The following is a 72,089-nucleotide window of genomic DNA, read 5'->3' as shown; positions in this document are numbered from 1 at the left end:
AACGTGACACGGTCCAGGCCTGATTTCTTCAGAGAACTTAGCATTTTCATTGCACTTTCTATGTTCAGAGTAGATCTCCCATAGACCTCACTTGCAGTTGTGAGTGCACAACACTTCTTTAAATCCAACCCAAGATGTCACAAGTTGGGCACCCCAGAAATGAAGAACATACAATGGCCACCTGTTAAAATTTTGTGTGTTACTTTCCCAGAATCACATAGGAACTCTCTGGTAGAGGCAGGGATTGGTAGTGCTCCAGGGTGGCTCCCAAACCATGAGACCATCCTTTCTGTTCCTGCAATAGCTGGCCTCATTCCCTGCCCACCTGTGGCTCTGTGGGTGGGGCTTGTCATTGCTGCTGTCACTGATGGTGAGTAGTGTGGAGCCCTGCCCCCATTCAATCCACAGCCCACTGCTCCTGACAACCATTTGCTTGCTGGCTGGCTTCCACTCACCTGGCCTGGGACTGTTGCAGCAGAGACTTTTATCTCAAGTGCAAGTGGGTGCACATGCCCCCTTTGGACTCTTCTTCCCTCTCAGTTCATATTTGGCTAGTGGGGCTACTCCTCCCCTTCACTCTCCTCCTGTGTGCTGACCAGCCCCAACCTCTTGCCGTTTGCCAGCCCCCCAGCCTTGCATGGTTCCCTTCTCCCTTGCAGTTTGCTGCTTCTTCCCACCCCATCTTGCATGTTCCCCTTCTAACCTTGAAGCCCACTGCCTCTGTCTCACATGGTCCCCTTCCCCTGGCAGTCTGCTGCTGCCCCCAGGTCATTACCTACCTCCCCTGCCCAGCCCAGTGCCCCCATTGCTCTCTGTTTACCTGCCTTCCTTAGCCCGTCCAAGCCCCACCCTTTGCTTTTGCCTCCTTCCACTTACTTCAGGCCACTTCCACTTACTGTTTGTCCCCTGCCCCACCACATTGCCCCATGTACTCCCTGCACTTGTGACACCCCCCTTCACTGCATCCTCACTCACAGTGCAGCCAGAAGAGCCAGTCCCCCCCTCAACTGCCTGTTGTGACACCCACTTTTTCTTATTTGTTTAATTAGTCATCCCCCCCCCGTTTCTGTTTATGCCCTTGTCCCCCTGAGCTGTGCTCACGGGGGAGAAATGATTAGCCTCTGTCTTCCCTACCCCTACCCCACCCTTTATTATTCAGTTCCCAACTCCAGTGGCTGTTCCCTTCACCAGTCCTCAGTTATGGACCCCAACTTGGCCATGCACAAGGTTTCTGTTCCAGTGGCTTTGCCCATGGGAGGGGAATGGAGGGGGAGACTGAGGGAGGGGGATTCTTGGATATTGTTGTTGCCCCACCTCAGCTTTTCCCCCCCAGTCATTCCCATGGCAACTACAGCTAACACCTTCACCCCCCTGGGGTGGCAGCAGCAGGCACAGGCAAGGACTCCATGGCCAAAACTCCCGTCAACACCAAGGGAGCCCCCTGGGCCAGCAGAAAGGGACAGAGCAGGTAAAAGGGCAAGAGTCCCCTGCCAGAAGGCTCCTTCCACGTCTCCCCCTCCACCTGCCATCCCTTACCAGTTCTGGGGATGCTCACACCTCAGCCCCCAGAGCATCTGCCCAGGTGGCCATGGCCCTGCCCGCTGGTCCATCACCATCTACTGTGGTCCCTCCACCCAACAGTGCCCCTACTGCTGCTACCTCCTTTTCTAATATCAGTGATGCCTGAGGCCCCTTCTCTACCCGACATCCTTTGCCTCCTGGTGGCTGTCTCATCCCATATTGAAACCTACATATAGGCCTTGGTGCAGGTGGTGGGGCCCTCAGCCATCGTGGCAGCCTCCAGATGTGCTGGATGGCTGTCTTCCTCCTGACATCATAGGCTTACACCCAGGGTGGTGGAGAAAGGCATCTTGGTGGGGGGTCCTTTTTGTCCCCCTCAAGGTCCTGGAGGGGGTACCTGTCCTACCTTTCCTCCCCAACTCTGTCCCTCTGCTTTCCTTCTCCACCTGCCCCTCTGCTTCCCCTCTCCACCTTGGGGAAGCTGCTCTCTTCTCAGCCCTCTCCCACTGGGCTGTAAGGATCCCACCCTCCACCACATCCTCTCATTCTTCTGGCAAGTCTCTATCCGCAGGGGAGGCTTAGTGGTTCTTCTGCCAAACTTCAGGGCACATCCAGAGGGACTGTCCTTCAGCCTGGCAGAGAGGGATGCTAGGCACCCTTGAGACATAAGAGGGTGCTTGCCCTGCCACTGCTGGTAATCCTTCCCTCTCAGTTCCTCCTCCTCCTCTTCCAAAACCATCTGAAAATTTTGCTCAGCGGCTGGGGGGCAGCATCTCATCATGACAAGTGAAGCAGACAGATCCCACTGCTGATTGCTGTTGGGCAGGGTCTGCAGAGGAGTGGGTTGCTGTGACATCTGGGAGCTTGGGAGAGGGCCCATCTCATGCGGAGACCACCTCTCCCTCTGTTGGCCCATCACTATGCCCTCCTCCGAGTCCCAAACACATTGCCCTTGCCTACTGCACCCACCCCTGCTGGTCAGCCCTCTAATGACACCACCACTGAGGGCTGGCTACTGGTCATGGGGGGAAAGCACAACAAGTGTAAGTTGTGGGCCCAGCACCTCTCCCTCAAGGAGAGAGAGGAGGCCTCCTGGAAGACATCTATAGGAGCTGCTCCTCAGCCTTCTTCTGTGCTGTCCAAGAAAGTCCTGTGGCTGGAGCTGGCTGAGGAGACTTTGGCAGAGAAGGGGTGTGACACTGGCCCCCTCCTTGAGTCCTTAGGGAGGATGCCTCAGAGGGAGCTTGCCTGCCTCTCTGCCACTTGTCCCCTTCATTGGCACCGAGGTGGAACACCTCTTGGTTGCTGATGGGGACTGTCAAGGTTCCTTCCTCACTCTGAACTCTAGGGTACAGATGTGGGGATCTGTATGAAAGACCCCCAAAGTTTATTCTTACCAGCTTAGGTTAAAAACTTCCCCAAGGTACAAACTTTGCCTTGTCTTTGAACCGTATGCTGCCACCACCAAGCGTTTTAAACAAAAAACAGGGAAAGAGACCACCTGGAGACGTCTTCCCCCAAAAATATCCCCCCCAAGCCCTACATTCCATTTCCTGGGGAAGGCTTGATAATAATCCTCACCAATTTGTACAGATGAACACAGACCCAAACCCTTGGATCTTAAGAACAATGAAAAATCAATCAGGTTCTTAGAAGAATTTTATTTAAAGAAAAGATAAAAGAATCACCTCTGTAAAATCAGGATGGTAAATACCTTACAGGGTAATCAGGTTCAAAACATAGAGAATCCCTCTAAGCAAAACCTTAAGTTACAAAAAGACACAAACACAGGAATACACATTCCCTCCAGCACAGCTTATTTTACAAGCCATTAAACAAAAGAAAATCTAACGCATTTTCTACCTAGATTACTTACTAACTTTACAGGAGTTGTAAGGCTTGCATTCCTGATCTGTTCCCGGCAAAAGCATCTCACAGACAGCCCAAATACTTTGTCCCACCGTGCCTCCAGATTTGAAAGAATCTTGTCCCCTCATTGGCCATTTTGGGTCAGGTGCCAGCGGGGTTACCTTAGCTTCTTAACCCTTTACAGGTGAAAGGATTTTGCTTCTGGCCAGGAGGGATTTTATAGCACTGTATACAGAAGGGTGGTTACCATTCCCTTTATATTTATGACAGGGACTATCCCCTTATGGCAGGTGGGGGCCTCCAGGCCATCTTTCAGGATACTGGGGCCCTAGGTCTGACCCCTGTAGTGGGCGGATGACCCTCTGCAAGTGGGCCTTGATCTGGGTGCAAACTCCAGCATGTCACCCCTTCCTTCACCTACCACCCAGGACACTGCCCCTAGTGAAGTAGTGATGCACTCCAGCAGCTCGGTGCCTGAGTACCCTAATGCCACTCCTGACTAGGGTGACCAGATGTCCCGATTTTATAAGGACAGTCCCGATTTTTGGGTCTTTTTCTTATATAGACTTCTATTACCCCCCACCTCCACCCCCTTTCCCGGTTTTTCACAGTTGCTGTCTGGTCACCCTACTCCTGACCCCTACACCTCCCATGTTGTTGCTGCCTCTGAGGTTGTCATCTTCCCTTTCTTGGTGGCCGGGGGGAGAACCCTCTGGAGGCTGCTGAACTCCCTCTGCTGCTCACTCCTGTGTCAGGGGCTGAGCTGGACAACTTGGTGCGAGTGGTACTGCACTGGGTTTCGCTACTATTGAAGGAGGGCACATGTGCCCCTGCCTGCAGGCTGTGGGACCACTGATCAGCCCACATGAGCATGACTGGGAGTCTGAAGGTTCAGCTGAGGCTATGCAGCTCCCCTCCCCCTGTGCTGGAGGATGACCTGTGCCAGTTCCTGGCAGACATTGTAGCTCCAGGTGGGAGGTGCAGGTTGCTCTCCAGTGGTGGGGGAACCGTAATCTTGTTCTTTGGGCCACAAGGGCAGAAGGCAAAGGGACCAGGAAACAGGATGCCATGGCCTCCAGCCGGCCTGCAGCTTCCGTGGTTCCTTGCTGTGTTTGGGAACAACCATGAGCTGCTGTTTGTCTGCGTGGGGGTGGGCAGTACTCCCAACCGTGATGATCCTCAGCCAACCCAATACGACCAAACTCATTCGCTGAACACCAGAGGCTGTAGTGTCTCCGCAGGTGCCAGGTTCTCTCCTTCTTTGGGTGGGGGATGCTCATGATCTTGTGGTAGGAGACTGACACTGATCTGGCCACTGAAGCCAGCTGGTAGCTGAAGTGGAGGAACATGTATATTTTGAGAAGCGGATGATGTGCCCCTTGTGGCCCAGGACCTGGGAGACCTGGCGCTACCCGAAGCTTGCCAAGCCATCTATCTGGCAGCTTCCTCCACTCAGGTCAACTGGGTCAAGAGCTCTGGCCTGATGGATGGGGATGGGTGGCTGGCAGGCTCTCAGCTACCTGCACTCTGGGCCATACAGTGGGATGTGGGTCCTCTGCTCTATCTGGGAGTCTACCTTTCCGCCGTCGATCCCTCCCTTCTGGAGAATTGGGTCATTTTTGAGGCCAAGGAGGATGACCAATTTTGGAGCTGGATGGGGCTGCTCCACTGCCTTTCCCTTCAGGGAGGGTGCTGGTGCTCCACCAGTTGGTCCTGTCCATGCTCTGGCACCAGCTTAACACCCTGAGCCTGCCCCTGGCCAGTCTCCAGAAAAAGATCCTGGAGTTCTACTGACTGGGTCTCGGTGGGGGAGGGAGGGGCGGTTCCTGAGCCCCCCCCCACCCCACTCCACCCCTAGGAGAGGGCAGACAGTGCCTGCTCTCCATCTGAACCCAAGTCCATGCTTTCCACCTTCAGGCACTGCAGAGATTCCTTTAAATTTCAGGTAGTCTGGCATGGAGTGTGCTGATGCATGCCTTCTTCCCCCGCCTCCAAGGACTCTGATATGACCAGCAGTTCTGTCAGCTCTACCTGAGTGGTCTCCCCTGAGGCCTCTCTGAGCTGCTGGCCTTCTACCAGGACTTTCTCTGGACCTGGAAGTTAGTTTCAGTGGCCAGATCCATAGCAGAACCTTTGCTACCCAACCCCAATCTACACATGCAGTTGGTGGAGTCCCCTTTGGTGTGTCAGAGGCTGGTCCTAGCTGGAACCACTAGAATCAGAGACCTCCTGGACAACAGTTGGAGGCACTAGGTGGACCCCATGGTGCTTAGCCTGTGCATGGGGCTGTTCATGCCATGTGTCTCCCATCATGTGCTCCAGCAAATGAGGGCAGCCTTGCCTCCTGCTTTCCTTGAGTGAGTCATGTGGGATGGTGCTCACAGTCCACCTCTCAATCATGGCCCTCCCAAACTTGTCATCGGGCCCCTGCCCTGTGAGCCCTCCCATCTCCCCCAGTACACGACCCAAGCTGGCTGAACACCATTCAGCCAGCCCGCTTCCAAAACACACCCAGAAAACCTCTGTATGTGCTTGTATTTCCTTGCCCTTGTGTCTGACCTAGATATGAAGTGACGGGGCCTGCTGCCACCTGAGGAGGAACCCCAGTGGGCAAGTCTGTACTCCACTCTAGTTCCATGGCCTGCTGGGAATGTTAGTTGGTGGCTCCTCCATGGAGCCGTGAGCCTGGGCATGTACCTGGTATGGTTCACGAACCCCCCTGACAGCTGTCCTTTTGCATGGACAACCTTAGTTCTGGCATTTCCAATTTTTTAGTTTTTGACTTTGCAACTTTACATTAAGTGCTATATTAAAAATGTTAATTTCCTACAGTTTTAAAAGTGCAAACTGAGAAAACAAATTCCATAATCTGGGAACCATACTGACTACCAATGTGTGTCTGCTAGACAGTTTGGACCTTTAGATCCACAGCACACAGAAATTTTTAAATCCACTTGAGCTAATGAAGTAACTGGTAGCAGTAGTAACCTGTTAGCCTTTATATAGACCAGACACTAGAGGTGGATGAAATATGCACTTTGCCAGTGAGTTTCTCAGCTATTTGCTGACAGAGGAGGAATGTAGTGACTCAGGGGTTTAATTCCAGGTTCTGGAGGAGTATGCTTTAGTGGTTGTAGTTCCTTCTGCCTCTGTGTGGCCCCAGTCTGTCTTTTTTTCTCACTACTACCCACCCCACATACTAGCTTTTACCCCCATCCCCTTTGCTCCTGTTCAACATCCACATTGGCTCCTGTCCCACTCCCTCTCATCTCCTATCCACACACTGCATCCTGGCTCCTGCTCCCCTCCCCTCTACTGATCTGCATTCCAGTCAAGCAGCTTCCTGTTTAGATGCCAGCAGCAGGAGCACTGAAGGCAAAGGAAACACTCTCCCCTCTCTCAGTTCTTGAGCCCAGCAGCCTCTGGCAGCAAGAGGGAAGTCCTGCCCAGCCCAGGCAGCCCCAGGTTTGAGTATGCTTACTGCAGATGGACTCTTCAGAATTTAGTGGCCAAACCAACAAATCTACTAGCTCGTGAAAACTGAGGGTTTTTTGCCCAGAGGCTATTAAATTGACCAAATTTCAGTTGGTTTTCATTGGGATAGTAAAAGGGATATCACTGCCACCAGATCAACCCCCCCCCACCCCAAATTACAAGTCCCTGCTGGAAAGCAGGGGGGCACTAGAGCTTCTCAGCGAAATGGCAGGTAAAATGTTTTTTAACATTGAGAAAACAACATATTTTCCCCCTAACATTCTGAGAAGTGGCTAAGCTTTAGCTGAAACATTCCCCCAGAAATTCAGCCTGAGGCAGACACCCAGCATGGAAAACTTTAGCCTGACTGGTTAAGATTTGACAGAGTTATAAGCAAATGAATACAGGGTCTTATAACAGAAAGTGTTGTCAACCTCAACTGTAGGCATGACTGCCTGCCCAGCTAAAATAAGTGATAGCAGCCCAGGGCAATTGCAACCAGAGCCTCAATTTGCAATGACTCTGCAGCCCATCTGCAAAAGGTTTGCTGCCTTCCATCAAATTCTGTACAGTCAGTGGGATAGTTACCTATTCTGTTAGGTGACGCTGTTCAGTGAGAGATGCCTGCACACCTGAGTGCACAATTAGGCCCTTAGGAAGTGAGGCTCAGCAAGTTATTCATTGTATTCAGCAAAATGCATGGGGGGAGAATAATTAGTCAGGTACTTCCACTTTGTGAACAACTTCCTGGAAGAGATGTAACCCTTCAAAAACGGCAAGTGACTAGCTTATAGTGACAATCTGTCATTCCAATCTATACAGGTAAAATGACTGCCCGACTAAACAATTTGTAGAACACTTGAAAACTGTTGGGCTACTATTGACTGCACATGAGTCAGATTTGCAACTGATTGCTTAATCAATCCTCATCTGGGATGCTGCATACCTAGTCTGTTTGAATGAGGCGGCCAGATAGCGAGCCTGGCTCTGCATCGTTTTTAAGCTGCTTGTTATTGCCTCCCAGGCCCTGCACAACTTGACTCCCTCCTGCGTCTCAGCTCTTGTCTAGTTCCTCTACTTGTCTACTTTGCTCTGGTGAAGCCCCACAACTAACTGCCCTCTTCATGTTCTTCTCCTACGCTCATATGGGGACCTTCTTCCATTTAGATGCCCCTTAATCCCTACATAACGCTCATGTCCCCTGAGACAAGCATTTATTAAGTAGATTATTGAAAATGTTTCCTTAAAGAAAAAGTAAATAGAAACAAAAAGTGGAACTACCCAGATGCCTGGTAAACTGTGTGGAGTCACACTTCTCCCATGGCTTCCCACTCCCACCCTCTGTTTGTATCTAGATCTGAAACTCTTTGGAGCACAATTCTAGTCTCCATTCCTGACTGGCCACATCCTAGCCCAATGTTGCTGCTATACAAATAAGCAATAGCAAAGCTGTAACACTCACAGTGCTTGAGTGATTCAGGTTTGTGCGTGATCTATATCTGTGGCTGGGCCTGTGAGAAGAGGTGTGTCATGGAAGGAGCAGGTTGGTGAAATGGGAAGCACCTGACATGAAGCATCATGGAATGATATCCCTGTCAACCCTGGATGAAGCCCATTCTAAACTGTTTGAAATGAAAGGAGTTCCTTTAAGAGTGAAAATATGTTGCCTGCCACAACTGAATGTATGACGGGAAATGCAGGAGCTCATTTGGACCAGCCTTTAGTTTGACTAAGTACAGCACTGGACAATCTACCTTCAGATAGGCATGCATGTGTGTCACCCCTCAAACAGAACAGTACAGTTGTGCTCTCTATGGCTGGAAAATGTTTACCACAACAGAATAACTCCAGTCCCATTTATTTTTAAATCTGAAGTGGTTTTTTGCTGCCACCTAGTGATAATCTAGCAAATATTGTCAAAACCTCAAAAGCTGGTTTGGTACAAATTCTTTGTGGAATGGCTAGCAAGCAGGAAGATGCTTTCTGGTTTAAATGCTGAATCAGTGTAGGAGACAAAGCTTACACAACTCCGTGAGTCAAATTGGGCCTTCCTTTATGATTCTACCTCCCCAGAACTGCAAATGAGGGCAGAACTCTGGTCTAATCCAATATATTATATCTGCATCCCATGCAATGTGTTAAATTGAAGTAGACAGTCGATTAGAAAGTGCAAGGGAAGCTGGAGACATAAAAGCTCTTTACATAAATAAAGCATGCTGCATTTCAGACACTACTCAGCCTTACAGGCAGGACTCTTTCTCTGCTGTGCCACAGCAATGCGTGGTACTGTACAGGAATGCAGGCCTAACGTCAAGGGAGGCTGTTGTTGGATCATATTAAAGAAGTTCTGTATTAAAATCACAAATGAGTTTGAGTCCCCATAGTTTAAATTCCAGGGTATTACTAATTAAGAGGACTCTTGGTTTTTGCTACTGTTTCTCTCCCTCTATGTGTGAAACTTGCAAGCTGCTAATTGTGTTAGTACATTCTAAGACAGAGTCTGTTCTCAGAGCAATTCTTTGTAACAACAACTACTCACACAGAGAGAGACTCAAAGCAATACTCTGTAACAACAGAAACAGCACCCAGAGACTCTCCGCCCTTTTGTTGTATTCATCTCGCTTTGTTAACAATTGTGATTAAAATAGAGATAGAGGATGTATGTGGATGGATGCTTGGTGTGGATAATAACTGAATGATCAGGGAGGTGCCAGCCTAAGAATCCAGTGTCCATCGGCTGAAGAAGACGTCAAGTGGAAATAACCAGAGGACCCCCGGAGGGCAGACTGGAATCCACCCAACAGCCTCAAGAATGGGAGAACCAAAGAACAAGATAACATCTGGCAGCACGGAGCCGTCAGGAATGTGCCATCTGCTGATTGATTTAGCATCAGCATGATGAAGCATTTCCCATAGAGTGGCATAGGAAGAAATTCCTATAAAAATGGACTCTAGAAAGTGAGAACTTTGGGGTCTGATTCTGCAAACCAACTTCCAGGAGCATCAGATGAGCATCTGAGAAGGCCCTGCTCCCTCCTCATTTCCAGGCCACCTGGCCAGTGGCTTGGCATGAGCAACTCTAAGGCTGGTAACTATGATAACAACCTTGCAGAACCTGTGTGTGTGTATGAATGACTGTGTGAATAAATATGAAATTGAATGGAATGTTATAGCTATAATGAACTGCTTACTATGATTCTTTCTGTATTCACAATAAATGTGGCATTTTGCCTTTTCCCCTTTAATAAGATCCTGCTGGTTTTTATTTTATTGGTATAACATTGTTTGATTCTCAGAGCCAGTCCAGACCTGACACAATGTACAGCAATTGCTATGCAGCTCTAAATTGTCATGGGGATAGGGTTTTTAATGGACTTTGTGCCAGTGCAGAATGGACGTAGCACAACAGATTTCTATCATGCCCCCCATCTCCTTCCACACTTCCGACGTTGGGAAGTGGGGAACAGAAGTGCAGATCTGGAGCTGACACACTAATCCCCAGTGTTCTCCTTGTCCAGGAGGATTCTCTGCTGGGGAGTTGCTGCCAGCTTTTTGCCACTTTATATTGTGTGAGTAGTGTAAAGGACCTGTAATCACTTCCAATATTTAAATATATGGAGGTTTTTCTAGGGCTTCCAATTCCAATTATAGAGGATCTTGCAACTCTTGTAGTAAAGCTGAGTATTGTGACTTGGTGAACCATGTTTTTAATGACAGGTTTCAGAGTAGCAGCCGTGTTAGTCTGTATTTGCAAAAAGAAAAGGAGTACTTGTGGCACCTTAGAGACTAACAAATTTATTTGAGCATAAGCTTTTGTGAGCTACAGCTCACTTCAGCTCACGAAAGCTTATGCTCAAATAAATTTGTTAGTCTCTAAGGTGCCACAAGTACACCTTTTCTTTTCATGTTTTTAATGGTGTCTGCTTTAACTGGATGATAAGAACTGGAAACTGGATGCATTTTAAGGGTTATGTGGCCAAGAAAAAAGCCAGGAGGATTTGCCGGCTGCAAGTAAGGCGAGGACTGAGCAGCTCTTGCAAAGGAAGCTGAGGCTGAGCACTTCTCAAGGAGAGGACCAGCAGAAAAGGTTAGCACTTCAGCAAGAAGTGAGTAATGGGAGCCTCAATTTGTGGGGAAAGCAAGGGCAAGAAGGCAGGAGGGACCAGGTTCTTGTTATCAGAAGAGTGTGGGAGTTGGTTAGACAAGGGTAATTTTCTTGGGGGAGGGGAAGATGTGGAAGCTAGGAGGGAGATCAAATCAGGGACCTGGGAAAGGTGTTTCCCTGTCCTCCATACACCATTCAACCCTTGCAGAATAGCTCTGGCTGCCATATTTGTATCATAATACTCTTTCATCCCAAAAGGCTACTGCTTCCGCCCGCCCCCAAATATAAAAGTTTGTGGCTGAGGCCATAGGCTGGTAGTAGGAATAGTGGCAGGTCCTCCTCCCAACTCCAACAGTACTGAAACTCTGGCCAGAGCCAGTCAGAGAGATGTCTTTCTTGGTTTCTGGCTCTCAAACCCGAGCTTGAGTTGGCAGGGCTGGCAATTAGTAGAAAACAGCATTTTACTTCTAAACAGAACATATTTGACCAGGTCTCTTGGAGAAGCAATAAGCAGGAAGCCTCATAATGCCATTTCTACAGTCAATTTTCAGAGTAGAAAACAAGGCTACTGTCAATATTTAAGTACACCTTCCTTCACAATCTAAATTACTCTTACAAATATCCCGATTCTCTTTTCTAGAAAACACGAAAGATATTGGAGCCCAGACCCACAAAGATACTTACACACCTAGCTCCCATTGATTTCAATGGGAGTTAGGTGCCTACATTTTGAGGATCTGGTAGCCTCTAATTCCATATGTCTGGGTCTGAAAACTGTAACTCCACTGCCCCCACCCTCCCTTCAAGCTGGGCCTGTCCATTTTAAGTGCAGTGCAATGTGCTGAACTTACAGCTGAGATATAGAACTTTAAAGTTTTAAGAGAGCTTTCACCTAGTTTTTAGTCATGTCACATCAGCATTGCACACAGAACAACAGAAGGCACTTAAATGAATTGCTGCCCATCAAAAAGTTAAATCACAGTGAAACTATTTTTATCTTTAAAGGACATAATCTCTTCTCTATTACCCTAACCAAGTGAATCAGATCAAATCCCTTCTCTTCACAGCAGGGATTTCTTCTTTCTGATTTAAGGCTGAAGCTTGAGTAGATTGTCCCTGACAAGTACATACCTTAAGCAACGATGACATTACTGGACATGGATGCGTGAACCACAAAAAAGCTAGTGGGTCACTTTAGATGAGTGGAGAAAGGGATATATGCAGGGAACCCATCGTACCCTTTCATGCTTTAAGTAATGAATCCCTGAGCACAGGGGAGAGTAAGGGCTACTTCCTTGATTCATCCTTATGGGCAAACATCACCCCTGAAGAGAGTGAAGGGGATACAGTCTAACTGCAGCAAGTAACCTACAGAGAGATTGTAAGTTGGGACAATTCCTCTCAGTGCCCTCACTAGGGTAAGGAAGCTCTGCATTTCTCTCAGCACAGAGGTGTGTGCAATTTGCCCAATCTAGCCCTTAATGAATAACCTGGTAAATAAAATTGTGTTAAAAATACAGCTGAAATGGTGTCTAGCACATGGGCCAAATTACTGTTGCTTCTTCCAAATCCTAGCACCTTCTCTCTGGTCACCCTTACTATGACCTGGTTTCTTCCCAAGAAGATTATAGATTTCAGCATGGAAGCTTAGTAGTTCTTGGTCCAAAGGGGCAATAGGTATACCTAAGTAGTTTTCTGGCATGCTGCATGAACAGGAGTCAATACTTATTAAGACAAACATTCACAGAATAAAAGAGCCAGATAATGACAAAGAAAGGTGAGAACAACTACTCAGGATAAACATATTGGCAACCCAAGCTATATGATTCAGAAATTAATATATATAAGGAAAATCAGCAGCTATTGATAAGATGGCAAGAACTAGTGAAGGGGCATGGACAGATGTCTTCCCTGAGGACAAAGCTAAAATAGCACTCAGAGACAGTATCCTATGGATATCTGAAGAGGCTTGCTGATAACTAAAGATAAATATGAGAAACTCCGTATAGCCCCCCAAAAAGACTGTATGTATTCAATTTTCCCCAATAAAAATCTATGTTAAAGAGTTTAAGGTTTCCTTATTAAGTAGTCAAAATTATTAAATGACAAAATGAAGATTGACTATCACCAGGCCTCAGGCAGCAACAGCTCCTGGAATGCTCCTTCCCAGAAGCTCAGAGCACAGGTTAGCTCACCTCCCCTGCCTGCCTACTATGGAGCTCCTCTACCCCTCCAGCCCATGCAGACTTTGCAGATGCAGTAGGGCAGGGCCACCTAAGGTCAGAGCAGCTCCTTAACCCCTTCCTTTCCAGTGGTGGGTTTATGTACACCATCACACTCCTCCTTCTCTCTCTCACGTAAATTCTCCCCACTCCAGTACAGCAATACCCAGCCAAGCCCCTTTTCCATATAGTTCAAATTCCTGTGCCTTTGTTTTGAACAGTGGCTTCTATTGTTTCATAAAGGAGCTTCACTGTCTCTTAAATGAAGACCTTTGATTATTAGTTCCAGTGACTTTTCCGCCAGCCCACATTTACATTAAAGCTTGTTGAAAATGTTCAGATTTTTTCCATCAAAAATGCCCTTTTTATGTAGAACTTTTCAATTATGTTTTTTCCCCATGGATCTTATCATTTCTGATTGTAAAAGATATTTTTCAATTTTTTTTTTAATTTAGAAATTTTGTATTAAAACCCTGAAAACCTGTTGTGTTGAAAATGGAAAATCATAAATAAAACAATAAGGAAAATATATTGTGAAATATTTCATAACAAAATTGGAAAACCAAAAGAGATTGTAAAAGCTGACAAGATTTTTTTTCATTTTTCCTGATTTCCACCACTTGAGCTGAAGAAAAACTCCAACAGCTGGTATCATTAATTATTTTTTATTGTAGTGGCACCTACGAGCCCCAAACATGGATCAGGAAACACACACACAGTGCCAATTAGTTATACAGACTCCACCTGTTCCTAGTCTTACCCTCTGGCTGAGAAGAAGAAAGTGAGCCAGGAACTAGCTTCAATGTAAAGACTAGGCTGCTGTAAAAAGTGAGAATTGGCAGGGGGCTGAAGTCTCTTTCTACTTGTGGAGAGATGTTTACAAGCACCTGTCGGGCTGCAGGGGATGAGAGTAGAGATGTGTGTGTCTAAAAACTGTTAGGGAGTGGGACTAAAAAAGGAGCCAGTGCTGAAGCAAAATAGGTAAGGAAGCATGAATGCGGTTTCTCAGCCCTAAAACTTACGGCGGAGTAGCAGATCCTAAGCTTTGATCATGGAGTAATACACAATGGGCCAAGCTATTCAACTTCCATTTAATGAGCCTTATGCTGAAGCATATTTAAAGGTGAACTTAAAGACATTATCACATATAAGGTAAGCAAATACTGACATTATTTGAAACCAACAATTTTGTTTGAAAACATAACATGATTAATTAAATCTATGATAACTTGGGTAAGTGAGGGTTTTGCAATCGGGCCCTAAGAGACAATAAAAGCCCACTTCCTATTTATGAGAACCATTTTAAACTATTTTTGTTATTTGAACATTTTATTTATATATTTAGGGAACAAAGTATGATTGGGTGGGTTAATGATGATGAAGAACTATATATCAAGGGGAACAGGATGGACCTTTTAGCAGTTCATTGTCTGATGTTCGCATGTTTGGGTCTTTTTGAAAGGTGTAGACATTTTGTAAACTGTAATATTGTTTTGAGACTAAGCTGGATTCTGTTGAAACATACTTTCAAGCTTAACTCCTTATTAACTAAGTTTGTTGTGCGAAAATATGTTTTGCCTCCTAGTAAGTGTTTTTCCTGAACTGTAGTCTCTAAATACTGGTTATTATCAACAAGGCAGTGGTTTAGCTGGATTTCCTCTCGGAGAAAGACATGCACTAGTACACCAGCACCACAATCATGATTTTTAGGTTCATTTCTTGGAATAACTAAAGGCTTCAGAAACGCAATATTTCTATCAACTGCTTTACCTTGGCATCACTTTATATCCGGAATCCTCCCTCTCTGTTGTCTCAATCTCTACCAGTTCCTGTTCTCAACAACCCTCAATAAAGGTGTTGAGGACACTAGAGTTGTATGAGGAGAAGTTAAGAAATTGGAAAGAGAAACATTTCTACGGAACATAGGTATAGGTGCTGGAACTAGGGGCCCTGGGCGTGCTACTGCACCTCCTGGCTAGATCTCAAAGCACTTTACAAAGAAGGTCAGTATCATTATCATAGATTAGGTTACCCTCTTTTGTTGCCATTTTAGAGGTATAATTTACCATAGCGCACAGGTATTTTTACTAACAGCTTTGAGACATTTTTGTAAGTTAGTGCCTAGAAAAGCATTGCACAGATGGCTAGCCACCTCATAGCCTCTTGTGGCAGGTATAGTAAAACACTTTTAGACAGTTATTTTATTTGTGGTAAGAGGTATGTTCTTTATGATGAACTTGGGCCTTTATTGTTTTAATTATTATTATTTCATAATTTAATTTTAATTTCAGATTGATATTTGCAGCACACAGGATCATGAGCATGGCTTGTTGAGATTGGATCTTAACTGAGGACTAAGTAGCTGAGGCTCAGTCTAGACAGATAATTACAGTAGATATGGAAATCAGAAAGAATATATGGTGGGGGCTGAAAGAAGACACCCACTAGTTTGTTTTCCAGGATCCCACTTTGGAGGCTATGTTAGAACCTCTGCTGTACTTTGGGTGTGCAGTAGCAGCTATAGCCAAGATTACTCTTCCCCCCACCCCATTTGTACTTGGTGAGAAAGGTATAAGCTTTTCTTTTGAATGTGAGCCTTCCTGTATTTAGCCATGCTGTTGTCACCTTGAGATTAGATTATTGGAGCTCCAGATGGTCTACAGAGTTTGAAAATTCAAGCTAACACAACATGTTGCTGCTTCTTCGTAGCTCTGGTGTAGCGTATTCTTGGCATGAAACTTTGCTTAACAAAGTACGCACTGGCTGACTGCTAGTTTCCAGGTGGAATTTAAAGTGTTGGTTTTGATCTACAGTATAAAACCAAAAGTTTGGGACTTGCCTACCTGAAAGTCCATCTTGCTCCCTATGTGGGAGCACCATAATTGCATTCAGTGGAGGCATTTATGTTGATATCCCTCTTCTGGAGACTGGTGGCATAGTGTCTTCTGAGAACAGGCCATAACTTTGCATTTCACTCCCTCTGTGGGCTAACAGAACTTGTAAGGTATGTTGCAAGGCACACCTGTCTTCTAGGATGTTTGACAAAGATGACTGAAATGTTGGGAGCAACAGGAGCTTATTGTTTAGCTAGTTCATTGTTGGTTCGGGATTGGCTAGTGTTTTTTATTTTATTCATTGTCTGTATCTTTAAAACTTATATTGACATCCAAGATTTGAGATATAATAGGTACTTAGTACAAAATCAGAACATAATTAAGAGCACAAAGACAATATATACATACACATGTATAAAAAGATCCAAGTCTTACAATTGTCACAATATAGTCTTGCATTCTTTTCTGTTTGGCTTATTATATCATGCCTGTAACCACAGTGTTTGAGCCCCTCCAGGGCTAACTGAAACCTATTAATAATCATAAATTAGAGAAATTAAGGAAAAACATACACAAGAGTAACAAATTAAACAATATGAAATCTTTAATCCTCTCCTAAGACCAATTTTTCTTCTTCCCTTGTATTCTTTGCTTCCTTTCCTCTCCCAGGCTTCACCTACCAAGTGGCGGTTCTTTTCTTGTTATACAGCTATCCAAATAAACTTCTAAACTTCACTTATTTGACTCCTCAGAATCCTCCTTTGATTTGGCCTATTCTCAGTGATGGAGCGATGGTGTTTTTTCTTTGTGTCGTTCTGGGTGTGAGTTTGTTCAATATTATCTTATTTCAAGGCAAATAGCTCAAACAGTTCTAGACGAACCCATTCTCTGCTGAGGCTATTATAGCAGGATTCTAATAATACATAGAAGGTAACCAGTGAGCGATCTATTGAAATAATAGTGAATTCCATAAATAAAGCTTAAGACTGCTGAGACTATTTTAGCCATTTGGGATTATAGGAAGTACACTGAATGAGAGGCAGCTGAGCTCAAACAGAAGATTCAACAATTTTGGGTCATGAGTTATGGAAAAAATCTTTTAAAAATAAAGAGCAACTTGAAGTCAGTCTTAGAGAGAGATAGAAAATCCTGAAAGGAAATGAGTGTTCCGATGTGAGTAGTTTGTATGTCAGTAAGTAATATGAAAACAAGGTCATGGACCAAACTGAAGACGAGATTAATCTACAAGCAATTCAGGCAAAGTGTAGGTCCACACATGGTGAAAGTGTTAAACCAACATTTTTGAAAGGAATACTAAATTTCATGCTTCAGCATTTTAATCATAGACATATATGGCTGGAAGGGACCTCCAGAGGTCATCTAATCCATCCCCCTGAGCTGAGGCAGGACCAAGTATGTCTAGACCAGCCCGATAGGTCTTTGTCAAACCTGTTCTTAAAATAACCTTCAGTTATTGGGATTCCACCTCCCTTTGAAGCCTGTTCCTGTGCTTAACTACCCTTATAATTAGGAAGTTTTTCCTAGTATCTAACATAAATCTTCCCTGCTGCAGTTTGAGCTAATTACTTCTTGTCCAACCTTCTGTGGGCATGGAGAACAATTGATCACAGTCCTCTTTATAACAGCCCTTAACATATTTGAAGACTATTATCAGGTCCACCTCAGTTATCTTTTCTTAGGGTGACCAGATAGTAAGTGTGAAAAATCCAGACACTTTTTTTTTGAGGGAGGGGGGCCATAGTCGCATATACTGTATAATAAAAGGTCCCTAATGTTGGGACATCTGGTCACCCTATCCTTTCTCAAGACTAAACACCCAGTTTTTCTAAACCTTTCATCATTTTTGTTGCTCTCTTCTGGACTCTTTCCAATTTGTCCACATCTTTCTTAGAGTGTGGTGTCCAAAATTGGACACAATATTCTAGCTGAGGCCCCACCAGCACTGAGTAGAGTGTGATAATTACCTCCCTTTTCTTACACATGCCACTTTTTCTTAATACACTCTAGAAGGATATTAGCCTCAGTCACAACTACATCACAGTCTTGAGTCATATTCAATTTGTGATCCATTCTAAGTCCCCAGGTCCTTCTCAGCAGTACTACCACCTACCCAGTTGCTTCCTATTTTGTAGTTTTGCATTTGATTTTGTTCTTCCTCACGGTAGTACTTTAGTCAGTCTCTGTAACTATTGGTGACCAGGAGGGGATCTAATGTGAAGGACAGATTATCTCATATATGTCTACTGCAGGATTCTTACACTGTCCTTCGAAGCAACTGGGTGCTGGCCACTATAAGACAGGATATAGGACTAGCTGGACCTTGGGTATGATCTAGAATGGAAATTCTTATGAGATTTACAGTTGTTCCTGCTTTCTAGTTGGATAAGAAATAGAGTGAAAACAATTTTTAGTCTAATTTTTTTCACCATTTCTGCTCTGTTACAGGCCCAAACCTGGAAGTGTACAGACATGCAGGAAGGAAAATTAAATAGTGAGGATGGGGAAATAACTAGCCAATTGCCTACTCCTACTATTTTTGCCACTGTATTAAATGGACACTATTAGAGTTCATAATGGCAACAGCAGACAGTCAGGTTCCCAGGTACTGAATAAAGAAATCAATTACTATAGGGCAGTACAACATAAAAATGAAGGGCTAGAAGGGACATCAAGAGATCATCTAGTCCACCCCCTGCCCTGAAGCAGGATTAGGCATAGCAAGACCATTCCTGAAAGACATTTGTCTAACCTCCTTTTAAAACCTCCCGTGATGGGGATTCCACAATCTGCCTTGGTAACTTGTCCAGAACTTAACTATCCATATAGCTAGAAAGTTTTTCTAACATCCAGTTTAAATCTCCCTTGCTGCAAATTAAGATGATTACTTCTAGTCCTACCCTCAGTGGACATGGAGAACAATTGAATAGTGTCTTCTTCATAACAACTGTTACATATGTGATGACTGTTAACATGTAAGTGGAGAAACAGCAAACTGCTGTTTCCACACTTTTGACCTCTTTTCTGCCAGATCAAATTATTTCTAAAGCTGGTCAAATACTATTCAAATCTCACAATTTTTCAGATAAAAGTATTTCACAAATAATTTCTTACAGTACCAGCAGAGAACAAATACAGTCCCTGCCCCGAAGAGCTTACTCTCTAAGTATAAGACCGAGACAGCAGGTGGATATAGAAAGACAGGGCAGGCACAAGGAAGTAATGAGCCTCTGATGTTGCAAAGGATTGAAGAGTGGCTGCCTCTCCTCAGAGGGCCCAGTACCAGTATGCCTATCTACTATGCCAGCACACTATTCCCTGAACAGTTCCCAGTGAGGGTGCGGTCCCAGAATGTGCTAGACCCTGGCTGTCCTCAGTGGGTGTGTACTGTTTCGTGAGCACTGTTACCACCTGGCAAAGTGCAGAGCAAAACTCATGCTGTGTTAAGCTGTGATGGGGCTACAGCTGGCACAGAACTGGCCTTGGAATAGGGAGCCATAACCTTCATCTGTCCCTAATGAGATTAAGCACTGAAACTTTCTTGGTGGCCATTAAAATTCAAGTAATATTTCTATCCAGAGTAGCTGTGTTAGCCCTGTTTTCTGAATAAATTACAAGAAAGTACATGCTGGTCTACCTATAATCACCTATGGTTACAAGAGGATAAACTATCCTTCACTTTCTGTCTTAATTTATCGTATTGTGTTCCTGGCAGTGGTAAATGTGTGCTGCATTCCAATCCAGAGGGGGCTATATTTCAATGTGAGTGCAGTGATCCATATACTGGTATTATCACACCATACCACAGAGTCTGTATAGCACCCTGGGGTCCCAGCTCTTCTGGATGAAAGGTGTTCCGAAAATGTAAGGTATGTTCATAATGGATTGCAGTGAAATACCACATTAGCCTCACAGGATTACGGTGATGGATTAGGAGGAACCATGACTCGTAAGAAAAAAAGGGTTGAGTGAGTTATGTACTTCCTTCTCACAATGCATTCGCGGTATGAATATATTAAAAGTAGTTTGGGCAGCCTCCACAGAGGAGGCCCAAGGCTGAAAGAGCAGGGGGAAGGGGCATGATGACTTTTAATAATAAAAACTTAGCACTCTTCATGGGTAGATCTCAAAAAGCTCTTCCAAAAAGGCAGGCAAGATTTCTTATCCCCAATTGTACTGATGAGAAAATGGAGACACAAAGGGATTTAGGGTACATTTTTCAACAGCACCTATTTAGTGGGGGAGGTCTAGGTTGGATATTAGGAAACACTGTTTCACTAGGAGGGTGGTGAAGCACTGGAATGGGTTACCTAGGGAGGTGGTGGAATCTCCATCCTTATAGGTTTTTAAGGCCCGGCTTGACAAAGCCCTGGCTAGGATGATGTAGTTGGGGCTGGTCCTGTTTTAAGCAGGGGGTTGGACTAGATGACCTCCTGAGGTCTCTTCCAACCCAAATCTTCTATGAGTCTATGATTTGAAAGTTGAATTGAAAGGAACTGTTAACTGTTTAGGCTACTCAGCCCTGCTCTACCCTACAAACTTATGTCAGTCGGGGGTATGGAAAATCCACTCCCCTGAGTGACCTAGTTATGCTGCAGTTATGTCGACAGAAGGGTTTCTCCCATTGGAATAGCTACTGCCTTGCAGGTAGTTGGACTACCACACTTAACATAATTTTATTTTTTTTATGAAAAAAGGAAGCGTTAAAATGCGGCTGAACAAGGGGCAGTTCACAGTTATGCAGCCCCAGCAGCAGGTTAAAGAACAGGTTGTGAATCAGAGTCATACTCTGCATCTCAGATTCCTTCTGTTTAGCAGTGTTATCTGCTCTTGGCCTGTACTTAGCACAACACACATTCCTGGCACAACTGTACTGTCCAGCACATTGCAGGGTCGGGGAGAGCCAAAATTTCTCCCTTTTCTTGCTACTCCCCACCCACGTGTACAGGGAAGTGTGGGGACATGTAGCAGCCCCATAGAGGCTGCTCTCCCCCTTTTACAGAGATCCATGGCATGAGTAGCCAGTGCACTGGAGTAGGGGGCAGCATATGTCCCCTTACTTCCCTATTCCAGTGGGCAGACTGGGCTGCAATCTGGCCCAATGAAAGGAAATGTTACAAACGTGGACATGGGAAAATTAAGTATTTCAGTTCTCATAGTTGGGCAAAATCTGCGTCTGTTGCTTTACAATGCACCCTGTATGTCTTAGCTGCTGTAGGTTTGATCGTTATCTGTCAGTGCTTTGTGTGTTGCATTTCAACATAATCTGAACCTTTTGTCATCTTTACCACACACAGCAAAGCCATCACCCTCTGAGCCCATATGATGTATCTGTCACTTTTCTTTTTCTTTCTGCTCCTCTCCTCCCCCACCATGCGGTCATTTTTTATAACTGTTTTTCATCATGTTGTACTTGTGTCATTTGATTTCTCCATAGAGTTTGCATCCCAACCTGAAAACTAGCCCCATCCTTCCTTGTAAAAGAAATAATTTGGTCATATTTACAATAGATTGAAAAGTCGATGTGGGGTGTTACTGCCACAGTTTTTCCACAACAATCCAGTCTGTTAATATTTCAATGCATATTTAGCTAGGATGCCATCTTATAGTCCATGCAGTTATATCCGATCATGTCATTGTAGGCATCTTTAAGTTAACAGTCACATAATGAAATGATTTCACTAATTTTCCAGAGGGAATCTCAAAGACACCAGGTAGGTGAGGTAATATCTTTTATTGGACCAGTTTCTGTTGGTGGAAGGTAGAAGAAGGCTTGTAACTTCCACCAACAGAAGTTTGTCCAATAAAAGATATTACCTCACCTACCTTGTCTCTCCCATATCCTGGGACCAACATGGCTACAACGACACTGAAAACAAGAGGGAATCTATCAGCCACAAACCAATGCAGACTTTCCACCACTGTGTACTGGAGAGGGATCACTTTTGTGGATGAGACTCCAGATTTTTTAAAGGTATTAGGTGCGTAATAATGCCAATAGGTGCCCATTGATTGCAGGAGTTAGGTGTGTAGAATCTTTTGGTACCTAAATACCTTTTAAAAATCATGCACTCAATGTATTTGTGTTCTGCTGAGGAAGGCAGATGTAATTGGTTTTGTTGGTATGGGGACACGTGTGTATTGACGGTTAGCACTAACACCAAACGGTGCTAATTAAGGAACCTCGGAATAAAAAGTTCTGTATACACCAGTAATAATCCCATCAAACAGTCAATCTCATCCATCAGCCCATCTCCTTCACATTGTGACAGTCTAGTTTTACATATTTCTACATCAATTGCCTAAAAATATTAGACAGTAACCACAATCTGAGGGAACTCATTCATCTTCTCAAAGTGAAGATTAGTACACCATGTAAACTCTGCATACTATCTGTCATTTATTTATTTTCACTAAAGTCCTAAATTTACCTCCAACCTCTCCTCACCATACACACACACACATGCTTTTCACACTTATGAATTATTAGTCTTACTGCTTACAGACCTGATCCTAAACACACTTAGGCACAAAAATAACTTAATACATGCAAGAAGTCCCAAATGGTGGTACTGGTGGTAAAAGTTTGAAGGCTGGGGGCAAATATTTCCAACATAATGTATGTGAATCAAAAAAGCGAAGATTATTTTTCCCCTTTTCCCCAGTAGGTGGCACTATGTAACCAACTTGTGCCACTATAAAGCCCAACACTTTTTTTCCTCTGAGAGGGTTTTTGAAATATGAATCGATTGGCAGAACTAATACAATACATGAAAATTAAGACAAAGGTTATTTAAACTCTGTTTGTTGGAAGAGAATGAAATTACAGGGAATGCATTCAAATTCAATGAGCAGGAAGTTGGACAACTGAACTCAGCTTCCAAAATGCAGCTTTGCATGGGGATTTCAAAGCAGAATGGGAAGCTACTGTAGAGCTCCTAATCTCTCTGAGATGGTAAATAGTTATATATCCACGATTCGTGTGAATGAGGGTATTAGAAGCAAAACAAATGTTTTATAGATGACAAAGAAGAATGACGTAAGCAAAGGACTGTCAAAATCGATGTGTGTGGGGAGAAGAAGGAGAATGGTGAATTTTTTTTTCTTGTTTTTTGGAAAGGCTTATTTGAAGAGATGAACTTTGCACCAGGTCCTAAAAACCATGGGGCAGGTACCAGGCTAACAGATGCTGAGTGGTGGAGTTGGAATGGAGAGAGGTAAAAAAGAAACACAATGTGGTTCCCTGATCTTGGGACTAGTACTTCACTGGCCTCCTATATGAATTAGAGCAACCCAGGGGCTGCTCTAACCAGTGTTGCCTGATTATAATCTGTAAGGGCTCATCTGCTAGTCAGGGATAGCTGTAGTGCAGTGTAGTTCAGCTGCACCTCCACCCCACAAACTGACTGCCACTGCAGGGGAAAATGGTGTTGGAGCCAGTTACCCCTGTTCAACACCCATTGGTGACTCTTCCATGCCAGGGACATGCAGCTGCTTTCTATGCCCTTTGAGCCACCACAGCTGCACAGATGGAGCAGAGCAGGCCAGAGAATTGAGTCCCATGTGTATTAAAATGCCATTTTTCTTTCATAATTCCAACGTTATAAAAGAGCTAAAAGAGATAAAAATACCGCTTTTTCAATTTAAAAGACAAATGTTCAAAGGCCAAGATTAAAAAGTCCAGTTGAATATGTCAGTTCATTATATACCTCTCTGAATTATAACAGCATTCATTTTTGTTTTAAATGAGGGGTGTGGGAAACAGTGAGATGAAATAAACATCATCATGATATTTAACTCAACAATATCAGGAGAAATCTTGTTTTTGAAAGGAATACAGGAATAGAAGAATCTACTATAGATCTTATCCTACAAACCATTAGTTGGACAAGTAATCTTGGTCACATAAACATCTCTGTTGATTTCAGTGGAATTAGTTGTATGAGTAGGGATTGCTAAGAGTTCACAAGATTAATCTTCTATTTCTAGCTGTTAAGAATGTTCTTGTCCTTTTAATAGAAAATACTGATCAAAAGCACAGTATGTTTTAAGTCTTTATTAGAGAGCTGTGAACATAAAAGTGTGCTCCAAGTTTGAAAAAAATGACATCATGATTCTTTGTGTTTATGATCTCTTTATTGATCCTTCCATATCTAATTTGCCCAGTTTACAAATCCAAACAAGATTCTCTTAAGTGTCAGCACTGCAAACAAGCGAAAGCTTAGCATCTGAAAATCAAAGCTCTGCTCTTTCTGCTTCATACATTGTCACCAGCAACAGAGAATATAGAAGCAGAACACAGCTGTCAGTTTTGCAAATGGTTCACAAGTTAAAAGAAAGCAAATGCCTTTCTGCAGCCACTGTATATTGACAGTACAGAGCAGACAGTCTAAGTTAGGGCAAATGTTTACAGGTTTGGAGGTTGAGTTTAGGTCAGACCAATATAAAAAAATTGGATTGTTGTTGGAACATTATTGAAAGTTATCCTGACCTCTTGGGTTTGCAAAATATGGACGAAATCTCATAAGCTGAGGAGCTGTGTGATGGGACTTGAAGCATTTTGATACTTCAGCTTCTGACTTTATCCAGAAACTTGCAATGCTTGAGGAACATGGAACTGAAAGATAATGGTGAGGAAGCAATTTTTTTGAATTTCAGAGGACTTGTTTACATTTTGGTTGAATATTCTCTAAACTAATTTACCTGCTTCTAATAAAATCCATTTCTTTTGATTAACAACCCAAATAGATAACATGATCTGGAAGACTCTTAGGGAGCAGATAGATTTTAAAATGTCATTTTAAAATCTCTGAATTATGGAAAACATTTGTCATATGTAATTGCTTAAAAGAAGATACTTTTTTTTTTTTTTTAAAGAAACACTCTAGATTTTTATGGGCAAGATCCTCAGGGGTAAAAAGTGAAATACCTCCTTTGAAGTCAGTTGAGCTATGTCTGATTTATATCTGCTGAGGACCTGCCCCTTCTGAATCTTACAGCTTAATGACAAAATATATATATGGGCCTTGTTCTGGCCTGGGTAAAAGAGAGGCAATGCTGAGTTTCAACTCAAATATTTGCTCACAAACACATTCATCAGATGGATGTAATTATCTTGTCTCCCATGGAAGAACCAGGGATTTTGTCCTCTCAATCAACAGCTCCCCAAAGACTCTAATGGATGTGCAGGAAGCAAAGGGCATTCTGTGTCTCCCACTCCCAGCCATCATTGCTTCCCACTGGTCCCTGGAGAAGAACCATGTTTCCAAGCTTTCTCTTGACTGCTTTCTCCTTGTACAATGGGATTGTGGAGTGAGCAGGCAGAAGCAAAGCAGGTAAATACAGCCTCATCTTGCATTAATTGGTGTTGTTTCCTTGTGGGCTTGGGAAGAGGAAAATCTAGAGAAGCATAACTACTTCCCTTGCTCTGCATCCTCCCAGCTCCATAGAGCCTGGACATTGTGTGCCCCCACAGAGGGTCTTCAGTAGTGTTGGCGGAGCTGGGGTGTATACCACTCCTCATGTCCACGGGCTGCAGCTCGACTTAGCATGTAGACAGAAAGGAATATGAACCCATCCACTTTATTGTACGTCTCAACCCCGTCCCACAAACACAGCCATGTCTTTCTTTCTCTGTCTTCCATAAATGCGCCTCCTCCAGGCTGTGTTCAGCTTTGGGGGAGGGAGAAGAAGCCACGTAAGGGTCTCAAAGCCAGGGAAATTGCACACAGATCTTGAAGCTGCTGGTTGTGGTAAAATAGTGCATCATGTTATTTTCAGCCAACAAATAATCATGCAAACCACAGCCATTGCAGAGGGAAATGAGTTCCCTGGCTGATAGTTTATCTATCCTATAAGGCTTGGTCCTGCAGGGGGGCTGAGCACTCTGACTCAAACCAGCAAATTACTTAAGCATGTGTCCCATGGAAGTACTCACATGTTTAAAATTAAGCACATGGTTAAATGCTTTGCTGCACTGGGGCATGTAGGAGGAATGAATTAAATGACTTCCAAGCCTGAATTGTCTCTAAGATACAGTGTACTGTATATTTCAGTGAATCCTGTAGCAGAAATGCACTACACCACTGGATGTCACTGTGAGCATCAATGCAGAGGAGCAAAATGATATTACAGATGAATCCTTGCAGAGGGTGACTGGCGAAGAGCACCAGTTTGTGAGTCAAACTGGTTTGCTTTCCTATCCAGAACAAGCAAGAGAAAAACAATGTACAGCTAAACTCTGCAATAAATAATACTGTGTCCACAAAGTTGCTTGTTGCATTGTTACAGACAGGAGAGTTGATAAATTGGGAAATCCCTGAAGCACCATTAAGTACTCAGCACACAACATTCTATTTATGTAGATAAATAACTCTGCCTAAATGTAATAAATCTGTGAGGGTGAAATTGTGTGGTTTTATATCTATAATGTGAGCGTTTCAAAGGCATAAGTGCCGGTTTATGCAAATAGGTCCTAAACTCATCAGTTTTACCTACCTTATTATTGGTATCCGTCTTCACTGAAACTGTGTATTGAGTGCACTTCATTAAATCTGACAAACCAAAGGCCTCTCCTTCTCCCTGGGTATTGCCATCTCCATTACAATACAGAGGCCATTAAATGAGCCTTATACAGTAAGTCAACTTTTTTCACTCCCCCCAACATTTATTGATTGTACTTTAAAAATCCCATTTAAAGAGGAAGGAAGGATTATTTTATAATGGGAAATCTAGCACCTCAGACCCCACAGGTAATGTATGCATTCCTGGGTATTTCATGTACTCACAAGGTGTCTGAGCCTTTTCACCACAAACATAATTTAACCATTTTGCAGGGATGTTTTGTTTTTTGTGTGAAATCCAGACGTTTTCTTTTCAGAGGCCTCATTGTGCTGTTCTCTTCCATATTTTCTAGTGCATTGGTCACACTGCAATATTTAAAGGTGAAACAGAATGTTTCAAAGATAAATCCCTCTCAAGCGTTAGGTTCCAGTCAACACCAACATGACTGAACCAAGGGGATGACAACAGGAAAATCTCCCCAACTCTTGCACCCCTGCACAGGGACTTTAGTCCCTGCTTCCTCCTAGTGCCACTAATATTTGTTTGAAAGAAGATGGCGACTACAGGAGTGAGGGGGATTATGCTGCACTCTCTTAAAGAGCCAGTGTGCATGCCTGGGCATTCCCATCAGGAATTCTTGCTGAGTTGATAAGAATTCCTCTTGAGGTCTCTGAGATTCCTGTGCAGTCTCTTCACACCCACTCCAGCATGCCATATTGTCTAGCCTTTACAAAAGGCAGTCACCCTCCTACTCTGTTATGTGTACCTGTCTTTACTGTATATCTGCATATAGTGATCCCCAGGAACATTCTGTAAGTAGTCTTCCTGGGTAGTTAGCATTGGAAACATGGTATCTGAAGTTGAGTTCCTAATGGTGACCTCTATAAATACATTTTAAACAATGTGTCAATGAATTTCTCCCTTACTCACTGCTTAAGAACTAAATTCAGGGTTCTGTTTTTCCTCTGCTACACATGATGACAACATTAAAACCTAAAGTATTGCAAAGGACACCACTACTTGCTTTGCTTTATATGTTACAGATGCCAACAACTGTTGCCAGAAAGACTCAAATTTGCACTCAGACATTGGCAGATAAAAGCTTTTAAAGTCACATTTAACAAAATATGAGTTGCCTGTATTTAGAGTTGTCAAAGTTAAGCCATGAATTATGCTGTACAACAAACACATAGAAGAACTCAAACAAGAAACTCTGCTGCTGTTACTGGTAGTGCCAATGTATGCTACATCACAGCCATCATTTGGCTTCCTGAAACTGAGTCAAGAAATTGGTCATACAGACGCTTATGCATGAATCACAAAGCATCTGCTAGGACTTTCAAGCAACAATGCTTATGTTTCATTGAAACCCAGTATGACTCTCGAGGAGTATAAGGAGATAAGTAACAGTTTGCTTCCAACTCAGGCTTTTGGTCATGTGCACTGCATTGCTGCTTATTGGAGGGTTTGGGAGTATGCCATTCAGTCATAAAAGACGGTAACAACAACCAGGCCGTATGACATCAACCTCATCTTAGACACTTTGGTCACTAGGGAAAGAGAACCAATATGGTGCTAAAATCAGGTGCCTAGATGCTAGGGATAAATGAAGCCTTTATTATATGAGTGAAGTCATCACTGCAAAAAGGGGAATGCATAACACTGATCTACTAGTTCATAATCTACATCCACATGCAATATAAAGCAGTGTGCCTGAAACAACCTGACAAGATAAATCATAATGAACACAATGATTTACAATTGGATGTTATTGGCCTTTTGTCTCTAAAATGTTGGCCCGTACAGATTTTTCCTACAAAGAGGACTGGCAATGACAGATGTCTATACTCTGAATCTTCTTCTCGTTCTCCTGCACGGGCAGGATTTGTTCACCCTTGGTACTCAGTGTACAGGACCAGGGCTCTTAGGAAAGCTGCTTCCCTATGGAGTGCCTGTACACACACACACACACACACACACTATCTATTGGAGTTTTTATAACTACTGCTAGTGTAGTATCTGGATACCATTGTCTCACTCTGCTTCTACTGTTTTCCCATTGCCCTTCAACAGCCCTGCTGCTTCTTGGTTTGTGCTGCGAGACGCTAGCCAGGACACCTCTAATTAAAGAGCTGATGAAAACAGTTTGGGTCCATAGTCACATCTCAACATGGGGTTCCCCATACACAAGAACCCCTGCTTCAAGAAAAAGTAGAGAGTAGTGGGGATCTTTGGTCTGCCTAGCAGTGCATGTGGGACAAGGTGGCTTCCTCCCTGGCTCTAATGGTTACTGCTTCTACCTTCACTGGAGGCTGTTTGCAGATTCATACAGACAACTCTGCATCATTTACACTTGGGTCACGTATTCAAGCTTGCACAGAGGTTTTTCTTGCAACTGAGGGCCATAAACTTTTTAAAAATGAAAACCGAGATTCTGATGTCATCATACCAATCTCTCAGTCATGTGAACCCTTCAGACTCTTAGGTACCAATTGGTACACAGAATTGTCTGGGGAAGGCCATTCTCTTTCACACTTGTGGGTAGAAGAGGCTGCCAAGGCGCATATAATTATTAAATGAGCATTAAAGGAGGTTGCAGACTCACTCAGAGTATCTTATGCAGGGCTCCCAAGCTGCCAGTTTCATAAACAATGTCTTTATTTTTCCAGAATAATAGAGGGCACTAGCTTCTGGAGGCTCAGAAATGCCCATTTGTTATATAACACTTTTATTTCCAAATAGCTTGGGCATTATTTTCCACTGCCTTTGATCTTGTATAGACACTTACACCTGTGCAAAGTGGGCACAAAATGCTACTGGATCACAATAGCAGAGTTTTACACTCCCTTTGCACAAGCTCCAGGGCAGGGGAGAACCAGGCCCTATGTGTTTCATGGTGAATATTTCTCTTTTCCCCGAATGCATAAATTACTCTGCAAAACCAGAAGTTTCCTTTTCAAATAGCTGCTACTGTTATCTAGAATTTTCAAGGGCTGGTTGTGCTGATACGTGGTGGATCTTCATACCAACACTTTGCTGGTGGTGCCATTGAGATCTGCAGAACTTCAGTGTTAAAAATAAAGACTTCATTGGCATGTGAAAAGAATAGTTTTATGTGAGGCATGAATAGCTGTCATTCATCTCAATCAGATGTTAACTCCTAAGTCTAACCACGACAATGTATACATCAAAAATTCACATACACATTCTAGGTCTAGGCTGCCTTACTGACTGCCTCTTTCCTTGTGGGGTAGCACGCAATTGAGATCCATTGAGGTGTCTGAACTAGCTGTCCTCTGGTTTAAAAGGGTGGAAAGTAGTTGCAGAGCTTTTCCAGTGTGATGCACTTGACTCTGGAATTTGCTTCTCCATTTGGTCTGATTTTTGAAGCACATTAGAAGACCTATCAGTTCTGAGCAGGAAGGTGGATTAGAAAGGTTTAGCAGTGGTGACATTTGTCCTGTGGGGCCTCCCTGCAAAGCTCAGTCCCGAGGGCCCTCTACCTGTGTGGAGAATGCCCTTCTGCTCTACAAAATGGTGTCCTCTTCACAGTGTGACCTCCCACGCATGGTACATGCAAGATCATACTAGATGGATGCCATTTCTCCACACAGGTAGGGCACATTCCAGCTCCATGAAACTGTTTGTCACCAGGGACACGTAGCTGATCACCATGCACTTGCATGGATTGCAGATGCCTAACGCTGCCACTGGGGTTAAATGAGGTGTACAGTGGTTATTGATAATTTGGGTGAGTTAATTGGTCAAAAGTCTATGATTTATTGAAATATGCTAGAAGACTTGCAATTATACATGCACTTATTCACCCTTTTAAAATGGAATGAATATTTATTTATTTAGATATAAACTCTCCAATACTCTAAGCACCCTAACAGATAATTAATAATACAATGCAATCCCAGCATCATGACAGTAATCATTCACAAGAACTAGGCCAACTAGCCAGACACTCCTTGCCACTCCTTTATTGTTATGGGAGGCATACCCCCAGCCTTCTTCAAACACCCTCTCAAACACAATTGTCTCACAGTGTGCTTGGAAGGTCACCATAAGCAGGTTGTTTCAGACCCAGGGGAAAGCCAGTTCCAAAGTCCTGGAGCCCTCAGCGAGTGCCCTGCCAGATCCAACTCTGCCCCTTTACAAAGACAGGGATCCAGTTTGTATGCCCCTCCTGACTGCAGCTGTGGGAGAGAGCTGATACCTCAGGTAGGCCAAATAAACATCAAGGTTTATCCCTTTTAGCGGAAACATCCAACTCCCCTGAAAATGTAGGCAGAGCCTGACTGCATCCAACCCACCTCAAGCAGACCATTAGTATGTTTTTGCACTTAGGACTGCAAACCTACTGTAGCTCTGGAAACTGTAGTGTCTAATTAATTTTTGCAGTATTCATGTATTTGGAAAAAAAATCTGAGAACTAATTGACAGCTAAAATTTCCAGCTCTGCAGTAACTCCTGCAACCTCCTTACTCTGCTAGTTTTGCTACAGTCACATATTTCACCACTGAACTCTCTCTACTCTTGCTTATTGGGATTAAATCCTCTGAGGAAAGATGATTGCTGCCTTAATGAGACAATTATTACAGTGCCACTATAAACAAGAAGGATTTTTTAAAAAACTATTATTTAATTCTCGAAAGAGAGTTGGGAGCAGGCAAAGGAGGTTGGGAGAAGAAGGCAACATTTTAAGTGTTCTATCTGAGCTGTGTGACACTCCATTGTTTCAGTTTGCAGAAGTTTGTACAAATGGCTTATTTGGCTTTATTTCCTATAGGTTCGTGTATTGTAAGGAGAGGACTGGGAGGCTGGGGATCTGGATTCTGGTCCTTGTTAGGGTGTCAAAAAGATTATTAGGTCAGATTCCCATGTTTTTTCCATACAAGTTAGGTAGAGGATATCAGTTCAAATCTCCTTCTCTTTGGCAGGGAAATCTGGGTTTTACAGACACACCTAAGTATACTTCTTCTGGTACAGGTTTTATCAAGATTGTACTGACACAGCTGTATTTAAAGATCATGCATTTGGTAACTACATGGTCGTCATCTTCTTTTTCCTTTATGCCACTTTTCCTGGTTAGGGTTGCAGTGACAGCATGGGGAGTAGGGAGGACCAGATCTCTCTTTCCTCCGCAACAGGTTCCAGCTCCTCTTGGGGGATTCCCCAGTGTTCATAGGCCAGAGAGGAGATATAATCCCTGCAGCATGTCCTAAAATGGCCTTGGGGCCTCCTTGAGGTAGGATGTGCCTCATAGAGTTCCAAAGAAGCCTCCCAGGGGCATCCTTATTAGGTTCCTGAACCACCTCAGTTGGCTCCTCTTGATCTGGAGGAGAGGTGGCTCTAGCCTAAGGCTTTTCTGAATAGTCTAGCCCCTCACCCTGTCTCAGAGAGTAAGCTATGTACCTATGATTTACCCATGATGTACCCACTTGTACCCATGATTTCATCCTTTTGGTCATTACCCAAAGTTCCTGACCATAGTTGAGGATGGGGACATAGATCAACCTGTAAACCGAGAGCTTTGTCCAAGAACTCATGTCCTGCTTCACCACCACAGATCAGTACAGCACCTGTATCACTGCTACCACTACACCAATTCACCGGTCGATCTCACGCTCCCACTTGCCATCAAGAGAACTGTCTCATTTGTGAATAAGATCCCTAGAAACTTGAGCTGTTCCACTAAAGGCAGCTGCTCCCAATTCACCTGGAGAGAACTGTCCACTTTCTTCTGGGAAAGAACCATAACCTCTGATTTGGAGGTGCTGATTCTAATCCCAGCCACTTAACACTCGGCAGCGAAACATTTGAGTGTGCATCCGAGATCACAATCTGAAGAAGCAAGAATGACAACATCATCTGCAAACTGAGGAGATGCCACCTCCAAGTCCCCGTACCAGATGTACTCCACAGCTTGGCTGCATCATGATATCCTGGCCATGAAAAACATGAACAGGAGTGGGGACAAGACGCGTCCTTGGTGTAGTCCACCTTGAATGAACTCGACTTAATGCCAAAAATACGAACAGAACTCGCACTCTGAGAATAGAGGGACTGGATTAGCACGCAAAAGTAGCACCGGCAGCCTATACTCCAGCAGCACTTCCCACATGACATCTCGAGGAAAGCGGTTATATGCCTTCTCCAGGTCTACAAAACAAAGGTAGACCAGATTAGCAAACTTCCATGACCCCTCAAGTATCTGCGAGGGAGCAAAGAGCTGGTCCATTGTTCCATGGCCAGGACAGAATCAGCATTGTTTCTTCTGAATCTGAGGTTCAACTAATGGGCATAACCTCCTCACCAGCACCCTGGCATAGGTTTTGCCGGGGCGGCTGAGGAGTATGATACCCCTGTAGTTGGTACACATCTTCTGGTCTCTTTTCTTGAAGGTTGGGACCACCACCCCGGTTTGCCAGTCCAGAGGGTACTTGCACCCGCCTTGCACACAACATTGAAGAGGTGTGTTAACCATGACATGCCAATAGTGTCCAGTGATTTCAACATCTCCAGACAAATCTTGCTCATCCCTGCTGCCTTACCACTATGAAGACACTGGTGAGAGTGCTTATAAGGGATATGATTTGGACTCTTTTTTATGGTTTTAAGCTAACTACATAAATTCAAATTCCCAAATGTTGTTGTTATACTAAGTAATTATTTCAGAAAGAACAAATCCTGTCCCTCTTAGGCTCTGCACCAAATTCTTCTTCAGGGAAGTGCTTCTCCCTCTGTTGTTACCAGAAGATTTGATTCAATAATCCTTTATAATTATTTAAACTGGTAACCAAAGTTGTGGCCTGCCCTAAAGGAGGTGCCAGGAAAAGCTGCAGCTAGCTAGCTTTCCCTTGAAAGGACATGGATATAGCCCTTCGATCAAGAAATAGAGAAGTAAGCAGTAAACCTTTGAAAACAAAAATAATATTTATTTAGAAATGAGTAGTTACAGTAAAAGAATAGAGATAGATATAAGTAGGAACGTACAATAAAGGTTACAGTTACAAAAGTGAAGTGGCGCAGCAAATAAAGCAATGCAATAACAATATAATCATATACTTAATACTCTATGCCTTATAACAATTAAACATATAACAATATAGCAATTAAACATTCAATACTAAAAGCTTAAACATCCAGTAAGCGCTGGCTGGGCAGTTACTAAATGGGTAGGGGGAGATCTTACTCAGACCACAGACATCCAGCTTTATTTACACTTGAAATCTGTATGCTCTAGGATGTTAAGCAAAAGGAAATTCACTTACAAAAAGCTTCTTAAAATTCCCTCTGAGACTGTCTCAAAGGTCCTTCTACTCTGTCCGGTGTTGGGGTGCGATGGAAGGGTGATCTCGCTGAGCCTGCAGCTGCTGGTGTGGAGTGGCTGCCTGCGACTGCTGAGATAAACGGCTTCTCAGGTGAGAGAGACAGAAGCCTGCTTGATAGCTGCTTCAGTGGTCTTCTGCTGGCTGGGTAGCAGAAGGGGCCATTGCCCAGGACAACTTCGGAACTCTGGGTGGGCTGCTGCCAGTGCTGCTTTTCAGGCAGCTCTTGGCTTCACAGGGTTCCGCTGATGCTTCTCAGGTGGCTTCTTCTGCACAGGTGTTTTCCTCCTTGCAGATGCCTTGTAGCCTCTTCTCTCTTCCAGGTTCCCGATCCCACTACAGGGTTTAACCTACTGGCTGTCACCCTTCTGTATACAATTTGCTCTCCCAAGCTCAGCCAATCAGCTTCCAACTTTCAGCTGCCTCCTCCCACTCCATAGACTTCTATGGTGCTATAAAGTATTTCTGTGGGACTTTTCTGAGTCACACCCGGAAGGGTGCAATCCTGCCTCCCGATTGCATCATCCCCATACATTCCTATGGGGATTTTCTTAGCTGACCTATGGATGACCCCAGCTACTTCCTGTCTGGAAGCCCCACGTATTTCTATGGGCTCCAGTGTATTTCTATGGAGTTTTGCTTCGTCATTCCCCACAGGAAGAGGAATTACTTCACTTTATGGCCGCCATTACTGAATTTTCCAATTTAAACTATTATTATAACTATTATTATTTTATCTTTAATTAAGGCCTTATTTTTAAAACTAATCCCTACTCTGAGCATCCCAAAGGGTTCTAACAGTATCATCACTCCTTTTATGTCTAATTAAGCAAGTTACAATTTTCATGAATTTAAACCCCTTCCCGAGATTTTTCTGCAGACCTTCAATTTAAAGTATGATAAGGCATTTCAGGCAACTTGGGCAAAATTTCTCACCACCTCATCATAGAGGTGATGTTAACCAAGATTTAGTTTACATGGTAATCTAGATACAATAATAAGAATGCTAGAATTTGGCTGTATTCAATGGAACCAAATGCCATTCATGCCCTCTAGCAGTATGTAGTTCCAGAGAGAAAGCATTTTCTTTCCCTTGAATCGTTTAAGCGACACTAAGGGCTGAGGAGTGGTATATCAAAGCTGAGTATTATCATATGCAGCTGAGGAGAATTTTACCCATAAGGATCTATACTACTGCTACTTATGTGATATGTAATTGGGTTCTACTCCCTCTGGCGAGAAGGCAATGGAAGATAATATAAGTTCCTGAAGTACTCTGCATGTAAACAAGCTAAACTTGGGCCAAATGCTGTAGTCCTTTAATTCAGCAAACCTCCAGTGGAACTAGTCATATATGTAAATGCTATTCAACATAAATGTGAAATCATGCCTTAAATGTATAAACCAAATGTGATTGTAATGCTGTTTACTTTTATTAAATATGTATGTATTTTTTTTTAGGAATATCAGCTATATATACAATGTAGAGTACAATACACCATTATTTTGCACTGGGTCTTTCATCTAAACTGTATTTCAAAGTGCTTTTACAGTATTACAATTTTCATAAAATCTTAGAATATCAGGGTTGGAAGGGACCTCAGGAGGTCATCTAGTCCAACCCCCTGCTCAAAGCAGGACCAATCCCCAACTAAATCATCCAAGCCAGGACTTTGTCAAGCCTGACCTTAAAAACTTAAAAGGAAGGAGATTCCACCACCTCCCTAGGTAATGCATTCCAGTGCTTCACCACCTTCCTAGTGAAAAAGTTTTTCCTAATATCCAACCTAAACCTCCCCCACTGCAACTTGAGGCCATTACTCCTTGTTCCGTCATCTGCTACCACTGAGAACAGTCTAGATCCATCCTCTTTGGAACCCCCTTTCAGGTAGTTGAAAGCAGCTATCAAATCCCCCCTCATTCTTCTCTTCCGCAGACTAAACAATCCCAGTTCCCTCAGCCTCTCCTCGTAAGTCATGTGTTCCAGTCCCCTAATCATTTTTGTTGCCCTCCGCTGGACTCTTTCCAATTTTTCCACATCCTTCTTGTAGTGTGGGGCCCAAAACTGGACACAGTCCTCCAGATGTGGCCTCACCAATGTCGAATAGAGGGGAACGATCACGTCCCTCGATCTGCTGGCAATGCCCCTACTTATACAGCCCAAAATGCCGTTAGCCTTCTTGGCAACAAGGGCACACTGTTGACTCATATCCAGCTTCTCATCCACCCCTAGGTCCTTTTCTGCAGAACTGATGCCTAGCCATTCGGTACCTAGTCTGTAGCGGTGCATGGGATTCTACCGTCCTAAGTGCAGGACTCTGCACTTGTCCTTGTTGAACCTCAGATTGCTTCTGGCCCAATCCTCTAATTTGTCTAGGGCCCTCTCTATCCTATCCCTACCCTCCAGCGTATCTACCACTCCTCCCAGTTTTGTGTCATCTGCAAACTTGCTGAGGGTGCAGTCCACGCCATCCTCCAGATCATTAATGAAGATATTGAACATAACCGGCCCCAGGACCTACCCTTGGGGCACTCCGCTTGATACCAGCTGCCAACTAGACATGGAGCCATTGATCACTACCAGTTGAGCCCAGTGATCTAGCCAGCTTTCTATCCACCTTATAGTCCATTCATCCAGCCCATACTTCTTTATCTTGCTGGCAAGAGTACTGTGGGAGACCATGTCAAAAGCTTTGCTAAAGTTAAGGAATAACATATCCACTGCTTTCCCCTCATCCACAGAGCCAGTTCTCTCATCATAGAAGGCAATTAGATTAGTCAGGCATGACTTGCCCTTGGTGAATCCATGCTGACTGTTCCTGATCACTTTCCTCTCCTCTAAGTGCTTCAGAATTAATTCCTTGAGGGCCTGCTCTATGATTTTTCCCAGGGACTGAGGTGAGGCTTACTGGCCTGTAGTTCCCCGGATCCTCCTCCTTCCCTTTTTAAAAGATGGGCACTACATTAGCCTTTTCCAGTCATCCAAGACCTCCCCTGATCGCCATGAGTTTTCAAAGATAATGGCTAATGGCTCTGCAATCACTTCTGCCAACTCTTCTAGCACTCTATAGTAAAGTTACAGTAACAAACATGAAATCAGGAAGAAATAAAAGCAGAGGCACATAAATTAAGAAGTAGTGTCAAGGGAGAATAGAAATGTTTTCAGATGAGATTTGAAAATAGATGGAAAGTATAAAAATTCTCCGGTAAGCATAGGGATAGCCTGAAGTGTGCATTATATATAAATTGGGGTATTAATGAATATCCACAGTTGAATTCTCTCTCAGTGCCTTATTGAATACAATGTTTTATGCTTGCTGCTTTTTCTATAACTGATCAACAATACCAGCTTTGACTAAAACTTTGCACATTCATTTTCACCTTTAGAAGATTGCAATCCTTTCATTGTAGATCATGATACATGGCAGAGCTGTGTGAAAACTGTTATGGAAAAGTATGGCATGTTATATTTTTAACCTATTTAATGCAACGATTTTGTCTTCATATATCAGAGTCAAGTTCAAGACCAGTGAGACTACCTAGTTAATCACCATATTTACAGGGTTTTGATAGGTGAAGGCAAAACACAATTTCCAATAAGTCCTTGAACTGTACTGGAGACAACTTTTTATTGCAGAGAGTGGAGGAAGTATTTCAAAAATTTTCAGTAATGACTTGGATAATGGAGTGGAGAGTGTGTTTATAAAATTTGCAGTTGACACCAAGCTGGGGGAGGTTGCAAGCGTTTTGTAGGACAGGATTACAATTCAAAATGACTTTGAGAAACTGGATAATTGGTCTGAATTCAACAAGATGAAATTTACTAGAGACGAGAGAAAGGAAAAAATCAACTACAAAATGAGGAATACCTGGCTAGGTGGAAGTACTGCTGCAGAGGATCTGGGGGTTATAGTGCATCATAAATGGAATGAGTCAAAAATGTGATGTAGTTGTGAAAAAGGCTGATATCATTCTGGGATATACAAACAGGGATGATGTATGTAAGGCCCAGGAGGTATTGCCCTGCTCCACTTGGTAGTGCTGCTCTATTACATGCAGACTGCAATATGAAAAAGGTCAACAACTACCCAAAATTGTATTAGCTGATGGTGGAACCCAAGAACTTGATGATCTCCTTGTGAAAACATTTTACACCATACTCATACATGGTCTAATTCACAGGCTTTGGATGTAGGGAGGCAGGAAACTTGGAAGAGAAATAGTTGACTGATTAGCTTTCATTGCTTATTCCTGTTCCAATAAGTGTTCAGTGCTTCTCCATCATACTCTGTCACAGATTAGCCAATATTTAATGGATTCATTTAGTCCTTTTGCTTCTCTTCCATGAGTCTGAAACAGCTTTCATTTATATCTATAAATTGAAGTTTTATATAAAGGCTCCTTCAGTTAAATATTGTGTAGAGAATCATTCACCACATTGATCAAGTCTACCTGTCCTACATGTAAGGCTACCTCTACTTAAAGAAATGAGGATTAAAACCCTCTTTGTAATAGTTATTCAGAATGAAGGTAGGTACTGCAGTTCTGAGGAACAGACACCTGTTTTAATGAACAGATTCCCCAAAGCGATTATGACTCCAGGATGCAGTTGGAATTTCATTGCATTGCCATTAAAAGAAAATCACAGTTATTCCTTTGACACAGGAAAGCATGTGACAGAAATTTTAAGACAATTCTAGGTTTTTTTTTTTAAATATGCAAGTTGACTAATTCTTCAATAAATCTTCACCCTATTTCCTTTCTCAACCAATGCTACAATTAGGTTTTAAATTCATTGCTTGGATACACGGTAGAATGTTTAGTAACCACTCAGGAGTCAGATTTGTCTGGAGAGAATCTTTCATGAATTGTGTGAGCTCTCAGTCTGAAAAGGCTCAGATTTCTTTCTGGAAATGTCTAGCTTACATTGGGCATGCTCAGAAGCTTGACACAGAAATTAGCATAGTCACTCCCATATTAGCATTACATTTCCTTTGCATAACCCCTCCTCTTCTGTTCAAATTAATCCCCTACATTACAACTAGAATGAGGGCAGGAACGAATGAGAGACACAGCAGCTCTGAGGAACAAATTGAGAAATCAGAGAGAGTATAATGATTAGTGTATACAGCATCTTCACCGATAGATGGTGCTGTAACTTTATCTTAACATTATGTTGCTGTGTTGTATTTTGTTATGCTGTTGATCTGACCTGTAGGGCGGTTAGCAGGACAGTCAGTCTTACCTGTGTGTGCTGGAGTTGCTATTTTCAGTGTTCCAGTAAATCCCTGTGATTCCATAAGTGAGTGTGTGAAAGGTAGCTTGGAGGGCCGGGCAGCTTTACAGCGCCTGGCTCTCAGCCCCCTGCATGGTTGAGTAGCCTCAGTCTTTAAGCCTGGGGAGTAGTAGGGAGACCCAGGCCCTCTGTGATGGGATTCCCGGGGTACAACCTGTAAATGGGGTACCGTTGTGCCTCCTTAACTCTCCAGTCTGGGCACAATGCCAAGCAGCAAAACACCCAGCTAGATTGCATGAAGGCTCCCAAAGTCTCTCATGAATCACACAGAGAAAGGCACTAGCCAATTATCCCCAGGTCCCTAGCCTTATACCCCAGAGCTGTACCATCTTGCCCTGATCAGAAGCATGACCGCTGTACATTTTTTACCAAGTTCATTCCTCCCTCAATGCAGAGAGGACATGCACCAGCTTTTGTAAACTCAGCTGAGGTTTCCCAAGTACTTCAAGCAAAATACACTATTTTAGGTAGAGCATAAAACAGATTTATTAATTACAGAAAGATAGATTTTAAGTGATTATAAGTGGTAGGCACAAAAGGTCATAGATAGTTATAAAAGATAAGTGTGCAATCTAAATCTTATTACACTAGGCAGTATTTAGATCAGCAACTTTCTCACTCCACTGGATGTTGCAGTTCTTAATACATAGACTTCTCCCTGAAGCCTGGACCAGTCTGCTCAGATGAAGTTTGTTTGTTGAAGTGTTCTTGTTGCTTCCAGACACGTCCCGGTGGGCTTTGCTGAGTCACAGTGATCACATGCCTGGTAGTCTTTGTTGAGTCACAGTGATTGAGTAAACCCCCATTGTGTGGACTTGTGCAACTGAGTCACAGAGTTGATTAATGGTTGGTTAGCACTCACCTGGCAGTAGAGATTCTCAAACTTACAACATATTTCAATAACAACCATACAGCAAAATGCCATATCTTCATTCACATTAACAATATGTATGATTGGACAGAACAATGTGTTTTGTAGATCAGGACTTCTCATGGCATGCTTTGTATGGAACCTATCATAATTATATGACAAGGGCGATTATGGAGGTTTCAGGGTGTTGCTTTGAGGCACAGAGTGGAACACCCTCCCTCTCAGGGCCCTGTGTATGTCAACCCCTGAATCGGGGGTAGGGGGGATCCTCCCAGCATTGAGTCAGAATCTGCTGCCCTGGGCTTCTTCCTAGCAGTCCATTCAGTTTGGGGCATATGGTCATAGGTCTTGGAACTAGAAGCGCTGGGGGTACCACACCCCATGGCTTGAAGTGGTTTCCCTTATATACAGGGCTTAGAGTTTGGTTCAGTGGCTCTCAGCACCCCCACTATCAAAATTTTCCAGCACCCCTGGGCATGGCCCTGCCGTTCCAGTTTGCTGGGTAGCTTGCTTCCCATAGGGTTCCCTCTTGAGTCTGGGCGGCATCCTGCTGCAGTCGCAGGCTCCTTCGGGTGGGGCAGCTGCCAGTTATTAAGGGTGAGCTCCACAATGTCTCTGAGGTCCGCTCAGTCAGTCATTTCAGGTATTGGAGGCTCCTTGGCAGGCTCCCTTGGCTGGGGAGACAATGCTTACTCCCAGATGGCTGCCCTGGCTGGCAGGCTAGTACTCCTTCCTTTCACATAGGGAAACAGCTAGCTCTGGTCTCTTTGCCAATCAATCCCAAATAGAGTCAGGCACTTCTTTTCTCCCCACTCCAGGGCTGGCATTGGTTGCAGGTATAGGGGGGCAGGGCTACCTTGGCCCAAAGGCTCTCCTTAACCCCTGCTGTGCTTACTGGCAGTTTTTCTGCTTCATCACAGAGTGATAGCTTCATGATAGAATATAGGATTCAAGTGGGCAGACCAATATGGAGCCCTGCATGGATGGCAGATGACCTGGATTCTTGGGAGTTACTCTTTAAATTCATAACCAACTGGGATGGGGTAGGGAGTTGAAATGATGAGTGTGGACAGCACCTCCACCGGTAGATAGTGCTGTGTCTTTATCTTGTATGTTATATTCTATCTCATCTGGGGCATTTAGGAGGAATTTCAGGCCTGTCTGTGTGTGCTGGGGTTGGTACTTGCAAGGTTCCAATAAATCGCTGTGATTCTTTAAGCAAGTATTACAAATGCAGGGGTGCTGGAACAATTTGTATAGTGGGGGTGCTGATAACCATTGAACCAAACCATAAACCCTGTATCCGATGGAAACCACTGGAAGCCAGACTGTGTGGCAGCACCCTAGCACCCTTAGTTCCAGCACCTATGTACAAGTGTTCCATGGTTGCTGTAATATTCTGCTTTTCTTAGCCCTCCTTCATTTGGGTGTCTCCTGTTTCCCCTGCAGCACTCTTCCTATTGCCCAATCCCCTCTTGTTTGGCTCCTATTTAATTTCTTGTGCTTCCTCCATTGGGGATCATGTTCGCCCACTTCATTTTTCTCCCACATTGTCTCCTCTGTTAGTCTGCACGGTAATTCCACGGGTAGTAGCACATGTTGGTATGTCCATGTTAGCTTTAATCTAGGTAGCACAGCTAAAAATAGCAGTGAAGATGTGGCAGAACAGGCTTCTGCCTAGGCTAGCAATGTGACTAAGTATCGAGGGTCCCAGCATACTTGTATAGCCTGCCCTGAAGACCAGGCCACCACCTTTTCATTGCTCTTTTAGCTGTGCTAGCGAGGTTAAAGCTAGGTTAAAGATAGAGTGGGAATGCCAAATTGTGCTGTGGTCACACCTCTGATTGTAGTGTAGACACAGCTGTGTCTCCTGTTGTGCTCCATTCCCAGCTTTACCTAGGTTCACTAGAGTGGCTATGTTTGGGGATGGATGGGAAAGCAGGAGTCCTCAACCTTACGTCCTCTAGCACTGCTCAAAGCAGCTTTAGGCTATGTCTACAGTTGGAGCTGAGGGTATGATTCCCAGCTCAAGCAGACATGCATTGGCTGTCATCAAGCTAGTGCACTAAAATAGTAGTGCAGCCATGCTAGCAGCAAGCAGTGGCGTGGGCTAGCTACCCTGATTAAGAACCGTAGGGGTCCAGGTAGGTTTGTTCTTGGGGCAGCTAACCCATAAGAAAGGCCTTACTGGATCAGACCAAAGGTCCATACTAGTCCATCTAGACTAGTACCCTGTCTTCTGACAGTGGCAAATGCCTGGTGCCCCAGAGGGAATGAACAGAACAGGTAATCATCAAGTGATACATCCCCTGTCCCCCATTCCCAGCTTCTGGTAAACCCATGCTGCCACTCACTGTGCCCATACTGCCGTGGCTACACTGCAATTTTTAGTGCGACCTTGACAAATTGGTCCAGATTCAGGAAAATGAAATTTGAAAAAAAACAAGTGCAAAATACTTCACTTATGATGGAAAAAATCAAATGCACGACTTCAAAATGGGTAATAAGTGGCTAGGTGATGGTATTACTGAAAAGGATGGGGGTCCATGGTAGATCACAAATTGAATATGAACCAACAATGCGATACATCTGCAAAAACAGCTAATATTATTCTTGGGTGTACTAACAGGAGTTTCCTATCTAAGAAGACCTGGGAGGTAATTGTCCTGTTCTACCCAGTATTAATGAGGCCTCAGCTGGAGTACTGTGTCCAGTTCTGGGCATCGTGCTTTAGAAAGAATGTGGACAAACTGGAGAGAGTCCAGAGGAGAGCAACAGAAGTTGGTTTAGTAAAGGTTTAGTAAACCTGACCAATGAGGGTAAATGGAAAAAAAACCTTGGTAATGTTTAGTCTTGAGAAAGGAAGACTGAGCGGGGTCCTGATAAAACAGTCTTCAAATATGTTAAGGTCTGTTATAAAGAGGATGGTGGTCAATTGTTCTCTATGTCTACTGAAGGTAGCACAAGAAGTAATGGGCTTAATCAACAGCAAGGGTGATTTAGGTTAGGTATTAGGAAAAACTAATTATAAGGGTAGTTAAGCTCTGGAATAGGGTTCCAAGGGAGCTTGTGGAATCCCCATCATTGGAGGTTTTTAAGAATACGTAAACAAACAGCGGTCAGGGATGGTCTTGGTTTATCTGGTCCTGCCACAGGCTTGGAACTTGATGACTTTGAGGTCCCTTGGAGCCCTACATTTCAGGGAACTAAATAATGAATATGTACAACTTTCTCTGATCATCTCTAGGCGTAATGTGAAAAATGTCAGCCTCTGTTAGTATCAAAAGTGCTGTATAAAATAAATGTAAGATAATTGGTTTTAATAATCAAACACTCAACCAGTGACTTTGCCTGTAATTTAGTGTATTATACAGTGTTTATGCATCAAAAACAGATATATTATTGAGATGAATAGTTAGATTCAGGAAATGTAGATTGTGCCCCCTTTAGTCTATACAAATAAATGCTGAAATCTGTAACCTGTAAACTTGCAGTGTGCCCTTGTTGCCAAGAAGGCCAATGGCATTTTGGGATGTATAAGTAGGGGCATAGAGAGCAGATCGAGGGACGTGATCATTCCCCTCTATTCGACATTGGTGAGGCCTCATCTGGAGTACTGTGTCCAGTTTTGGGCCCCACACTACAAGAAGGATGTGGAGAAATTGGAGAGAGTCCAGCGAAGGGCAACAAAAATGATTAGGGGTCTGGAACACATGACTTATGAGGAGAGGCTGAGGGAACTGGGAATGTTTAGTCTGCGGAAGAGAAGAATGAGGGGGGATTTGATAGCTGCTTTCAACTACCTGAGAGGTGGTTCCAGAGAGGATGGTTCTAGACTATTCTCAGTGGTAGAAGAGGACAGGACAAGGAGTAATGGTCTCAAGTTGCAGTGGGGGAGGTTTAGGTTGGATATTAGGAAAAACTTTTTCACTAGGAGGGTGGTGAAACACTGGAATGCGTTACCTAGGGAGGTGGTAGAATCTCCTTCCTTGGAAGTTTTTAAGGTCAGGCTTGACAAAGCCCTGGCTGGGATGATTTGCTTGGGGATTGGTCCTGCTTTGAGCAGGGGGTTGGACTAGATGACCTCCTGAGGTCCCTTCCAACCCTGATATTCTATGATTCTATGAACTTACACTTGACAAAAAAATGGAAATATCATTTAAAATAGATCACTTTTAAAAAAATCACTTCCGATTGGAAAAGTATTTATTACACCAGCCACTTGCCTATACTTTCTATTGAAGTTCCATTTATAAATAGCTTATAATGTGTTGATAAATTATTAACATATATTATTAAGGGTCCATTTATAAACAAGTTAACAAGTAGCAAAGATAGGAGTTGAATATTCATAGTTTCATCTCTATCACTTTTCCCTAGATGTAAAAATTGAGACACATTGGGGAGAAATATGGTGAGTTTTGACAGTTTTTATTGTGATGATTCTGTTTAGTGGACAAAGAAGTGGGATCGGCCATCTCTGTTGCTGATCAGAGACAAGTCCATTTGCTCTTAGATGCTACACTGCTGGACACTAAAGAATTTAGAGAGCCACAAGTATTTTATTTGGCTACATAAGGGGGAATGGGGGAGGGAAGAGGGTAAATGGGAGTGGGGTAGAGGAAAAAATGAAAAGTTAAGGTGTGAAAAGGAAGAGTTAAGCACACAGGGAGAGGGGAAGATCTAGTCAGCATTGTAGATAGAAGAATGAAAATTTCTGCTCAATGTTTAGCAGTGGTCAAAAGCAAATGACTGGTTAAGATTTATAAAGAATGGGTTAAAAATATAATGTATGTTTACATGGAATTCTGCTCACCCTGTCCCCCCCAAAAAGCTGAAATCATTTTCAGTCACCCGTCTAGAGATCATTTCTCTAAGAGGTGCAAAGGCCAGGTCCACAAAGGGATTTAGATGTTGCAGTACTGAGTGCCTTAAAATCACTGGAATCCAGAAGCCCTGAATTAGGTGCTTAGGCACCCTATCCAACACATTAGGGCAGAGAGATGCCTAATAATGGGATTCATAAAAGCCAGCAAGCTAGGCAGGGAGCCACCTAAACTAGTCAATGGAAGGTGCCAACAAGAGGGGAGATGCAAAACCCCACCCCTCTGACAGAGATAAATGCCTACATCCAGCCTGCTGGGGAAAGCTTAGTCTCTGCTTGAGATCCACAGGGAGATCTTGTCCCTGAATCAGGCGCCAAGCCATTCTAGTGTGGAGGAGAAGATTAGGCTGGTGATTACTGTACTCATCCAGGATGTGGTTCAACTCCCCCTCTGTTTGATGGAGAAGGGATTTGAACACCTCTCGGGTAAGAGCCCTAACTATTGGACTTAGAGCCAGTCACTTTGTCTAGTTAAATTAATATTTATTTATTTTAAGACAAAGTAGAACGGCTTCAACAGGAGAGATTGAGAGAGAAGCCAGTTTAGTTTAGAGACAAAGCAATTAAGAAGGGATGTGATAGAGCCATATAGAAAAACAGACGATACAGAGTTGGTAATCTGAGCACTTGTGCTTACCTTTTCCCATAATACAAGGACAAGGGCATATTTAATGGAATTTAAAGGCAAAAACAAAAGCACTTAAACAAAGTGAATTAACTGTGGAATTTTTCATTACAAGTTCTCTGAGGCTGAGTGCTCAGTAGGATGACAAAAATAATCTGATACGGATTGAGAAATGAGCTTTGGTTGACTTTATTTTTTCCCCTCCCATGGAAAGTTCATTTTTTAATTTTATTTTTAAATCCAAAATCCCCAAACAAATTTTGTTTTTGTTTTAGGATTTTTAGTTTTCTAACCACAAAAAAAAAACCACCCCAAAAAAACCCACCACCACCAACCAAACAAGAAACCTTTGTGTTCCAAGGTGGGAGACAGGGGAGAGTGGAGGTACCTTCTGGAAAAATTCTTGTTTTGTCAAAAACCTAATTTTTCTATTGGAGGTAAGTTTCATTGGAAAACTTTTGACCAGCCCTATCAGAGATGTTTATATATTGAGAACATACCTAGTTACATTGTAGGATATATATGTCGGATATAAATTCTCATGCTTCAAGGCATAACTCAGTGTGACAGGTTTCATTCGGTCCTCCGAGCCCCTAGGGGGCGATGGAGAGCTTTGGTCCCACTGGCAGGCCTTAGTCGCACCTTTCGGGCGCCGGGGAATTAGCGGGGAAGGTGTGCCGGCCCGAGCCTGCAGCGCGCCCCTCCGGCAGGTTGGCCGGGGTAGGGGAACGCAGGCTCACCCAACTCCACTGCGTTTCAGCCCAGGGCTCTGACAGTGGCGAGAGCCGAAGGTCCCCAAACACCCCCCCCCTCAAAGGTGCAGTTCTGCCCCTGGGCTACTTCCTACCCGGTCTCTCAAGCGGGTCTCTCCGGTCCCTCCAGCTCGTCCGGGTATTCCGCTGCTGGCAGCTCCAGCTCCCTCTCTGTGTCGGACTCACGCTGGCCCGGGCTGCAGCCGGGCCCCTCCAGGTCCTCCGGGTACTCAGCGGCTGGCAGTCCTGGTTGCCACAGGCCTTCTTCCCGGTCAGGTTCCTCCTGGCCCAGGGCCTCCCCTGGGTCGGCAGCAGGATCGCAAGGGAGCAGCCTGCGTCTGTCTCCCTCCCTGGTGCTCTCCTCACTGGGCAAAGGGCCCCACCCTTTGTACTTCCTGCCCCACCCCTCCCCTTCCGGGGATTGGCATAAGCTTGGTCTGGCCCCGCCCACTCAGGCTGAGAGGGTGGCTCTTTACCCTCTGGTTCAGAGGGGAGCCCCCTGGCTCCCTACGCTCAGCCATTGATGAGGGATTATAAAGAAGTTTCCACTATAGACAGGTTATTTACTAATTGTCTGTAATGGGATTTGCTTCAAAGTATCTGGTAGCAGCCGTTGTCAGAATCAGTTTACAGGGCTCAATGGACTGGTCTGATCTGGCAGCTGAAGGAAAGAAGGGAAATAAATAAATAATATGAAGACAAAACAAACAAACACCACCAACAACCCTCAAACTCATAGAGTCAGATTCCAAGACTGGAAGGGACCATTGTGATCTTCTAGTTTCTGGGTGGGCAGACTATGGCCCGAAGGCTGCTTCTGGCCCATCAGATGTTTTTACTTGGCCCTCGAGCTCCGGCCAAGGAGCGGGGTCGGGGGCTTGCCCTGCCTGCCCAGTGCTCCCCAACCCCCTACTCACAATTCCACAATCTTCCGGCACTCACAGAGCCACACTACACAGGCGCGACTTCACCGCGCTGTTTCCGGGATCAGAACCCTGCCCTCCCTACGCAGCAGCATGCCCAATCCCATCCCGGTCTCATATGGCCCCACCCTCAAAAGCCTCAAAACCGCCCAGGGGCCGCACCTGTCTCAGCTGGGGTGCCTCCGCCCATGGCGGTGCCTGGTACGGCCACTGTGGTGCCACTGCCGGCAGGGCCCCTAGGAGTCCTTGGTACTGCCCCTGTAGAACCCCCACCCCATGCCACACTCCATGAGTCTCCCTACCCCCACCTCGGTAACATCCCTTATAGAGCCTCCCCTCATGCTACACCCCAAAGAGTCCTGCTCCCTCACCGGGCATTCATTGCCTGCCATACAATTTCCATATCCAGATGTGGCCCTCTGGCCAAAACGTTTGCCCACCCCGATCTAGTCTGATCTCCTGTATAACACAGGCCATAGAACTTCCACAAAATGATTCCTAGAGTAGATCTCTCAGAAAAAAAAATCCACTCTTTTTATTTAAAATATGACAAAGAAAATGGTGAAAAGTCTATAAAGAGACAGACTTAAGCAATAAGCTCTCTGGGGTTGGGACACTTTTTTTTCCTGTGTTTGTACAGCCCTAGCACAATGGGGTCCTGGGCTTGGGCTCCTAGATGCTCCTACAATATAAATACTACTATTACTAATGCAAAACAGACACAAATAGAAATAGGACCATAAAACTGGCAAACAGAAAGTTCAAGTAGGAGAAACAAGAATGAATCATTTTTTCATTTATAAGAAATAGTTCATAAATGTAACAATCTGTGTATTGCTTTTGAAGGAAGAGGAAAAGATGTCTTACAGATAATTTATGGTGTTAAAACAATATTTTCCCGATTGTATTATATTGCCAAAAGCTCTGATTGCTGCTAAACCAAACAAGAATATTCAGGACATTGACCTCATCCGAGAAAACAACCTCTTGAAACTTTTTTATCCCTGCCCTAGGGTCTGATTCAATAAAAATGGTCCATGGAAGCTTGTGTGAAACGGCAGGCACAGTGGAAAACAGATGATCTTTTATAACTTGTACAGAGCTAGCTTTCTACACTCCTATGCCATATATTCTTTATACGAACCACACCTCCAGGGGTTAAGGATAAGTGCTCTTTCCTTTCTCTCTCTGTGGCTATTTCAATGCTAATCTGTCTCCTTGTTTCACTGTTTTTAATTATTCTTTTTAATTATTTCTTTCTTGCCTGTGAGGTTCAGCATCCCATTATCATTAAATATTAAGTTGTTTTTAGCAAAGTTGTTTCTTAAGGTTCTTTGAAACAGTCCTCCAAATACATTTGTTTATAGTCCTTATAAATTATGTCTTGATGTGTTAAAAGGCTGGTGCAGATGTTCCCAGATGTATTCTGAGTTAATAATTATAATAGTACTCGGTACTTACATACCACTTCCATCTGAGGCTCTCCAATCATCTTTCAAATATTAATGAACTGTGCCGTCCAATGCATCTATAACATGTAGGCAGTAAGTAGTCTCAATTTACAGATGGGGAAACTGAGGTACATTTGAAGTTAAATGAGTTGCCAAAGGTCAAATAGGACGTCTGTGGCAGAACTGAGAATGGAATCTAGATCTCTTGGATCTCTCTCCTGTACAGTAACCACAAGACCATCCATCCTTTCTACTATTGCAATTTGACAATGATCTTAAGATGTTTGGGAACAGATTTTTTTTTTAATAACTCAGCTTTATTTAGGCACCTATGTAAAGGGGTGGGAAGGATGGGGTAGCAGAAAAACAAATACTCTACAATTACAAATTTTTCATGGAAAATTTGATTTTTGTTTTTTTTGTTTTTGTGATGGAGAAAAATAAGCAGAACAGCAGCAGTAATTTCAGCTTGTTGCTTACCTAGCCATTTATCGGCTGCCAGTGTTTTGTAGGCACCACAGGAGAAATGTGTGCAAAGGAGGGTATTATTATTACTGCTCTTGCAGTAGTCTCTAAGTACCCCAAACAGCTATTAGGGCCCCATTGTATTAGGCCCTTTACAAGACTGTTTCTGAGAGCTCATGATTTAGGATTTAGAAAATATGCAAGCGGTGACTGTAACAATGTTGGGGTTCATTGAATAACAAACCAGTGAATGAGAGAGGAATAAAACTTCAATAAAACAAAGTGAAGAGCACCCCTGGTCAAGGGCGCTGGAACAATTTGTATAATGGGGGTGCTGAGAGCCATTGAACCAAACTGTAAACCCTGTATCTAATGGAAACCACTTCAAGCCACGGGGTGTGGCAGCACCTATGCCTCTGGTGAACTGCTGCACACAGCCATGCCGTGTTCCCAAACCCCGCCTCTGGGCCATATTTCCAAATTCCCACGCTCACAACACAGCCCCTTATAAGGGAGTAACTCCAAATCACAATCTTTCATAAACATATCTCTACAGTGACTAAAGACCCAAATGTGGGTGATAAGTACTAGAAACGAGGTGATGGTAAAGTGAATGGCTACAGTTTGCTCTCAGCAGTGTGGGAGGTGGCTCAGGACCGGAATGGATCCCCCATTATGTCATATGGTCTGAAATCTCGAGCTTCAGCTAGGCTCTTGAAGGAGTCAGGAAGTAATATATTGACCCTTATGTATTCTGGGTTGTGTGTTTTTGTTTGTTTGTTTTGCTTTCTCCCCTTCCTCTGAAGCATCAGAAATGGCCACAGCTGGAGAGGGGACACTGGGTCAGATGGGCTGGTACTCTGAATAGGTACAGACAATTTTTTCTTAGATGCTTTGATGGTGTGTCTTGATCACATGGTCAGGATCAATCTGCTCTCCATTTTCGGGGTTGGAAAGGAATTTTCTCTCAGGTCAGATTGGCAGGGACCACAGTAGGGTTTTGCCTTCTTCTGCATCATGGGAGGTAGGTCATTTGCTAGGTTCATCTGGCTATATCTCATCAAATCAACTCCCTGTCACTGCAGTGGCCTTGGTCATGGATGCACCTCAGTCTCTCCTGTTCTGTGCTTGTGGCACACAATAGTTTAGTCTCCTGAGGGCTGTGGTACTTAAATCTAATTCAGGTTATTGGGCTCAATGGGTAACTAGCTGGGGTTTAGTGGCATGTGCAGGAGATCAGACTAGTGACCTCCCTTCTAGCATTAAGCTCTGATTCCACATGGCTGCCAGCATAGGTAGATAGGGGCTTTGAGAATTCTGTCTTGATGTTACTTGATCTCACTCCAAGTGAGCAGCAGATGGTGCTGAGATGCAGATTTCCATTTGTGACTCTAACAGCATCCTGGTGAAAGAGGGCAAGAGATACACTGGTATCTGGTAGCGAGTTTCACCGAGCCTGATCAGTTAGGTATACTACAACTCACTGTCATACACTGTGTCTAAAAGGTATCATGTCAGGTAAGATATCAATAGACAGCTAATAACATACCAGTCATTAATATTATTGCCTGGGGTATGTAGAAGACAAATGCAAAATTACAAACATATCGGGAATTATGTTTTAAAAATGTATCTGCCTGGCAGGACTGAAGTTACCCTAGACAAAGGAATGTGGTTCTGCCACCTGGAAGGTACTTCCAAGGTACATTAAGAAACAATGGGAATGTATTTACGTAATAGATAAACTAAGCCATCAAGTTGACAAGGGGAGGAGATAACTCAGCATCACGGCAAGGGGAAGAAATTGCAGGAACAGATCAATTTGCATTTTAGCAAATACTAGTGGGGGAAGAAACCAGCATGGAACTTCCTTCACCATCAAACTCCATATCTCCTTCCTCATAGCTTGAGTATGTGGGGGGGAGTAACATTCAGAAGAATCCATTTCAAAGGTTCAGTGGACTATGGAAGAGAGGGGCAAAGAACCCCAAGCTATCTTTCACCTAAGAAGACGAAGAAACTGAGCACTTTGGACTTGTGGGAGATTCTGACCAAGGTGGTGGCTAGCCATCTTGATAGTAGGTAGTGTGGTAAGAATCTTACCTTGAACCAAGACTGTAGTTTTGTTAAGTCTTAGTTTTCAGAAAGCATTGTTCACTTTAATTTCCTCGTAACCATTTCTGACTCTATCCTTCTTATTTGAACTCCCTTAAAATCCCATCTTCTTTTGTTAATAAAAATACTTGTTTTACTTTTAACTAAACTACCCCAGTGCTAATTGAAGTGATCATTAACTCCAGTTAAAGTGATCAGCTGGGCATTTTGTCTCTTTAGTGGAGCAAACAAACCTTATTATTCCTCTGAATGGTCCAGCAGAGCACTGGACATTGTTGGTACACAGCTTTAGGAAAATTTGGGAATGGGGGATGTCGGGGTCATCTTGCCAGGTGTAACCAAAAGCTGGTGGATACCAGAGTGTGGTTGGGCTATAACAGGCAGGCTGCTGGAGTCAGAGTTGCTGATCCAGAACTGCTTATCACACAGACAATCAATACATGATTGTATGCTAGCTGTGAGCACCCCGACAAGGGAGCTATAGCAGCAGAGCAATTTAAGGTACACAGGGTTACAGGGCAGGCAGTGACACAACTCCTCACTGGTCTGGACTGCACCCCAAAACATGGCATCTTTCTACCTCTTAATAGTCTATTGACTCTCCACTTCAAAGCCACTACTGAGGTGGTCTTGGAGGAAGGGTAGAACTTTCCAAAAAGTGGGTCTCCCTCTGATCTTAACATCTTAACTCTTGGGTGCAGCACATGCATGCTCATAGCACTCTCTTTCTCTCAGGACTAAGTATTATCTAGACCATCCCTGACAGGTGTTTGTCTAACCTGCTCTTAAAAATCTCCAATGATGGAGATTCCACAATCTCCCTAGGCAGTTTATTTCAGGGTTTAACTACCCTGGCAGTTAGGAAGTTTTTCCTAATGTCCAACCTAAACTACCCTTGCTACAATTTAAGCCCATTGCTTCTTGTCCAATACTCAGAGATTAAGGAGAACAATTATTCTCCCTCCTCCTTGTAACAACATTTTATGCACTTGAAAACTGTTATCATGTCCCCTCTCAGTCTTCTCTTTTCCAGACTAAATAAACCCAATTTTTTCAATCTTCCCTCATAGGTCATGTTTTCTAGATGTTTAATGATTTTTGTTGCTCTTCTCTGGACTTTCTCCAATTTGGCCACATTTTTCCTGAAATATTGAACATAATTGGATCCAGAACTGATCCTTGCGGGACCTGACTTGCTATGCCCTTCCAATGTGACTGTGAACCACTGATAACTACTCTATGGGAATCGTTTTTGAACCAGTTATGCACCCACCTTATAGTAGCTCCATCTAGGTTATATTTCCCTAGTTTGTTTACGAGAAGGTCATGCAAGGCAGTATTAAAAGCCTTACTAAAGTCAAGATATAGAACATCTACCACTTCTCCCCATCCACAAGGCTTGTTACTCTGTCAGAAAAAGCTAGTAGGTTGGTTTGACATGATTTGTTCTTGATAAATGCATGATAACTGTTACTTATCACCTTTTTATCTTCTAGGTGCTTGCAAACCTATTGCTTAATTAGTTGCTCCATTATCTTTTCAGGTACTGAAGTTAAGATGACTGGTCTGTAATTCCCTGGGTTGTTCTTCTTTCCTTTTTTATAGATAGGCACTATATTTGCCATTTTGTAGTCCTCTAGAATCTCTCCTGTCTTCCATTACTTTTTAAATGTAATTGCTAGTGGCTCAGATATCTCCTCAGTCAGCTCTTTGAGTATTCTAGGATGAGGTTTCTGTAAGAATATTATTATTAATCGTGTTTGTTATGGTGGGGCCTAAGCCAGCCAAGAGTGGAGCCCCCCTGTGCTAGCTTTTGTACAAACAAAGAGCACTAGACAGTCCATGTCCCAAAGAACTTACAATCTGAATAGACAGGACAGGCACAGGGTGGGGAAGGGACAGAACACGCAACTGGAGTGAACAATGCGATGGCAGTAAATGGCATGTTAGCCAAGATTTTTGTGGGGAGGGGGGGTTACATAAGAGAGGATCAGCTTAATCGAAAGAAAAAGGAATTGGGTGAGGGGCAGAGGATAGAGGGAAGAGGGGCAGGATTGGAGTGAAGCTGAGGTGGAGAAACTAAGGGAGGCAGAGAGTAAGAGCCAACAGTCAATCAGCACAGAGCAGACAAAATCCAGTGAACATTGTAGGAAGTTCTTTGAATGTCCAGAGGTACCTGCTTTGGCTGCCTATGCCCCTACTACCTGGAGTCTCTGGCTGACTCCTCTTTGCATTTTTCCCCAAGGCCACATGTTGTGTGTGTGTGTGGGGGGGGTTGTTGAACGGGGAGATGACACCCAGGTCTTAGTGCCCCAAGAGTTGGGAGTGTCTCCCCTGCAAAGTTCTGAGTCAAGGAGGGTGCTGAGGAGGGCCCCATTTTACCTGCTGCCCGGCCCAGTGCAGCAATCTCTGTTTTGGCTGCTTCTAGTCCTACCAGCTGAAGTCTCAAATGCTTGTAAAACAGAGAGACACCATCTTCACAAACATGTAAAATAATCAGCTTAATTGAAGAACTGAGAAATAAAGCCAAGAATAAAAAGGCCCCAAAGGGAAAAAAGACTGGTCTTGTTTTAATGAAAATATAAATAAAATTTGCTTAAAAAAAAGAAGGAAAGAGGGGAAAAAAAGCAAGAAGAATAGTTACAAAACCCTGTAGTTCTTTGTACCTTCCAATGGATAAAGTCAAATTCTGTTTAGACCAAAATTTAAATTTTGTAAAAATATGCTTTTATAAAGCCGTTACCAACAGAAGTGATTCTGTTTTTAAAAATTCTGATTTAAAATGTTTTTTAAAAAAGTTTCCTGCCATTGAAACACTGAGACATGGGCTACTCCTAGAAATTGCACCTATTTAATAAATACACTTTTTGGATATTCTTAAATAGGCTGATATTGATGCAATTTAATTCAGTATATCACAGAACAGTTGCTTCCTTTGCCCCATTCCCTAAACCCATAGAGCACTATCTACACAGTATTCACATGGAAGAGCTTCTGCAGGCATCTGGGGGAGGAAAGAGCATTTCCATTATAGGATAGAAACCTTCTCTATTTCTTCTCAGGGAAAACAAAATGTGCACAATGGGTTACTTAGCAAATTTATTCGATGCTGCTTTCAACATTTAGGAGTGTCCAACTCAGGAATGTCTTCCTCAGTTCTGGGACAAAATGATTATTTTGTTAACACAGTTAAAGTTCATTAACATTTATTATATGAGTTTCAACAAATGCTCCTGCAATCTGGTATCTGAAACATCCATTAGGATAAATTAAATTAATTTGACTTTCAACTGTGAGAATGCGAAAGCTATGAATAAATGAGTCCCAACAGCAGCGTGTTGTTCAGACTACAAAGACAGATTCCCCTTCTACCTTGCTTTTTTCACTGCTTCTTTTTAAAAAAATTATATAGCTTCAAAGCAAGAAAAATTAAAACTTCCATTCCACTTACCCTCAATAAATAAATAAAATAAATACATAAAAATGCCAAGGTAAATATAAGAACTGAGCAAATGTGTCCCACAACTACCATTACTTTTTTTTTTGCAAAAAAGGCCCACATGTCCCAGTCAAGATTTGGACTCCTTTTGTGTCAGGCACCATACACACAAAAATACAATGTGCAGCTGTTGTCCCAGAGAGCTTAAATCTAGTAAAAGCTTATGATTCAGATATGTTTGTGACCCCTTCATGTTGCATCACCAGAAATATTCACAAGTTCAGGCTTTGCCAGCATGAAAGGTGAGTTCGTAGCTCAAATAATTGGGGTTGGTCCTGAAAAGGATTTCAATTTGTGTATAATAATCCTGAAAATTACACTCTGCTGGTTGGTTATGTAAACAGACTTGGAAGGTTTAGATTTGTATCAGTAAATGTTGATAAATGTCAGTTTCACCACACACGTGCGCGCGCGCGCACACACACACACACACACACAATATTTCCATTAATGGTAACAGAAATGCGCAGATAGACAAAGTAAGAAAAATGCTACTAGAGTTTGATTTAAGGCTATTGACTTTGTACATTTTGACACATGATGTTGACAATTTATGTCTTAACAGTTATAAAGCTTTAACTTTTAGAATCTCAAGATGTACTGTCATTATTTCCCATAATTTCCCATAACTGAACATTTAAATGGATAAAAATTAGAAAAAATGCTTAAAATTGATTTCCATTGAATTCTGCCAAGTCTATATATAAGTCATCCAGCCAGGGAACAAAAAATGCATTACCTTTAGGGCAAGCACTGGGAATTTCTAGCGCCGGTGATTTGAAAATCCTAAGGAGAGTGGGGAAAGGTAAGGCGAAGGCTGGACTTGACCTAGCTTCTCCGCTAACCAAGGGAGCAGGCGTAAAGCAATAGAACACACACCCTATGTCATTTAAAAAGGTGTAGCAGAAGTCATGATTCACTGGTACTCTGAGGCAGTGTATTTCAACACAGTTGGAGTGACTGACCCCATCTCTTCTGGCTCAATCTAACCTAGCCAAGAGTCAGTAGAGAATTGAGAACCCCATTTGGTTTTGGGTTCACTTCCAAAACAAAGCCCACAGGGTGATTCAGATTTGGACTTCAGTATCCAAACTCCTTCCAAAATATTCAGGGTACAGTTATCAGACAGTGGAGCTTAGCTGTGCTCATCTCTAGTAGTCGTCTCTATCTAATGCTGTTCAAATGATAAATGGGTGACCTGGAGACTGCATGGGATGTTTGATCTCATGGTTACTCAAGAAGCAGTTAAGGACCAAGTCAACATTATTGAATAGAATGACGGGGGTGCACTGCTTAACTGGCATTTGAATCCATTTAAGAGGACCTGCATTTTGTGAGGATTTAGTTTCACAATTACTTGTTATTCAAGACTGGACATTGTGGAGTAGTCAGAAAGAATTGACACTGCTAAGTAAAAATGTCATGTGCATCAAAGAAAAAAGCTCGGCCATAACATTTAAAGCTGACTCATGTTGAAGTATGCTGAACATTTAATTAAAACCAAACATTAAGAATACAGTTCTGTGGCTTAGAATTATGCAGACTGTGACCAGGTCCTCAGCTGATGTAAACTGATGTTGCCCCATTGAAGGAAATGGAGCCATGTTGGCTTAGGCCAGCTGGTCCTGTGTGGGCAAGAAGCAACATTACTGAATAAGGCACTTTATGCGTAAGGAGAAAAACCTTGCAGGCAACAGAGAAGCAGGAGGTGTTTTTGCTATTGTTTTGTGTCATGAACAGTATCAAGGATTAGGATAATCTGATAACTATCTTGTAAAGCACTAGTTTTGTTTCCGCCTGCTTGCCATCCTATTTTATTGTTTAGCCTAACTAGTAGCAAATTACATATTTGTAGGGCATACATGTGAGATCTGTCCAGAATATTCTGTTCCCTTGCAGTAAAAAGAAGAACATCAATGTGACTTGAATTACAATATTCATCTCATTGTAGTGACCTTCTACAATACTGTGGCGGTACTAACAGAATATGATAGTTGGGGATTGGTCCTGCTTTGAGCAGGGGGTTGGACTAGATGACCTCCTGAGGTCCCTTCCAACCCTGAAATTCTATGATTCTATGTCTGAAGTCTTTGCTATATTGTATTATTACAGTGTTCCTGAATGTATAGCTTCAAATCATAAGATTGCAAACACAAATACACAAAGCTTTCAAGGGACACTTTCTGATTATGATTCACATATATAAATTATACCATAAACTCTTCCAGACAGAGACTCTCATGGTTTATTTTACAACGTATTCCAGCGTAGAGGGTGGTCTGGATAAAATGAAGATCACTTCTTGTTCTGTTATCTTTTCTTTGAAATCCCCCTGGGGTTTATAGAGGATTATGCACATCTTGCTGGTCCCAATCTCTTCTGCTCATATCCATGGATCCTGCCCCTTGAATTCCCTGGACCTGCAAGAAGACCTCCCTTAGAACAGTGGGGAATGTTGCAGTAGCTGAATCCCTTCCCATACAACAGGGATGACATCTATATCAGGAGATTTCTTCCACTTGTGGATCCCAGGGGCACACCCAGATGGACCTCTTTTCTCCCCACCAAACACCTTTTTTAATATGTTAAATAATGAAAAATTTTCAATAACCTTTATTAAAACTACACTAGATCCATATGCAGGAGTGCCATAGAATGAATGTGCAGTGAGTGCCCTAAATTTAGGATATGAATGGAATCAGAAATACAAGAATGATTTACTATGTATCATGAGCCATTCTTAACATACTGTGGTGTTCGTATCCCTCAAGGAATAATATAAGCAGAGGAAACTGCAGAGAATTTATTTGAACTTCAAGAGAGGATTTTTTTTTTAATTCGGTACCATGCAAAAGACTAATCTAACAGACCATTAAAAATGTTATATATGCTGATCTATTTTAAAGGTTGAAGATGTGTCCTGAAAGTAGAAAACAATAGATCTTCAGTATAGATAAAAGCAAATGGAGTTCAAGGATCAGACTAGAAGCAATTTGTACCAGGAGAAAGGATTAAATTATATAATAACCACACAAAATGTTTGAAGGGCTGGAAAGGTCACTGCAAAGAAGAAGGGCAACCAAATTCATAAAAGACTAAAATAGACTAGCAGCATGAACAAATAAGTGGCTTATTTGATTTAGCATGGAAAAGGGGTAGGTGGTAAAGCTAGGGATATAACACCTGAAAGAGAATATGCCCTGAAAAGAGAATATATTTGGCAAAACTGATCAGGAAATGGATCTAGGGATTATTATGAATAAAACAGTAATATCTTCTGTATAATGTTTACTGCAAGTACAAAAAGACAAACAGAATTTTGGACATATAATAATGAGCAAGATCAGAAAGATAAAAGCTTAAATTTTATATAGATGGAGACTATGCACCAGGGACATCTGAATGAATTGTGAATTTTAAAAGTAGAGAAATGAGCATTTGTGTTCTTTACAACAGAGGAAGTAGGTAATTCCCATGTGGTATACAATTTTTTTTTTATGAGAACAGAATGGTGAGATATTGCCAGATAACTGTGGAAGGTAAGAATCAAATGACTTTAGTATTTAAGTTAAAATTTAAGGGGTGAGCACTACTGCCTAGACTTTCAAAGATATATTTAGGTGCCTGATGATACAGATAGGAATTTAGTGGGATTTTCAAAAAGCTTTCAAAATTAAAAATCTTTTAAAATCTGGCCCCAAGGCTGTGATTCAGGAAGGCATTTTGGGTCCTGAAGACCATTCTTATTCAGGACTTTGCATACATTTTGCATTGATGCCAATGAGATTTCAGAAGTGCTTAAGTACTATCTGATTCCAGTATAGAGACACTATACTGAATTGCAGCCTATAGCAGCTTGCATAGGTGTTATTTACACAAATAGAACAGATGAGGGAAGGCAGAAGTGCTAAGTTAGTATAAATTGTTTATAAAATGATATAAAATGCATATTAACTCAAAGGTAGACATAAACAGGACACTTGGTCCTCCCACTCATGTGATTTAATTTTACAAGTGGGACACCCTGTGAAAGACAACTATAACTCGTCACAAGTCAGAATAACGGCTCAGCTTGCTACTAACTAGTTCAATCTTATTTCTATAATACCACATCTAACTTCCAATTTCTCATCTAAGAAGCCCCTTCCATGTTAGCAGCACTGTGATATTAAATGAATTGTCCATTCGTATTACTTTAACCAATGCAGCTTGGATCTGAACTTCCTTTCCTGATTTCCCATTACCTGTGTGTCAAGAAGATTTCTTTTTATTTGCAGGAAAAAGAAAAAAACAAGATTAGATTCGGCTCTGCCTACATTTCAGGGGACTTGGGGGTGGGGGAAGGAAGCTGTGCATCATTTTAGAATCAAAACTTTCCCCACCAACCCCAAATATAATTTTAATGTAGTAAACAGCTGTTGCAGTTATTTTTCCACTATGATACCTAAGGTCCTTTCAGAGTCACTGCATTGGGAGATACAATTAATCATCCTGTAGGTATGGTCTGCATTCTTGGTTCCTTGCAGTTGACTATATTGAAATACTCTTTGTTTGAATGGCCCCAGCTTATCTAGCCATCCAGATCATTCTGTCGGACTGCCCTGTCCTCATCATTTACCATTTCAACAATTTTTTTGTCACCCACAAATTTGATCACCACGCATTATTCTTATTTACTTTCAGATCAATGATAATATTGAACAGTGTCAGGCCTAGTATCGACCCCTGTGGAACCCCACTAGAAACACTTCTATTCAATGATGATTCCCCTCTGACAGCTACTTGAGATCTCTCAGTTAACCAGTTAGTTCTTAATTTATTTAACATGTGTTTTGATATTATATAGAGCTAACATTTTAATCAGAATGTCATATGGTGCAAAGTCAAATGCCTTACAAAAATTTAAGCGTACCTCTCCGCAGTTACCTTTTATGAACCATATTTGTAATCCCCTCCAAGAATGAAATCAGATTCATTTGACAAGACCTATTTTCCATAAAACCACATTGACTGGCACAAGTTATATTCCTATTCTTTAATTCTTTATCAATTTAATCCTCTATCAGCTTTTCTATTGTTTTGCGCAGGATTACCTGGGTTATCCTACTTGCTCTTTCTGAATATTTGCATCACACTAGCACGCTTCCAGTCTTCTGGAATTTCCCTGGTGTTCCAAGATTTATTAAAATTCAACAACAGCCCACTCTTTTAAGATCCTTGAGATGTAAGCTATCTGGGCCTGGTGATTTTAAAAATGTTTATCACTAGCCGATGCTGTTTAACATGCTCCTTACTTATTAATGTAGGTAAAGTAGTTCATATTCATATGTTGTCATCTTGCTTCTTTTCGAATACAGAATAGAAATATTTATTAAAAGTTTCTGCCTTTTCTGCATCAATATTAACAATGTTAACAATTTCATCTAGCATGGGCCTATACCATCATTACAATATCTTTTGTTCCTGATAGTTTTAAAGAAACCCCTTTTTAATGTCCTTAGCCCTGCCAGCCATCAATTTTTCCTTTGATATCTTTAGCTTCCCTTATCAATTTTCTATATTTCTTAGTTTCTAATTTTATATTTATTTTTACCTGGTATGCTTTTTTTGCATTGGTTCTGTACTGGATAATTTTTTTCTTTCTAATTACTGCTTTCACTTTGCCAATACATTGGGCAAGCTTTTTACCTTAAGTTATCCTCATTCTTCATTGTATAGTTGTGCCTTTTGGCAATTTAATATGTTTTCTTAAAGAACTCCCAATTTTCATTCACATTTTTCTGTTTAAATTTTTGCTCCCAGTCAATTTCACTGATAATTTTCCTCCAGCTTTGGGACATTAGACCTTTTGAAGCACCAAGTATAAATACTACTTGTTAGACTGTCCTCTATACATAGTAAACATAATCAGATCATGATCACTGGTCTCTTGGCAATCACCTACTTGCGGTCTGGTGATTAATTCATCTTTATAAACCATAATGAGGTCCAAAATAGTTATATCATGTTGGGCACAATATATTTTGTGTTAGAAAAATTATCACCTGTAATGATAATCTAATCCTATTTTACTACTGGCTGGACAAGACCTCCAGCATATATCTCCCAAACTGACATTTCCCATAACAACACAATTTTTCTTTCAATACGTTACAGATAGATGCTTTCTGAGCAACTCATCCTGTTCTCGGATTTGATTTGTTGATCTGCAGCAGATCCCCACCAATACCTGCTTATGGGCTTTGTTAGTAAGCACATTTACATTCAAGGTCCTGCAGTTCTGAATTATCAAGAACTCTAAAACAGGTACTGGTGTATTTACTGTACAATGTTGCCTGTCCACCTTTTTCACCAGCCCTGCCTTTCCTAAACAAGTTGTAACCAGTGAGTTTAACATTCCAAGCATGAGACTATCCCCTCAAGTTTCAGTAATGCTAATTATATGAAATTTCTTCTCATCAGTGAGAATGTCCAATTCCTGTTGCTTGTTACCCAGACTCTTAGCATTAATGTATATAAGCAGTTGAAAAAAGATTGAATTAAATTGGAAACTTCCTTCTTCTACAACCCACCCATGGAAGGGGGAATCAGATGGTGTATTCTTATAAGAGAGCACATTTCATATGCATGTGCTCTCCTTCTCTCTGTGTGCTTATCCTCCCCCATGTCAAACTCATTCCAAAATGACTGCAGAGAGATTTTGCCTAACTTTATAACCAAGTAATTCCATCAGAAGCTTGTCTCTTTCACCTCCAGAAGTTGGTCCAAGAAAAGATATTACCTCACCCACCTTGTGTCTCCAGCTTCGGTGGGATTATTCCTGATTTATACTGGTGTGAGAGATCACAGTTGGGCCCACAAGAGTCTTCTGGAATATCTTCTGAACAACATATCCAGGCACAGCTTCCCAGCTGTTATGTTGTTCAGCACGGAGATCACTGCATGCAGTTTTGAAACAAATGAATTCATTATGTCCCTGCACGAAAAGATTCCATTTGCAAGAGCCTCGTCTTTCTAGTTCTTAAAATGTACCAGGAAAACTAATTATTCTTTAGTCTTTCTTAACTTTGAAGTCTGACTGTAGTGATCCATCATATTATGGCTTTATGAACCAATAGAGTAAATTTCATAACCTGATCATGTTTTTATTAGCTAGAGTATTTCCGCATAATATGTAAAACCGATGTCCTGTGCAGATCACCAGTGCCCTAGTTCTTAAAGATCCCACAGCTACTTTTCATAGGACCAGAATGTTAGCAGTAAGTGGCCTGGCCATTTTATACCACCATATATTCTGCCCAACAGAATTCCTGCTGTAGTCTCAATGAGATACCGTATTCTTCTTCACTTTTTGTCCAAAACTGTTGTAATTTTTATCAGATCCCATTAGGACGATATTACCATTTTAGGATTACTGCATTGCTGGAATCGTTCTACATTCTACTGCATGCACAACAGCTGAATCGTGTGAGCAGTTTAGTACCTTCTGGCAGACTGTGGTCTCAAAGTTATGACTTAGCTTTGTCACAATTTTTGTTTTTCTCTCTCTCAGTGTACCATCTCGCCACAGGCTAAACATGAGGCTTTGTTCACAAACAGAAGAGCCACACAATGAGTAAATCTTCCCAGTGGAGGAAGAAATTTCAAAAGGAAGAATAAAAAACCCCTACTTTCATCTCCAATCTATCAAGTCTGATCTACTTTACATTTTTTAAAGGAAAACATCGATACATGCCAAACTGGTTCAGAAAATGTCAGGTATCACATGACATTCCCATGTTCAGAACCATTTCTGCTCTCTGCTTCCTTTCTGAACTGTAGCAGGCATAATAAATTTGGATGATATTCCTGGAAGTGTAACCTCAGGGAGAAAAAGTGGCACTTCCTGGAATAATGATACAGTTTCATAAGCAGTAATTGCTGGCACTGTGGTAGTAACTAAGAGATTGTGGATGCAGGCCGAGACTATTTACTGCATGTCTGTAAAGTGCCTAGCACAATGATGCCCTGATCTTTTATTGGTATCCCTAGGTGCTACTGGAATATAAATAACAAAGATACTTTCTTAACGTTATGGAAAAAATTCTTTGCTAGTGTAAATTAGCAAAACTCCATCAAAGTCTATTAAGCTTTGTCCATTCACACCAGAAAAGAATCTGGATCTGTAATTTCAACAAGAAGATAAAACCTTCTGGTCAGATCCTCAGATAATGGCAATTGGCATAGTCCCATTGATTTCAGTGGAGGTAAACAATTTACTCCAGCCGAGGATATAGTCAAGTTTTACTTTTTTTTCAAAATGGCTTTCATTTTTTGCCCATCCTTAAAACCACATGAAGAGTCTTTGGAATCTGCCACATCTATGGAGAACTGACAGATTATTTATTTTATACTGTGACCATTAATAATATAACTGAAAAGGGTTAGCATTTATGATGTATGAGGAAAGCGAAGCTGGTGAATTGCCAAGCACCAGTTAATGTGGCTAGTGGTGAACAGTCCAATTAACGGTCTCCTCCATGGGCACAATTTATGTTGTAGCACTGCTGTAAATGTATCCAGTTTGTAATTCTAAGACATAAAAGTGGTTCTGTTGCCTTTTACTCATTGATAGAATATCTTCTAACAAAAGATGGGGGGGGGGGGAAAGAGAGAGAGAGAGAGATTCATAATTGAAAATTTGAGGTGTGTGTTTATTCACAAAGCCGCTCTTCATTTTGCACAGATGATTAACTTTCTAATGGAAATGCAAGTTAAAATGGAAGCACTTTTGCTGAAGAATATTCCGTCCCTGCTGAAACAAGCATGGAATGCGCGCGCGCGCGCTCTCTCTCTCTCTCTCTCTCTCTCTCTCTCACACACACAGACACACAGACACACACAGACACACACTCCCCAAACAAGAAACACTAATTGATTTCCCCCCCTCCCCATAAATAAATAAGGAGAGAGAAAATACAGCTGCCAAATGCAAGAGAGTTGAACCCTGGACATTAGTCTTGGCAAACTCTCTCCTAAAGAGAGGAACAATTACTTGATTAAATGAAGCAGACATACTGTGCAGTGAGAAAATAGCAATAGGGAAAAATTTTGAATTGGGACCCCCCAAAAAATAAACACATCACAAAAATCGATTGTCAGAAAGGGAACAGCAAGAGAGAAATTATCCATCCTAATTCTGGCCCCCCTCCAAACCAGCAGACGGTGTTCCGCAAGCTCTTTGAAATTAGAGATGCAGAGAGGCCTTCCTGATCAGGGCTTATTATTATTAATGATTCTAGTGCAGTAGTAGATCCTGCTTAGGGCTCCATTGTGCTAGGTCACAACTAAGCAAAGGACAATCCCTTTCTCAAAGAGCTTATGATGTAGGATTATGACCATGTGCCACCAGTGAATAAAATGGTAAATGAGGGTGGAAAGAGGGATAACATAACAATAAAAATAGGTGTATTTGCATAAATTAGTAGTTTTGATGGTTATAGTGGTTACAGGTGATGACCGTTTTAGGGTTTAGGACTTGGTGGGGTGGGGAGGGAGGGCAAGATCTACTTATTTTAGAATATAGATTCCTATATTTGTATGGGTAGATGGGAAGATTATGATGATTCACTCTGACATAAGAATGGCCATATTGGGTCAGACCAATAGTCCACTGTGTCTTCTGACAGGGGTCAGTGCCAGATAATTCAAAGGGAATAAACAGAGCAGGGCAATTTTGAGTGACCTATTCTCTGTTGTGCAGTCTCAGCTTCTGGCAGTTGGAGGTTTAGGGATGCCCACAGCATGGGGTTACATTTCTGACCATCTTGGCTAATAGCCATTGATGGACCTATCCTCCGTGAACTTTAATACTTTCTTTGAACCAAGTTATACTTTTGGCCTTCACAACATCCTCTGGCAATGAGTTCCACCAGATAATAGTATGTTGTGAAGAAGTATTTCCTTATGTTTGTTTTAAAACTGTTGCCTATTAATTTCATTGGGTAACCCTTAGTTCTTGTGTTACACTTCCCCATTCACTTTCTCTATACCATTAGAGATTGTATAGACCTTTATATGAATCATAGTTTTCTCTTTTCTAAGATGAACAGTCCCAGTCTTTTAAATATCTCCTTCTATGGAAGCTGTTCAATATCCCTAATCATTTTTTTGACCTTCTCTATACTTTTTTCCAGTTCTAATATATCTTTTTTTGAGATAGGGTGACCAGAATGGTATGAAATATTCAATATGTGGGCATACAATGGATTTATATGGTGACATTATGATATTTTCTATCATGTCATCTATCCCTTTCCTAATCGTTCTTAACATTCTGTTGCCTTTTTGACTGCCACTGCACACTGAGTGGATATTTTCAGATAATTATTTAGGAGGACTCAAAGATCTTTTTCTTGAGTGGTAACAGTAAATTTAAACCCCATAATTTTGTACTATAGTTGGGATATGTTTTCCAGTGTTCATTACTTTGCTTTAATCAACACTGAATTTCATCTGCCATTTTGTTGCCTAGTCACCCAGTTTTGTGAGATCCCTTTGTAACTCATTGCAGTTGTCTTGGACTTAACTATGTTGAATAATTTAGTATTGTCTGCAAATTTTGCCACCTCACCGTTCACCCCCTTTTCCCAGATAATTTATGAATGTGTTGAACAGCACAGGTCCCAGTAGAGATCCGTGGGGGACCCTGCTATTTACCTCTCTCCATTCTGAAAACTGAACATTTATTCCTACCTTTTGTTATCTATCTTTAACCAGTTATTGATCCATGAGAGGATCTTCCCTCTTACCCCATGGCTGTTTACTTTGCTTAAGAGCCTTTGATGAAGGACCTTGTCAAAGGCTTTGTGAAAGTCCAAGTACATTATATCGACTGGATCACCCATGTCCACATTCTTGTTGACCCCCTCAAAGCCTTATTATAGACTGGTGAGGCATAATTTCCCTTTACAAAAGCCATGTTTACTCCTTCCTAACAAATCATGTTTATCGACGTGTCTGATAATTCTGTTCTTTATGATAGTTCCAACCAATATGCCTGGCACTGAATGTAGACTTACCAGCCTGTGATTGGCAGGATCGCTTCTGGAGTGTTTTTTATAAATTAGCATTACATTAGCTATCCTCTGGGCATCTGGTACAGAGGCCAAACTGATAGGTTACATGCCACCGTTAATAGTTCTACAGTTTCATATTGGAGTTCCTTCAGAACTCCGAGTGAATACCAGTTGGTCCTGGTGATTTTTATTAAAGTTTAATTCATCATTTCCCCCCAAAAACTCCTCTATTGACTCCTCAATCTGGGATAGCTCCTCAGATTTGTCCCCTAAAAAGAATGGCTTGTGTTGGGAATTTTCCTACTGCATAACACAGGCCAAAGATAGTAACCCTGTAATTTCTGCGCCAAGCCCATAACTTCTGTTTGAGCTGTATATTTCACAAAAATATCCAGTCTTGACTTAAATAATTTAGTTGATAGAGAATCCACCATGTCCCTAAGTAAACTTTGCCATTGGTTAATTACTCTCACTGTAATTTGTTTTGAATTTGTCTACTTCAGGTTCCCACCATTGAATTATGCCTTTTTTTCTGCTAGATTAAAGTGTCTTCTATTACCAGAAATCTCTTCCCAATGCACATACTTGTAATGTACCCCAAGAATCTTCTGAAATATATATTAAACACACACACACATCCCCGTGGATAGGTCATGCACTATCAATGCTTCCGATGAAGTGAGCTGTAGCTCACGAACGCTTGTGCTCAAATAAATTTGTTAGTCTCTAAGGTGCCATAAGTACTCCTTTTCTTTTTGGGGATACAGACTAACAAGGCTGCTACTCTGAAAACTATCAATTGTGTATTTCCCACACCTGTTCAGGATTGTATTCACTGACTTCAATAAATAATTTGAAGTTCCTGTTTTTCCTGTGCTTTTATAACTTAAAACAGTCTCTTTAAAAGTGTATCTACAAAATAACTGTACCCTACCCCCCCCCACATCTTATTTTCCAAATAAGCCATTTGCCACACTAAGGACCTAATGTTTATATTTTTACATATTAACTGTCCATTGCATTCTGCTTTTTAAAAGGGCTGGCTTATATATTCTTATAGTTAACATTCATTCTATTCTGTATAAACTAGAAATTATTGACAGAGTCAAGGCCAATTGTTAGAATCACCACAAACATTTTCTATTATAAACTATGATAAAAACAGGTTGATTGTGGGAGGAGGGAAAGCAACAAACTAATCAGGAAAACTTGTATCAATTAATTGAGCCCTGAAGGTCTACAATCAGATTTTCTATGTTGCACAATATAACTGAAAATTACTTGACTTCCCTATGTTTGTCCAAGAGGTCAAATCAAATCTTCATTCAAATTACACAGAGTTCCTGGATGTTGCCAACTTGCAATTATCTTTGCTTTAAATAATAAATATAGAAAAATGTATTTTTAGATGTTACTATTGTACTAGAATATCTTAATGCAAGAGACTCCCATGCAAACATTAACTATGAATGAGAGGAAAGAAGAAAACATGTTATGTTAATATTAAACTACTTTTTAAATAGAGGAAGGGATTTGCTGGTAAAAAAAATGTGTGGATGTTGGTTAACAAAAAAATCTCTTCAATATAAATTTACCTTTAACTACAACAAAAACTTATACCTCACTTTACTTGAAAGCCAACTGAAATTAAATAGGAAAATTATTTTCATTTATGTATTTTTGATAAATCGGTGTAAGTCTCCCTGACTGAACTAGATCTACACTGACACTAGCTAGGAAGGAAAAATAATGGAATGTGGATGTTAGTGAAATAGATCAACATGTTGCTCTGGCAGTGGCTGCTGCCTGGGATCGATATTTCCCTCCCCACCCTTCCTTTGTTTTTAACATGTGGTAGACATGTTCTGGTGTCACTTGTGTTGGTGTAAATCAGTCAATAAAGTTTAACCAGTTTTGTGTTAATGTAAACAAGATCAGAACTGGGTCCATTAACTTTACAAAGTTTATTTTTAGGCCCTGACTCTATGTATAATCATTGGATGATGGCTTCTCTATCCTTATGAAATATAACCAAATTGCATTGGAACTTCTCAGTGTTCTGTTTTGAGTGGCTGATTATTCTATAGTCTACATTTCTATCTGGTGATGAGGCTTTCCAAAGGAAGAAATGGAATAGTCAGTCAATAAAGTGGGAGAGCATTGAGTAGGTTCTCACAGTGCAATAATTCAGAGAACATATGAAGCATTCAAAGTTTGCCACATATCATCTTCCCATGACAGATGCTTGTAAAGAGCCAGAAAGTGCCTCTGCCAGAATTTATTCCTGGCACAATAACTGCAATGTGAAGAATGCCATTACTGAAGTTTGTGCCTGAGCTTTATAAACTTTCATTATGGTAATAATATTTTGAGGTGTTTACAACAAACTGGTCTATGAAATTTGTTCTGCAGCTTGAGAGTAGCTAAATTTGGAAAACAAAAACTATGTTGGGTTGTTTTTGAATTATAGGAATGTAGAAAAGGCTTGTTTCAGACACTTTTGCACTTTTTTATTATTATTACAGTTTGTTAATCAAATGAATATAACAGTTAAATTGCAATAATGCACTCTACAGTAGCAAAAACAAAACAAAAGAAAAAACCCTGCCCAAAATACAGCTTCTTTTACTCAGTTGAAAAAATACTTGTAGTTATTTCTTTCTGCAAAGATTTATGGAAGTAGCATTGAGGAAGTCATATTAGGAGGGGCTCTGTGCTGAGAATGAACATGCTAAAGCCAAAGTATTACAGACTGAACATACGGAGGGTAGAAGGATAAGGATCTGGCCTTGGGCCTTTTATCTGAATATAGGCTCTGAGACTGTGAGGGGCTTCAGACCTGAGACACTCCATTCCAAGGTAGATGTTAGAGCTGATGCAAGAAGGATTGTCATTGTCTTGTCCTGTCAATCATTGTCTTGTCAATTATTTGGTAGGAATCGTGATTTGATGGTTAGGATCTTGATCCAGGACTATAGCTTTAGCTTTGATATGGGTTCTGCAAGTTCACATTCTTTAGAACCATTAGATGTTGTGCAGAATAAGGTTATATAAATTTCATTATGCACTGGTAGCTTTGTAGATCTGTCACTCTAAGCAGATGGTATTCTTATGTCTAAAGTTTAACTATTAACACAAATAAACAATAAGAAGAAAGACTGCCTCAGTCCAAGACTACAAACAGACATTACAAATAATCTTATTTATAAACATGGGGAGATATGCCAACACTTTGAGACAGTGTCACAGTACATAAAGACTTCAAAAGACTAACGCAATCTTAGAACGGTTAGCAGTTATGTTTAATACCTGGAAAGATACTCAAACGAATTATTACACAATCAGTTTGTAAGCATGTGGATGATAATAGGGTTATAAGGAATAGCCAACATGGATTTGTCAGGAACAAACCATGCTAAACCAACCTAATTTGCTTCTGTGACAGGATTACTGGTGTAGTGGATGGATGAAGCAGTAGATATGATCTATCTTGATTTTAGTAAGGTTTTTGACACAGTCCCACAAGACATTCTCATAAGCAAACTAGGGAAACGTGTTCTAGATGAAATTATTATAAGGTGGATGCACTACTTGTTGAAAAATTGTATTCAAAGAGTAGTTATCAGTGGTTCACTGTCAAACTGGCATCTCTAGTGGGGGAGGGCATATCTACTGGGGTCCCATAGGGATCAGTCCCAGGTCTGGTACTAGACAATATTTTCATTAATGACTTAGATTATGGAGTGGAGAGTGTGCTTATAATATGTGTAGATGACACCAAGGTAGGAGGGGATTAGAATTCAAAATGATCCAGATAAATTGGAGAGTTGATCTGACTTTAACAAGATGAAATTCAATAAAAATAAGGGCAAAGTACTGCACTTAGGAAGGCAAAATCAAGCACACAACTACAAAGTGGGGAATAACTGGCTAGGTGGTAGTACTGCTGAAAAGGATCGGGGGTTATAGTGGATCACAAACTGAATGAGTCAACAATGTGATGCAGTTGAGAAAAAGGCTAATATCATTCTGGGGTGTATTGACACGAATGTTGTATGTAAAATATGGGAGATATTTGTCCTGCTTTACTCAGGACTGGTGAGGCCTCAACCGGAATACTGCATCCAATTCTGGGTGCCACATTTCAGGAATGATGTGAAAAAATTGGAGAAGGTCCAGAGGGGAGCAACAAAAATGATAAAGGTTTAGATAACCAGACTTGTGATGAAAGGCTAAAAAAACTGGGCATGTTTAGTCTGGAGAAAAAAAGATTGAGGAGGGCCCTAATAAGTCTTCAAATACTTTCAGGGCTGTTATATAGAGAACCCAGATCATTATTCTCCATGTGCACGGAAGGTAGGACAAGAAGTAATGTGCTTAATCTGAAGCAAGGAAGATTTAGGTTAGATATCAGACAAAACTTTCTAACTGTAAGGGTAGTTAAGCTCTGGATTAGGATACTAAGGAAGGTTATGGAATCCCCATTGTTGCAGCTTTTCACAAACAGCGTGGACAAACACCTGTTAGGGATGGTCTAGGTTTACTTGATCCTGCCTGAGCATAGCAGGTGAGACTTGGTGGCTTCTTGATGTCCCATCTGGCCCTACATATCTATGATTCTATAAATGGAATCTTGGTTTTTGCCTGATGCATCATATTGTTAAGTGTTGAGCTTGTTGAGAAATATCACATAGGTACTGCTGACTCACTGAGGCAGGTGATTCATTACCCTACCTAGAGGTAAGGGAGGTGGAAGCCACAGTCTCAGAAGAGACATTGTAAGATGTGGGATGAGTTGTCTGGAGGGAGGGACTTTTGGAGAAGCCAAATCTTGGGAGAAGTTTACTAAAAAATAAAATTCAACCCCCAACCATGTAATCCCATTATGCTACTAGGAGATCAAAATAATGTGCTCTTGCAGTGTTACAATCCTTGTTAGTACAGTCTGCTCTTCTTGCTCACTTCTGCCATTCTTCATCCCAAGCCCACCTCTCCACCTACTCCAGGGCACATCACATTTCCCTCTGGATATGGCCAGCATGCAGGCGTAACTCCTAAATTCTAGCAAGCCAGCAATTTCTCAGATTCTGCCTTCCTGTCTCCCCACTGCCTACCTGAGTCTAGGATGTAATAAAATTATCCTTCCCCCACCTCCCCAACCTTTGCACCTCATAGATCTATTTGGTTAATATGTCTCTCTTAGAAAGTGGAGATTTTACATTAAAAACTCAGGCTTTTTAGAAATACAAATTTAATTAAATTATTAATTCTATCCCATTCATGCTTAAAATAAGAGGGAGCTACATTCTTTTTTCCTTCCTGGATCAGAACTTAAATAATACAGCAATCAGTTATTGCAGCAGTGCTGTTGAAGGATTTATTTATATTGTAGTAATGAAATCAAAGACATCAGTAGGAAGTAAATAAAATTAACCACAAATAAGGCTAGCATCTATTTGCTGTATATGGAACAAAGATGGGGGGTGCTGTGTTAGCATGTGGTCTGCATATGGGTTATCACAAATACACTGTGAAAAATGGGAAGTTAAGTTAACCAAGATGTGTTCATCATGAATCCTTCCTCAGCAATAGTCCATGAAGAGAGAGGTAAAATAAGTCACATTAATAGGCGATTTACATTTAATTCAGCTATGCTGTACCAGTGAAACACCGACAGACCCCAGTCACTGGCGGGGTTGAACCTGGAACCTCAGTGCATGAGCCTCTACCGCATGAGCTAAGAGCTAACTGGCTGTTAGAGAGAGAGATAAAATGAGTCTGCCCTACTGCCTTAGCTAAGTGGTCTCGGTGCCACTAGATGGGACAGAACACCACACCTAGAAGGCGTGTAGGTTACACCAGCACATACCTCCTCCTTCAGGGTCTCACCTTGATTAGGGGGTCTCTAGATGCTACTGCAATGTACATAAAATATACCTATAGTGATGTAATAGCTTTATTATTTATCTTGCACTCCATTTAATATTATCTGGGATTCTGCTGCTATTCAATATGAATTCAAAGGGCTTACTTTTCTGATCATCCTTTTTGAAATGTGTTTTGGCCTGTAGACCTTTCATCTTATACTGTAAGCCTGTTATAGCTAGCTAACAACTTAAACAGAGTCTGTACCTCAGACAGGACACCTGCTTCCTGAACAAAATGTTAGTGATGCAGTAGGAGGTGTGTAGGGGATATAGATAGATA

This window comes from Natator depressus, chromosome 3 (assembly GCF_965152275.1).
Source record: "Natator depressus isolate rNatDep1 chromosome 3, rNatDep2.hap1, whole genome shotgun sequence".
In the NCBI taxonomy this organism is placed as follows: Eukaryota; Metazoa; Chordata; order Testudines; family Cheloniidae; genus Natator; species Natator depressus.
The sequence above is the reverse complement of the archived record's forward strand: the minus strand, read 5'-3'. Positions refer to the sequence as shown.